Below are 72,089 nucleotides of genomic sequence, written 5' to 3'. Positions count from 1 at the left end.
ATCTAATTCCCCGCCTCTGTTTGCCCGCCTGTGATTCCCCGCCTCTGTTTCCCCATATCTGATTCCCCGCCTCTGAATCCCCAACTCTGATTCCCTGCCTCAGATTCCCCAGCTCTGATTCCCCGCCTTTGATTCCCCCCGTCTGATTCCCAGCCTCTGAATCCCCGTGTCTTATTTCCTGCCTCTGATTCCCCGCCTCTGATTCCCCATCTCTGATTCACCTCCTCTGATTCCCCACCTCTGATTCCCCCTCTCTGATTCCGCACATCCAATTCCCTGACTCTGATTCCCCAACTCTGATTCCCCACCTCTGATTCCCCAGCTATGATTCCCCGCCTCAGATTCCCCGCGTCTGATTCCCTGCCTCTGATTCCCCGCCTCTGATTCCCTGCCTCTGATTCCCCATATCTGATTCCCCGCCTCTGATTCCCCAACTCTGATTCCCCGCTTCTGATTCCCCAGCTCTGAATCCCCGCCTCTGATTCCCCGCGTCTGATTCCCTGCCTCTGATTCCCCGCCTCTGATTCCCCATCTGTGATTCACAACCTCTGATGCCCCACCTCTGATTCCCCATATCTGATTCCCTGCCTCTGTTTCCCTGCCTCTGATTCCCCACCTCTGTTTCCCCATATCTGATTCCCCACCTCTGATTCCCCAACTCTAATACCCCACCTCTGATTCCCCAGCTCTGATTCCCCGCCTCTGATTCCCCGCATCTGATTCCCTGCCTCTGATTCCCCGCCTCTGATTCCAGGCCTCTGATTCCCAGCATCTGATTCCGGCCTCTGATTCCCGGCCTCTGATTCCCTGCTTCTGATTCTGATTCCCTGCCTCTGATTCCCAATCTCTGATTCCGCACATCTGATTCCCTGCCTCTGATTCCCCACCTCTGATTCCCCATATCTGATTCCCCGCCTCTGTTTCCCCGCCTCTGATTCCCCGCCTCTGTTTCCCAATATCTAAGTCCCCACCTCTGATTCCCCAAATCTGATTCCCCACCTCTGATTCCCCAGCTCTGATTCCCCGCCTCTGATTCCCCGCATCTGATACCCTGCATCTGATTCCAAGCCTCTGATTCCCTGCCTCTGATTCCCAACCTCTGATTCCCCACCTCTGATTCCCCATATCTGATTCCCCGCCTCTGTTTCCCCGCCTCGGATTCCCCGCCTCTGTTTCCCCACATCTGATTCCCGGCCTCTGATTCCCCGCCTCTGATTCCCCATAACTGATTCCCCGCCTCTGATTCCCCAACTCTGATTCCCCGCCTCTGATTCCCCAGCTCTGAATCCCCGCCTCTGATTCCCCGCTTCTGATTCCCTGCCTCTGATTCCCCGCCTTGATTCCCCATCTCTGATTCACAACCTCTGATTCCCCACCTCTGATTCCCTATATTTGATTCCCCGCCTCTGTTTCCCCGCCTCTGATTCCCCGCCTCTGATTCCCCATATCTGATTCCCCGCCTCTGATTGCCCACCTCTGATTCCCAGCCTCTGATTCGCCAGCTCTGATTCCCCGCCTCTGATTCCCCGCATCTGATTCCCTGCCTCTGATTCCCCGCCTCTGATTCCCCATCTCTGATTCACCGCCTTTGATTCGCCACCTCTGATTCCCCATATCTGATTCCCCGCCTCTGTTTCCCCGCCTCTGATTCCCCGCCTCTGATTCTCCATATCTCATTCCCCGCCTCTGAATCCCCATCTCTGATTCCCGGACTCTGATTCCCCTCCTCTGATTCCCGGCCTCTTATTCCCAGCATCTGATTCCCGGCCTCTGATTCCCGGCCTCTGATTCCCCGCTTCTGATTCCCTGCCTCTGATTCCCCATCTCTGATTCCGCACATCTGATTCCCTGCCTCTGATTCCCCACCTCTGATTCCCCATATCTGATTCCCCGCCTCTGTTTCCCCGCCTCTGATTCCCCGCCTCTGTTTCCCTATATCTAATTCCCCACCTCTGATGCCCCAACTCTGATTCCCCGCCTCTGATTCCCCAGCTCTGATTCCCCGCCTCTGATTCCCTGCATCCGATTCCCCATATCTGATTCCCCGCCTCTGTTTCCCCGCCTCTGATTCCCCGCCTCTGTTTCCCCATATCTGATTCCCGCCTCTGATTCCCTGCATCCGATTCCCCATATCTGATTCCCCGCCTCTGTTTCCCCGCCTCTGATTCCCCGCCTCTGTTTCCCCATATCTGATTCCCGCCTCTGATTCCCAACTATGATTCCCCGCCTCTGATTCCCTAGCTCTGATTCCCTGCCTCTGATTCCCCGCGTTCTATTCCCTGCCTCTGATTCCCCGCCTGTGATTCCCCATCACTGATTCACCACCTCTGATTCCCTACCTCTGATTACCCATATCTAATTCCCCGCCTCTGTTTGCCCGCCTGTGATTCCCCGCCTCTGTTTCCCCATATCTGATTCCCCGCCTCTGAATCCCCAACTCTGATTCCCTGCCTCAGATTCCCCAGCTCTGATTCCCCGCCTTTGATTCCCCCCGTCTGATTCCCAGCCTCTGAATCCCCGTGTCTTATTTCCTGCCTCTGATTCCCCGCCTCTGATTCCCCATCTCTGATTCACCTCCTCTGATTCCCCACCTCTGATTCCCCCTCTCTGATTCCGCACATCCAATTCCCTGACTCTGATTCCCCAACTCTGATTCCCCACCTCTGATTCCCCAGCTATGATTCCCCGCCTCAGATTCCCCGCGTCTGATTCCCTGCCTCTGATTCCCCGCCTCTGATTCCCTGCCTCTGATTCCCCATATCTGATTCCCCGCCTCTGATTCCCCAACTCTGATTCCCCGCTTCTGATTCCCCAGCTCTGAATCCCCGTCTCTGATTCCCCGCGTCTGATTCCCTGCCTCTGATTCCCCGCCTCTGATTCCCCATCTGTGATTCACAACCTCTGATGCCCCACCTCTGATTCCCCATATCTGATTCCCTGCCTCTGTTTCCCCGCCTCTGATTCCCCACCTCTGTTTCCCCATATCTGATTCCCCACCTCTGATTCCCCAACTCTAATACCCCGCCTCTGATTCCCCAGCTCTGATTCCCCGCCTCTGATTCCCCGCATCTGATTCCCTGCCTCTGATTCCCCGCCTCTGATTCCAGGCCTCTGATTCCCAGCATCTGATTCCGGCCTCTGATTCCCGGCCTCTGATTCCCTGCTTCTGATTCTGATTCCCTGCCTCTGATTCCCAATCTCTGATTCCGCACATCTGATTCCCTGCCTCTGATTCCCCACCTCTGATTCCCCATATCTGATTCCCCGCCTCTGTTTCCCCGCCTCTGATTCCCCGCCTCTGTTTCCCAATATCTAAGTCCCCACCTCTGATTCCCCAAATCTGATTCCCCACCTCTGATTCCCCAGCTCTGATTCCCCGCCTCTGATTCCCCGCATCTGATACCCTGCATCTGATTCCAAGCCTCTGATTCCCTGCCTCTGATTCCCAACCTCTGATTCCCCACCTCTGATTCCCCATATCTGATTCCCCGCCTCTGTTTCCCCGCCTCGGATTCCCCGCCTCTGTTTCCCCACATCTGATTCCCGGCCTCTGATTCCCCGCCTCTGATTCCCCATAACTGATTCCCCACCTCTGATTCCCCAACTCTGATTCCCCGCCTCTGATTCCCCAGCTCTGAATCCCCGCCTCTGATTCCCCGCGTCTGATTCCCTGCCTCTGATTCCCCGCCTTGATTCCCCATCTCTGATTCACAACCTCTGATTCCCCACCTCTGATTCCCTATATTTGATTCCCCGCCTCTGTTTCCCCGCCTCTGATTCCCCGCCTCTGATTCCCCATATCTGATTCCCCGCCTCTGATTGCCCACCTCTGATTCCCAGCCTCTGATTCGCCAGCTCTGATTCCCCGCCTCTGATTCCCCGCATCTGATTCCCTGCCTCTGATTCCCCGCCTCTGATTCCCCATCTCTGATTCACCGCCTTTGATTCGCCACCTCTGATTCCCCATATCTGATTCCCCGCCTCTGTTTCCCCGCCTCTGATTCCCCGCCTCTGATTCTCCATATCTCATTCCCCGCCTCTGAATCCCCATCTCTGATTCCCGGACTCTGATTCCCCTCCTCTGATTCCCGGCCTCTTATTCCCAGCATCTGATTCCCGGCCTCTGATTCCCGGCCTCTGATTCCCCGCTTCTGATTCCCTGCCTCTGATTCCCCATCTCTGATTCCGCACATCTGATTCCCTGCCTCTGATTCCCCACCTCTGATTCCCCATATCTGATTCCCCGCCTCTGTTTCCCCGCCTCTGATTCCCCGCCTCTGTTTCCCTATATCTAATTCCCCACCTCTGATACCCCAACTCTGATTCCCCGCCTCTGATTCCCCAGCTCTGATTCCCCGCCTCTGATTCCCTGCATCCGATTCCCCATATCTGATTCCCCGCCTCTGTTTCCCCGCCTCTGATTCCCCGCCTCTGTTTCCCCATATCTGATTCCCGCCTCTGATTCCCAACTATGATTCCCCGCCTCTGATTCCCTAGCTCTGATTCCCTGCCTCTGATTCCCCGCGTTCTATTCCCTGCCTCTGATTCCCCGCCTGTGATTCCCCATCACTGATTCACCACCTCTGATTCCCTACCTCTGATTCCCCATATCTAATTCCCCGCCTCTGTTTGCCCGCCTCTGATTCCCCGCCTCTGTTTCCCCATATCTGATTCCCCGCCTCTGAATCCCCAACTCTGATTCCCTGCCTCAGATTCCCCAGCTCTGATTCCCCGCCTTTGATTCCCCCCGTCTGATTCCCAGCCTCTGAATCCCCGTGTCTGATTTCCTGCCTCTGATTCCCCGCCTCTGATTCCCCATCTCTGATTCACCACCTCTGATTCCCCACCTCTGATTCCCCATCTCTGATTCCGCACATCCAATTCCCTGCCTCTGATTCCCCAACTCTGATTCCCCACCTCTGATTCCCCAGCTCTGATTCCCCGCCTCAGATTCCCCGCGTCTGATTCCCTGCCTCTGATTCCCCGCCTCTGATTCCCTGCCTCTGATTCCCCATATCTGATTCCCCGCCTCTGATTCCCCAACTCTGATTCCCCGCTTCTGATTCCCCAGCTCTGAATCCCCGCCTCTGATTCCCCGCGTCTGATTCCCTGCCTCTGATTCCCCGCCTCTGATTCCCCATCTGTGATTCACAACCTCTGATGCCCCACCTCTGATTCCCCATATCTGATTCCCCGCCTCTGTTTCCCCGCCTCTGATTCCCCGCCTCTGATTCCCCATATCTGATTCCCCGCCTCTGATTGCCCACCTCTGATTCCCCGCGTCTGATACCCTGCCTCTGATTCCCCGCCTCTGATTCCCCATCTCTGATTCACCACCTCTGATTCCCGGCCTCTGATTCCCCATCTCTGATTCCGCACATCCGATTCCCTGCCTATGATTCCCCACCTCTGATTCCCCGCCTCTGATTCCCCATATCTGATTCCCTGCCTCTGTTTCCCCGCCTCTGATTCCCTACCTCTGTTTCCCCATATCTGATTCCCCGCCTCTGATTCCCCAACTCTAATACTCCGCCTCTGATTCCCCAGCTCTGATTCCCCGCCTCTCATTCCCCGCATCTGATTCCCTGCCTCTGATCCCCCGCCTCTGATTCCAGGCCTCTGATTCCCATCATCGTATTCCGGCCTCTGATTCCCGGCCTCTGATTCCCTGCTTCTGATTCTGATTCCCTGCCTCTGATTCCCCATCTCTGATTCCGCACATCTGATTCCCTGCCTCTGATTCCCCACCTCTGATTCCCCATATCTGATTCCCCGCCTCTGTTTCCCCGCCTCTGATTCCCCGCATCTGTTTCCCAATATCTAAGTCCCCACCTCTGATTCCCCAAATCTGATTCCCCACCTCTGATTCCCCAGCTCTGATTCCCCGCCTCTGATTCCGCGCATCTGATTCCCTGAATCTGATTCCAAGCCTCTGATTCCCTGCCTCTGATTCCCAACCTCTGATTCCCCACCTCTGATTCCCCATATCTGATTCCCCGCCTCTGTTTCCCCGCCTCGGATTCCCCGCCTCAGTTTCCCCATATCTGATTCCCGGCCTCTGATTCCCCGCCTCTGATTCCCCGCCTCTGATTCCCTGCCTCTGATTCCCCATCTCCGATTCCCTGCCTCTGATTCCCAACCTCTGATTCCCCACCTCTGATTCCCCATATCTGATTCCCCGCCTCTGTTTCGCCGCCTCTGATTCCCCGCCTCTGATTCCCAACTCTGATTCCCCGCCTCTGATTCCCCAGCTCTGATTCCCCGTGTTTGATTCCCTGCCTCTGATTCCCTGCCCTGATTACCCATCTCTGTTTCACCGCCTTTGATTCGCCACCTCTGATTCCACATATCTGATTCCCCGCCTCTGTTTCCCCGACTCTGATTCCCTTCCTCTGATTCCCAACCTCTGATTCCACACCTCTGATTCCCCATATCTGATTCCCCGCCTCTATTTCCCCATATCTGAATCCCCGCCTCTGATTCCCCAACTCTAATTCCCCGCCTCTGATTCCCCAGCTGTGATTCCCCCACTCTGATTCCCGGCGTCCGATTCCCTGCCTCTGATTCCCCGCCTCTGATTCCCCATCTCTGATTCCCCGCCTCTGATTCCCCGTGTCTGATTCCCTGCCTCTGATTCCCCGCCTCTGATTCCCCGCCTCTGATTCCCTGACACTGAATCCCTGCCCCTGATTCCCCACCTCTGATTCCCCATATCTGATTCCCCGCCTCTGTTTCCCCGCCTCTGATTCCCCGCCTCTGATTCCCCATATCTGATTCCCTGCCTCTGATTCCCCAACTCTGATTCCCCGCCTCTGATTCCCCAGCTCTGAATCCCCGCCTCTGATTCCCCGTGTCTGATTCCCTGCCTCTGATTCCCCGCCTTGATTCCCCATCTCTGATTCACAACCTCTGATTCCCCACCTCTGATTCCCTATATTTGATTCCCCACCTCTGTTTCCCCGCCTCTGATTCCCCGCCTCTGATTCCCCATATCTGATTCCCCGCCTCTGATTGCCCACCTCTGATTCCCCGCCTCTGATTCGCCAGCTCTGATTCCCCGCCTCTGATTCCCCGCATCTGATTCCCTGCCTCTGATTCCCCGCCTCTGATTCCCCATCTCTGATTCACCCCCTCTGATTCGCCACCTCTGATTCCCCATATCTGATTCCCCACCTCTGTTTCCCGGCCTCTGATTCCCCACCTCTGATTCTCCATATCTCATTCCCCGCCTCTGAATCCCCATCTCTGATTCCCGGACTATGATTCCCCACCTCTGATTCCCGGCCTCTTATTCCCAGCATCTGATTCCCGGCCTCTGATTCCCGGCCTCTGATTCCCCGCTTCCGATTCTGATTCCCTGCCTCTGATTCCCCATCTCTGATTCAGCACATCTGAATCCCTGCCTCTGATTCCCCACCTCTGATTCCTCATATCTGATTCCCCGCCTCTGTTTCCCCGCCTCTGATTCCCCAGCTCTGATTCCCCTCCTCTGATTCCAAGCATCCGATTCCCCATATCTGATTCCCCGCCTCTGTTTCCCCGCCTCTGATTCCCTGCCTCTGATTCCCCATATCTGATTCGCCACCTCTGATTCCCCATATCTGATTCCCCGACTCTGATTCCCTGCCTCTGATTCCCAACCTCTGATTCCACACCTCTGATTCCCCATATCTGATTCCCCGCCTCTATTTCCCCATATCTTATTCCCCGCCTCTGATTCCCCAACTCTGATTCCCCGCCTCTGATTCCCCAGCTCTGATTCCCCGCCTCTGATTCCCGGCATCCGATTCCCTGCCTCTGATTCCCCGCCTCTGATTCACTATCTCTGATTCCCCGACTCTGATTCCCGGAGTCCCATTCCCTGCCTCTGATACCCCGCCTCTGATTCCCCAGCTCCTATTCCCCACCTCTGATTCCCCGCATCCGATTCCCCATATCTGATTCCCCGCCTCTGTTTCCCCGCCTTTGATTCCCCGCCTCTGTTTCCCCATATCTGATTCCCTGCCTCTGATTCCCAACTATGATTCCCCGCCTCTGATTCCCCAGCTCTGATTCCCCGCCTCTGATTCCCCGCGTTCTATTCCCTGCCTCTAATTCCCCGCCTGTGATTCCCCATCTCTGATTCACCACCTCTGATTCCCCACCTCTGATTCCCCATATCTAATTCCCCGCCTCTGTTTGCCCGCCTCTGATTCCCCGCCTCTGTTTCCCCATATCTGATTCCCCGTTTCTGATTCCCTGCCTCTGATTCCCCGCCTCTGTTTCCCCGCCTCTGATTCCCTGCCACTGATTCCCTGCCCCTGATACCCCAGCTCTGATTCCCCATATCTGATTCCGTGCCTCTGTTTCCCCGCCTCTGATTCCCCGCCTCTGATTCCCCATATCTGATTCCCCGCCTCTGATCCCCCAACTCTGATTCCCCGCCTCTGATTCCCCAGCTCTGAATCCCCGCCTCTGATTCCCCGCGTCTGTTTCCCCGCCTCTAATTCCCCGCCTCTGTTTCCCCATATCTAAGTCCCCGACTCTGATTCCCCAACTCTGATTCCCCACCTCTGATTCCCCAGCTCTGATTCCCCGCCTCTGATTCCCCGCATCTGATTCCCTGCATCTGATTCCCAGCCTCTGATTCCCTGCCTCTGATTCCCAACCTCTGATTCCCCACCTCTGATTCCCCATATCTGATTCCCCGCCTCTGTTTCCCCGCCTCTGATTCCCCGCCTCTGTTTCCCCATATCTGATTCCCGGCCTCTGATTCTCCGCCTCTGATTCCCCGCCTCTGATTCCCTGCCTCTGATTCCCCATCTCCAATTCCGCACATCGGATTCCCTGCCTCTGATTCCCCGCCTCTGATTCCCTGCCTCTGATTCCCTGCCTCTGATTCCCCATCTCCGATTCCGCACATCTGATTCCCTTCCTCTGATTCCCCGCCTCTGATTTTCCGCCTCTGATTCCCTGCCTCTGATTCCCAACCTCGGATTCCCCGCCTCTGATTCCCCATATCTGATTCCCCGACTCTGTTTCCCCGCCTCTGATTCCCCGCCTCTGATTCCCAAATCTGATTCCCCGCCTCTGATTCCCCAGCTCTGATTCCCCGTGTTTGATTCCCTGCCTCTGATTCCCTGCCCTGTTTCCCCATCTCTGTTTCACCGCCTTTGATTCGCCACCTCTGATTCCCCATATCTGATTCCCCGCCTCTGTTTCCCCGACTCTGATTCCCTGCCTCTGATTCCCAACCTCTGATTCCACACCTCTGATTCCCCATATCTGATTCCCCGCCTCTATTTCCCCATATCTGATTCCCCGCCTCTGATTCCCCAACTCTGATTCCCCGCCTCTGATTCCCCAGCTCTGATTCCCCGACTCTGATTCCCGGCATTCGATTCCCTGCCTCTGATTCCCCGCCTCTGATTCCCCATCTCTGATTCCCCAGCTCTGATTCCCCGCCTTTGATTCCCCCCATCTGATTCCCAGACTCTGAATCCCCGTGTCTGATTTCCTGCCTCTGATTCCCCGCCTCTGATTCCCCATCTCTGATTCACCGCCTCTGATTCCCCATCTCTGATTCCCCACCTCTGATTCCCCGTGTCTGATTCCCAGCATCTGATTCCGGCCTCTGATTCCCGGCCTCTGATTCCCTGCTTCTGATTCTGATTCCCTGCCTCTGATTCCCAATCTCTGATTCCGCACATCTGATTCCCTGCCTCTGATTCCCCACCTCTGATTCCCCATATCTGATTCCCCGCCTCTGTTTCCCCGCCTCTGATTCCCCGCCTCTGTTTCCCAATATCTAAGTCCCCACCTCTGATTCCCCAAATCTGATTCCCCACCTCTGATTCCCCAGCTCTGATTCCCCGCCTCTGACTCCCCGCATCTGATACCCTGCATCTGATTCCAAGCCTCTGATTCCCTGCCTCTGATTCCCAACCTCTGATTCCCCACCTCTGATTCCCCATATCTGATTCCCCGCCTCTGTTTCCCCGCCTCGGATTCCCCGCCTCTGTTTCCCCACATCTGATTCCCGGCCTCTGATTCCCCGCCTCTGATTCCCCATAACTGATTCCCCGCCTCTGATTCCCCAACTCTGATTCCCCGCCTCTGATTCCCCAGCTCTGAATCCCCGCCTCTGATTCCCCGCTTCTGATTCCCTGCCTCTGATTCCCCGCCTTGATTCCCCATCTCTGATTCACAACCTCTGATTCCCCACCTCTGATTCCCTATATTTGATTCCCCGCCTCTGTTTCCCCGCCTCTGATTCCCCGCCTCTGATTCCCCATATCTGATTCCCCGCCTCTGATTGCCCACCTCTGATTCCCAGCCTCTGATTCGCCAGCTCTGATTCCCCGCCTCTGATTCCCCGCATCTGATTCCCTGCCTCTGATTCCCCGCCTCTGATTCCCCATCTCTGATTCACCGCCTTTGATTCGCCACCTCTGATTCCCCATATCTGATTCCCCGCCTCTGTTTCCCCGCCTCTGATTCCCCGCCTCTGATTCTCCATATCTCATTCCCCGCCTCTGAATCCCCATCTCTGATTCCCGGACTCTGATTCCCCTCCTCTGATTCCCGGCCTCTTATTCCCAGCATCTGATTCCCGGCCTCTGATTCCCGGCCTCTGATTCCCCGCTTCTGATTCCCTGCCTCTGATTCCCCATCTCTGATTCCGCACATCTGATTCCCTGCCTCTGATTCCCCACCTCTGATTCCCCATATCTGATTCCCCGCCTCTGTTTCCCCGCCTCTGATTCCCCGCCTCTGTTTCCCTATATCTAATTCCCCACCTCTGATGCCCCAACTCTGATTCCCCGCCTCTGATTCCCCAGCTCTGATTCCCCGCCTCTGATTCCCTGCATCCGATTCCCCATATCTGATTCCCCGCCTCTGTTTCCCCGCCTCTGATTCCCCGCCTCTGTTTCCCCATATCTGATTCCCGCCTCTGATTCCCAACTATGATTCCCCGCCTCTGATTCCCTAGCTCTGATTCCCTGCCTCTGATTCCCCGCGTTCTATTCCCTGCCTCTGATTCCCCGCCTGTGATTCCCCATCACTGATTCACCACCTCTGATTCCCTACCTCTGATTACCCATATCTAATTCCCCGCCTCTGTTTGCCCGCCTGTGATTCCCCGCCTCTGTTTCCCCATATCTGATTCCCCGCCTCTGAATCCCCAACTCTGATTCCCTGCCTCAGATTCCCCAGCTCTGATTCCCCGCCTTTGATTCCCCCCGTCTGATTCCCAGCCTCTGAATCCCCGTGTCTTATTTCCTGCCTCTGATTCCCCGCCTCTGATTCCCCATCTCTGATTCACCTCCTCTGATTCCCCACCTCTGATTCCCCCTCTCTGATTCCGCACATCCAATTCCCTGACTCTGATTCCCCAACTCTGATTCCCCACCTCTGATTCCCCAGCTATGATTCCCCGCCTCAGATTCCCCGCGTCTGATTCCCTGCCTCTGATTCCCCGCCTCTGATTCCCTGCCTCTGATTCCCCATATCTGATTCCCCGCCTCTGATTCCCCAACTCTGATTCCCCGCTTCTGATTCCCCAGCTCTGAATCCCCGTCTCTGATTCCCCGCGTCTGATTCCCTGCCTCTGATTCCCCGCCTCTGATTCCCCATCTGTGATTCACAACCTCTGATGCCCCACCTCTGATTCCCCATATCTGATTCCCTGCCTCTGTTTCCCCGCCTCTGATTCCCCACCTCTGTTTCCCCATATCTGATTCCCCACCTCTGATTCCCCAACTCTAATACCCCGCCTCTGATTCCCCAGCTCTGATTCCCCGCCTCTGATTCCCCGCATCTGATTCCCTGCCTCTGATTCCCCGCCTCTGATTCCAGGCCTCTGATTCCCAGCATCTGATTCCGGCCTCTGATTCCCGGCCTCTGATTCCCTGCTTCTGATTCTGATTCCCTGCCTCTGATTCCCAATCTCTGATTCCGCACATCTGATTCCCTGCCTCTGATTCCCCACCTCTGATTCCCCATATCTGATTCCCCGCCTCTGTTTCCCCGCCTCTGATTCCCCGCCTCTGTTTCCCAATATCTAAGTCCCCACCTCTGATTCCCCAAATCTGATTCCCCACCTCTGATTCCCCAGCTCTGATTCCCCGCCTCTGATTCCCCGCATCTGATACCCTGCATCTGATTCCAAGCCTCTGATTCCCTGCCTCTGATTCCCAACCTCTGATTCCCCACCTCTGATTCCCCATATCTGATTCCCCGCCTCTGTTTCCCCGCCTCGGATTCCCCGCCTCTGTTTCCCCACATCTGATTCCCGGCCTCTGATTCCCCGCCTCTGATTCCCCATAACTGATTCCCCACCTCTGATTCCCCAACTCTGATTCCCCGCCTCTGATTCCCCAGCTCTGAATCCCCGCCTCTGATTCCCCGCGTCTGATTCCCTGCCTCTGATTCCCCGCCTTGATTCCCCATCTCTGATTCACAACCTCTGATTCCCCACCTCTGATTCCCTATATTTGATTCCCCGCCTCTGTTTCCCCGCCTCTGATTCCCCGCCTCTGATTCCCCATATCTGATTCCCCGCCTCTGATTGCCCACCTCTGATTCCCAGCCTCTGATTCGCCAGCTCTGATTCCCCGCCTCTGATTCCCCGCATCTGATTCCCTGCCTCTGATTCCCCGCCTCTGATTCCCCATCTCTGATTCACCGCCTTTGATTCGCCACCTCTGATTCCCCATATCTGATTCCCCGCCTCTGTTTCCCCGCCTCTGATTCCCCGCCTCTGATTCTCCATATCTCATTCCCCGCCTCTGAATCCCCATCTCTGATTCCCTGACTCTGATTCCCCTCCTCTGATTCCCGGCCTCTTATTCCCAGCATCTGATTCCCGGCCTCTGATTCCCGGCCTCTGATTCCCCACTTCTGATTCCCTGCCTCTGATTCCCCATCTCTGATTCCGCACATCTGATTCCCTGCCTCTGATTCCCCACCTCTGATTCCCCATATCTGATTCCCCGCCTCTGTTTCCCCGCCTCTGATTCCCCGCCTCTGTTTCCCTATATCTAATTCCCCACCTCTGATGCCCCAACTCTGATTCCCCGCCTCTGATTCCCCAGCTCTGATTCCCCGCCTCTGATTCCCTGCATCCGATTCCCCATATCTGATTCCCCGCCTCTGTTTCCCCGCCTCTGATTCCCCGCCTCTGTTTCCCCATATCTGATTCCCGCCTCTGATTCCCAACTATGATTCCCCGCCTCTGATTCCCTAGCTCTGATTCCCTGCCTCTGATTCCCCGCGTTCTATTCCCTGCCTCTGATTCCCCGCCTGTGATTCCCCATCACTGATTCACCACCTCTGATTCCCTACCTCTGATTCCCCATATCTAATTCCCCGCCTCTGTTTGCCCGCCTCTGATTCCCCGCCTCTGTTTCCCCATATCTGATTCCCCGCCTCTGAATCCCCAACTCTGATTCCCTGCCTCAGATTCCCCAGCTCTGATTCCCCGCCTTTGATTCCCCCCGTCTGATTCCCAGCCTCTGAATCCCCGTGTCTGATTTCCTGCCTCTGATTCCCCGCCTCTGATTCCCCATCTCTGATTCACCACCTCTGATTCCCCACCTCTGATTCCCCATCTCTGATTCCGCACATCCAATTCCCTGCCTCTGATTCCCCAACTCTGATTCCCCACCTCTGATTCCCCAGCTCTGATTCCCCGCCTCAGATTCCCCGCGTCTGATTCCCTGCCTCTGATTCCCCGCCTCTGATTCCCTGCCTCTGATTCCCCATATCTGATTCCCCGCCTCTGATTCCCCAACTCTGATTCCCCGCTTCTGATTCCCCAGCTCTGAATCCCCGCCTCTGATTCCCCGCGTCTGATTCCCTGCCTCTGATTCCCCGCCTCTGATTCCCCATCTGTGATTCACAACCTCTGATGCCCCACCTCTGATTCCCCATATCTGATTCCCCGCCTCTGTTTCCCCGCCTCTGATTCCCCGCCTCTGATTCCCCATATCTGATTCCCCGCCTCTGATTGCCCACCTCTGATTCCCCGCGTCTGATACCCTGCCTCTGATTCCCCGCCTCTGATTCCCCATCTCTGATTCACCACCTCTGATTCCCGGCCTCTGATTCCCCATCTCTGATTCCGCACATCCGATTCCCTGCCTATGATTCCCCACCTCTGATTCCCCGCCTCTGATTCCCCATATCTGATTCCCTGCCTCTGTTTCCCCGCCTCTGATTCCCTACCTCTGTTTCCCCATATCTGATTCCCCGCCTCTGATTCCCCAACTCTAATACTCCGCCTCTGATTCCCCAGCTCTGATTCCCCGCCTCTCATTCCCCGCATCTGATTCCCTGCCTCTGATCCCCCGCCTCTGATTCCAGGCCTCTGATTCCCATCATCTGATTCCGGCCTCTGATTCCCGGCCTCTGATTCCCTGCTTCTGATTCTGATTCCCTGCCTCTGATTCCCCATCTCTGATTCCGCACATCTGATTCCCTGCCTCTGATTCCCCACCTCTGATTCCCCATATCTGATTCCCCGCCTCTGTTTCCCCGCCTCTGATTCCCCGCATCTGTTTCCCAATATCTAAGTCCCCACCTCTGATTCCCCAAATCTGATTCCCCACCTCTGATTCCCAAGCTCTGATTCCCCGCCTCTGATTCCGCGCATCTGATTCCCTGAATCTGATTCCAAGCCTCTGATTCCCTGCCTCTGATTCCCAACCTCTGATTCCCCACCTCTGATTCCCCATATCTGATTCCCCGCCTCTGTTTCCCCGCCTCGGATTCCCCGCCTCAGTTTCCCCATATCTGATTCCCGGCCTCTGATTCCCCGCCTCTGATTCCCCGCCTCTGATTCCCTGCCTCTGATTCCCCATCTCCGATTCCCTGCCTCTGATTCCCAACCTCTGATTCCCCACCTCTGATTCCCCAGCTCTGATTCCCCGTGTTTGATTCCCTGCCTCTGATTCCCTGCCCTGATTACCCATCTCTGTTTCACCGCCTTTGATTCGCCACCTCTGATTCCACATATCTGATTCCCCGCCTCTGTTTCCCCGACTCTGATTCCCTTCCTCTGATTCCCAACCTCTGATTCCACACCTCTGATTCCCCATATCTGATTCCCCGCCTCTATTTCCCCATATCTGAATCCCCGCCTCTGATTCCCCAACTCTAATTCCCCGCCTCTGATTCCCCAGCTGTGATTCCCCGACTCTGATTCCCGGCGTCCGATTCCCTGCCTCTGATTCCCCGCCTCTGATTCCCCATCTCTGATTCCCCGCCTCTGATTCCCCGTGTCTGATTCCCTGCCTCTGATTCCCCGCCTCTGATTCCCCGCCTCTGATTCCCTGACACTGAATCCCTGCCCCTGATTCCCCACCTCTGATTCCCCATATCTGATTCCCCGCCTCTGTTTCCCCGCCTCTGATTCCCCGCCTCTGATTCCCCATATCTGATTCCCTGCCTCTGATTCCCCAACTCTGATTCCCCGCCTCTGATTCCCCAGCTCTGAATCCCCGCCTCTGATTCCCCGTGTCTGATTCCCTGCCTCTGATTCCCCGCCTTGATTCCCCATCTCTGATTCACAACCTCTGATTCCCCACCTCTGATTCCCTATATTTGATTCCCCACCTCTGTTTCCCCGCCTCTGATTCCCCGCCTCTGATTCCCCATATCTGATTCCCCGCCTCTGATTGCCCACCTCTGATTCCCCGCCTCTGATTCGCCAGCTCTGATTCCCCGCCTCTGATTCCCCGCATCTGATTCCCTGCCTCTGATTCCCCGCCTCTGATTCCCCATCTCTGATTCACCCCCTCTGATTCGCCACCTCTGATTCCCCATATCTGATTCCCCACCTCTGTTTCCCGGCCTCTGATTCCCCACCTCTGATTCTCCATATCTCATTCCCCGCCTCTGAATCCCCATCTCTGATTCCCGGACTATGATTCCCCACCTCTGATTCCCGGCCTCTTATTCCCAGCATCTGATTCCCGGCCTCTGATTCCCGGCCTCTGATTCCCCGCTTCCGATTCTGATTCCCTGCCTCTGATTCCCCATCTCTGATTCAGCACATCTGAATCCCTGCCTCTGATTCCCCACCTCTGATTCCTCATATCTGATTCCCCGCCTCTGTTTCCCCGCCTCTGATTCCCCAGCTCTGATTCCCCTCCTCTGATTCCAAGCATCCGATTCCCCATATCTGATTCCCCGCCTCTGTTTCCCCGCCTCTGATTCCCTGCCTCTGATTCCCCATATCTGATTCGCCACCTCTGATTCCCCATATCTGATTCCCCGACTCTGATTCCCTGCCTCTGATTCCCAACCTCTGATTCCACACCTCTGATTCCCCATATCTGATTCCCCGCCTCTATTTCCCCATATCTTATTCCCCGCCTCTGATTCCCCAACTCTGATTCCCCGCCTCTGATTCCCCAGCTCTGATTCCCCGCCTCTGATTCCCGGCATCCGATTCCCTGCCTCTGATTCCCCGCCTCTGATTCACTATCTCTGATTCCCCGACTCTGATTCCCGGAGTCCCATTCCCTGCCTCTGATACCCCGCCTCTGATTCCCCAGCTCCTATTCCCCACCTCTGATTCCCCGCATCCGATTCCCCATATCTGATTCCCCGCCTCTGTTTCCCCGCCTTTGATTCCCCGCCTCTGTTTCCCCATATCTGATTCCCTGCCTCTGATTCCCAACTATGATTCCCCGCCTCTGATTCCCCAGCTCTGATTCCCCGCCTCTGATTCCCCGCGTTCTATTCCCTGCCTCTAATTCCCCGCCTGTGATTCCCCATCTCTGATTCACCACCTCTGATTCCCCACCTCTGATTCCCCATATCTAATTCCCCTCCTCTGTTTGCCCGCCTCTGATTCCCCGCCTCTGTTTCCCCATATCTGATTCCCCGTTTCTGATTCCCTGCCTCTGATTCCCCGCCTCTGTTTCCCCGCCTCTGATTCCCTGCCACTGATTCCCTGCCCCTGATACCCCAGCTCTGATTCCCCATATCTGATTCCGTGCCTCTGTTTCCCCGCCTCTGATTCCCCGCCTCTGATTCCCCATATCTGATTCCCCGCCTCTGATCCCCCAACTCTGATTCCCCGCCTCTGATTCCCCAGCTCTGAATCCCCGCCTCTGATTCCCCGCGTCTGTTTCCCAGCCTCTAATTCCCCGCCTCTGTTTCCCCATATCTAAGTCCCCGACTCTGATTCCCCAACTCTGATTCCCCACCTCTGATTCCCCAGCTCTGATTCCCCGCCTCTGATTCCCCGCATCTGATTCCCTGCATCTGATTCCCAGCCTCTGATTCCCTGCCTCTGATTCCCAACCTCTGATTCCCCACCTCTGATTCCCCATATCTGATTCCCCGCCTCTGTTTCCCCGCCTCTGATTCCCCGCCTCTGTTTCCCCATATCTGATTCCCGGCCTCTGATTCTCCGCCTCTGATTCCCCGCCTCTGATTCCCTGCCTCTGATTCCCCATCTCCAATTCCGCACATCGGATTCCCTGCCTCTGATTCCCCGCCTCTGATTCCCTGCCTCTGATTCCCTGCCTCTGATTCCCCATCTCCGATTCCGCACATCTGATTCCCTTCCTCTGATTCCCCGCCTCTGATTTTCCGCCTCTGATTCCCTGCCTCTGATTCCCAACCTCGGATTCCCCGCCTCTGATTCCCCATATCTGATTCCCCGACTCTGTTTCCCCGCCTCTGATTCCCCGCCTCTGATTCCCAAATCTGATTCCCCGCCTCTGATTCCCCAGCTCTGATTCCCCGTGTTTGATTCCCTGCCTCTGATTCCCTGCCCTGTTTCCCCATCTCTGTTTCACCGCCTTTGATTCGCCACCTCTGATTCCCCATATCTGATTCCCCGCCTCTGTTTCCCCGACTCTGATTCCCTGCCTCTGATTCCCAACCTCTGATTCCACACCTCTGATTCCCCATATCTGATTCCCCGCCTCTATTTCCCCATATCTGATTCCCCGCCTCTGATTCCCCAACTCTGATTCCCCGCCTCTGATTCCCCAGCTCTGATTCCCCGACTCTGATTCCCGGCATTCGATTCCCTGCCTCTGATTCCCCGCCTCTGATTCCCCATCTCTGATTCCCCAGCTCTGATTCCCCGCCTTTGATTCCCCCCATCTGATTCCCAGACTCTGAATCCCCGTGTCTGATTTCCTGCCTCTGATTCCCCGCCTCTGATTCCCCATCTCTGATTCACCGCCTCTGATTCCCCATCTCTGATTCCCCACCTCTGATTCCCCGTGTCTGATTCCCTGCCTCTGATTCCCCGCCTCTGAATCCCAGCCTCTGATTCCCCATATCTGATTCCCCGACTCTGATTCCCTGCCTCTGATTCCCCAGCTCTGATTCCCCGCCTTTGATTCCCCCCGTCTGATTCCCAACCTCTGAATCCCCGTGTCTGATTTCCTGCCTCTGATTCCCCGCCTCTGATTCCCCATCTCTGATTCACCGCCTCTGATTCCCCATCTCTGATTCCCCACCTCTGATTCCCCATATCTGATTCCCTGCCTCTGTTTCCCCGCCTCTGATTCCCCACCTCTGTTTCCCCATATCTGATTCCCCGTCTCTGATTCCCCAACTCTAATACCCCGCCTCTGATTCCCCAGCTCTGATTCCCCGCCTCTGATTCACCGCATCTGATTCCCTGCCTCTGATTCCCCGCCTCTGATTCCAGGACTCTGATTCCCAGCATCTGATTCCGGCCTCTGATTCCCGGCCTCTGATTCCCTGCTTCTGATTCTGATTCCCTGCCTCTGATTCCCCATCTCTGATTCCGCACATCTGATTCCCAACCTCTGATTCCCCACATCTGATTCCCCATATCTGATTCCCCGCCTCTGTTTCCCCGTATCTGATTCCCGCCTCTGATTCCCAACTATGAATCCCCTCCTCTGATTCCCCAGCTCTGATTCCCTGCCTCTGATTCCCCGCGTTCTATTCCCTGCCTCTGATTCCCCGCCTGTGATTCCCCATCACTGATTCACCACCTCTGATTCCCTACCTCTGATTACCCATATCTAATTCCCCGCCTCTGTTTGCCCGCCTCTGATTCCCCGCCTCTGTTTCCCCATATCTGATTCCCCGCCTCTGATTCCCCAACTCTGATTCCCTGCCTCAGATTCCCCAGCTCTGATTCCCCGCCTTTGATTCCCCCCGTCTGATTCCCAGCCTCTGAATCCCCGTGTCTGATTTCCTGCCTCTGATTCCCCGCCTCTGATTCCCCATCTCTGATTCACCTCCTCTGATTCCCCACCTCTGATTCCCCCTCTCTGATTCCGCACATCCAATTCCCTGCCTCTGATTCCCCAACTCTGATTCCCCACCTCTGATTCCCCAGCTATGATTCCCCGCCTCAGATTCCCCGCGTCTGAATCCCTGCCTCTGATTCCCCGCCTCTGATTCCCTGCCTCTGATTCCCCATATCTGTTTCCCCGCCTCTGATTCCCCAACTCTGATTCCCCGCTTCTGATTCTCCAGCTCTGAATCCCCGCCTCAGATTCCCCGCGTCTGATTCCCTGCCTCTGATTCCCCGCCTCTGATTCCCCATCTATGATTCACAACCTCTGATGCCCCACCTCTGATTCCCCATATCTGATTCCCTGCCTCTGTTTCCCCGCCTCTGATTCCCCACCTCTGTTTCCCCATATCTGATTCCCCACCTCTGATTCCCCAACTCTAATACCCCGCCTCTGATTCCCCAGCTCTGATTCCCCGCCTCTGATTCCCCGCATCTGATTCCCTGCCTCTGATTCCCCGCCTCTGATTCCAGGCCTCTGATTCCCAGCATCTGATTCCGGCCTCTGATTCCCGGCCTCTGATTCCCTGCTTCTGATTCTGATTCCCTGCCTCTGATTCCCAATCTCTGATTCCGCACATCTGATTCCCTGCCTCTGATTCCCCACCTCTGATTCCCCATATCTGATTCCCCGCCTCTGTTTCCCCGCCTCTGATTCCCCGCCTCTGTTTCCCAATATCTAAGTCCCCACCTCTGATTCCCCAAATCTGATTCCCCACCTCTGATTCCCCAGCTCTGATTCCCCCCTCTGATTCCCCGCATCTGATACCCTGCATCTGATTCCAAGCCTCTGATTCCCTGCCTCTGATTCCCAACCTCTGATTCCCCACCTCTGATTCCCCATATCTGATTCCCCGCCTCTGTTTCCCCGCCTCGGATTCCCCGCCTCTGTTTCCCCACATCTGATTCCCGGCCTCTGATTCCCCGCCTCTGATTCCCCATATCTGATTCCCTGCCTCTGATTCCCCAACTCTGATTCCCCGCCTCTGATTCCCCAGCTCTGAATCCCCGCCTCTGATTCCCCGCGTCTGATTCTCTGCCTCTGATTCCCCGCCTTGATTCCCCATCTCTGATTCACAACATCTGATTCCCCACCTCTGATTCCCTATATTTGATTCCCCGCCTCTGTTTCCCCGCCTCTGATTCCCCGCCTCTGATTCCCCATATCTGATTCCCCGCCTCTGATTGCCCACCTCTGATTCCCAGCCTCTGATTCGCCAGCTCTGATTCCCCGCCTCTGATTCCCCGCATCTGATTCCCTGCCTCTGATTCCCCGCCTCTGATTCCCCATCTCTGATTCACCGCCTTTGATTCGCCACCTCTGATTCCCCATATCTGATTCCCCGCCTCTGTTTCCCCGCCTCTGATTCCCCGCCTCTGATTCTCCATATCTCATTCCCCGCCTCTGAATCCCCATCTCTGATTCCCGGACTCTGATTCCCCTCCTCTGATTCCCGGCCTCTTATTCCCAGCATCTGATTCCCGGCCTCTGATTCCCGGCCTCTGATTCCCCGCTTCTGATTCCCTGCCTCTGATTCCCCATCTCTGATTCCGCACATCTGATTCCCTGCCTCTGATTCCCCACCTCTGATTCCCCATATCTGATTCCCCGCCTCTGTTTCCTCGCCTCTGATTCCCCGCCTCTGTTTTCCTATATCTAATTCCCCACCTCTGATGCCCCAACTCTGATTCCCCGCCTCTGATTCCCCAGCTCTGATTCCCCGCCTCTGATTCCCTGCATCCGATTCCCCATATCTGATTCCCCGCCTCTGTTTCCCCGCCTCTGATTCCCCGCCTCTGTTTCCCCATATCTGATTCCCGCCTCTGATTCCCAACTATGATTCCCTGCCTCTGATTCCCTAGCTCTGATTCCCTGCCTCTGATTCCCCGTGTTCTATTCCCTGCCTCTGATTCCCCGCCTGTGATTCCCCATCACTGATTCACCACCTCTGATTCCCTACCTCTGATTCCCCATATCTAATTCCCCGCCTCTGTTTGCCCTCCTCTGATTCCCCGCCTCTGTTTCCCCATATCTGATTCCCCGCCTCTGAATCCCCAACTCTGATTCCCTGCCTCAGATTCCCCAGCTCTGATTCCCCGCCTTTGATTCCCCACGTCTGATTCCCAGCCTCTGAATCCCCGTGTCTGATTTCCTGCCTCTGATACCCCGCCTCTGATTCCCCATCTCTGATTCACCACCTCTGATTCCCCACCTCTGATTCCCCATCTCTGATTCCGCACATCCAATTCCCTGCCTCTGATTCCCCAACTCTGATTCCCCACTTCTGATTCCCCAGCTCTGATTCCCCGCCTCAGATTCCCCGCGTCTGATTCCCTGCCTCTGATTCCCCGCCTCTGATTCCCTGCCTCTGATTCCCCATATCTGATTCCCCGCCTCTGATTCCCCAACTCTGATTCCCCGCTTCTGATTCCCCAGCTCTGAATCCCTGCCTCTGATTCCCCGCGTCTGATTCCCTGCCTCTGATTCCCCGCCTCTGATTCCCCATCTGTGATTCACAACCTCTGATGCCCCACCTCTGATTCCCCATATCTGATTCCCCGCCTCTGTTTCCCCGCCTCTGATTCCCCGCCTCTGATTCCCCATATCTGATTCCCCGCCTCTGATTGCCCACCTCTGATTCCCCGCGTCTGATACCCTGCCTCTGATTCCCTGCCTCTGATTCCCCATCTCTGATTCACCACCTCTGATTCCCGGCCTCTGATTCCCCATCTCTGATTCCGCACATCCGATTCCCTGCCTATGATTCCCCACCTCTGATTCCCCGCCTCTGATTCCCCATATCTGATTCCCTGCCTCTGCTTCCCCGCCTCTGATTCCCTACCTATGTTTCCCCATATCTGATTCCCCGCCTCTGATTCCCCAACTCTAATACCCCGCCTCTGATTCCCCAGCTCTGATTCCCCGCCTCTGATTCCCCGCATCTGATTCCCTGCCTCTGATCCCCCGCCTCTGATTCCAGGCCTCTGATTCCCATCATCTGATTCCGGCCTCTGATTCCCGGCCTCTGATTCCCTGCTTCTGATTCTGATTCCCTGCCTCTGATTCCCCATCTCTGATTCCGCACATCTGATTCCCTGCCTCTGATTCCCCACCTCTGATTCCCCATATCTGATTCCCCGCCTCTGTTTCCCCGCCTCTGATTCCCCGCCTCTGTTTCCCAATATCTAAGTCCCCACCTCTGATTCCCCAAATCTGATTCCCCACCTCTGATTCCCCAGCTCTGATTCCCCGCCTCTGATTCCCCGCATCTGATTCCCTGCATCTGATTCCAAGCATTTGATTCCCTGCCTCTGATTCCCAACCTCTGATTCCCCACCTCTGATTCCCCATATCTGATTCCCCGCCTCTGTTTCCCCGCCTCGGATTCCCCGCCTCAGTTTCCCCATATCTGATTCCCGGCCTCTGATTCCCCGCCTCTGATTCCCCGCCTCTGATTCCCTGCCTCTGATTCCCCATCTCCGATTCCCTGCCTCTGATTCCCAACCTCTGATTCCCCACCTCTGATTCCCCATATCAGATTCCCCGCCTCTGTTTCGCCGCCTCTGATTCCCCGCCTCTGATTCCCAACTCTGATTCCCCGCCTCTGATTCCCCAGCTCTGATTCCCCGTGTTTGATTCCCTGCCTCTGATTCCCTGCCCTGATTACCCATCTCTGTTTCACCGCCTTTGATTCGCCACCTCTGATTCCACATATCTGATTCCCCGCCTCTGTTTCCCCGACTCTGATTCCCTTCCTCTGATTCCCAACCTCTGATTCCACACCTCTGATTCCCCATATCTGATTCCCCGCCTCTATTTCCCCATATCTTAATCCCCGCCTCTGATTCCCCAACTCTAAATCCCCGCCTCTGATTCCCCAGCTCTGATTCCCCGACTCTGATTCCCGGCGTCCGATTCCCTGCCTCTGATTCCCCGCCTCTGATTCCCCATCTCTGATTCCCCGCCTCTGATTCCCCGTGTCTGATTCCCTGCCTCTGATTCCCTGTCTCTGATTCCCCGCCTCTGATTCCCTGACACTGAATCCCTGCCCCTGATTCCCCACCTCTGATTCCCCATATCTGATTCCCCGCCTCTGTTTCCCCGCCTCTGATTCCCCGCCTCTGATTCCCAATATCTGATTCCCTGCCTCTGATTCCCCAACTCTGATTCACAACCTCTGATTCCCCACCTCTGATTCCCTATATTTGATTCCCCGCCTCTGTTTCCCCGCCTCTGATTCCCCGCCTCTGATTCGCCAGCTCTGATTCCCCGCCTCTGATTCCCCGCATCTGATTCCCTGCCTCTGATTCCCCGCCTCTGATTCCCCATCTCTGATTCACCGCCTCTGATTCGCCACCTCTGATTCCCCATATCTGATTCCCCACCTCTGTTTCCCGGCCTCTGATTCCCCGCCTCTGATTCTCCATATCTCATTCCCCGCCTCTGAATCCCCACCTCTGATTCCCGGACTCTGATTCCCCACCTCTGATTCCCGGCCTCTTATTCCCAGCATCTGATTCCCGGCCTCTGATTCCCGGCCTCTGATTCCCCGCTTCTGATTCTGATTCCCTGCCTCTGATTCCCCAGCTCTGATTCCCCGCCTCAGATTCCCCGCGTCTGATTCCCTGCCTCTGATTCCCCGCCTCTGATTCCCCATCTCTGATTCCCCACCTCTGATTCCCCGTGTCTGATTCCCTGCCTCTGATTCCCCGCCTCTGATTCCCTGCCTCTGATTCCCCAGCTCTGATTCCCCGCCTTTGATTCCCCCCATCTGATTCCCAGACTCTGAATCCCCGTGTCTGATTTCCTGCCTCTGATTCCCCGCCTCTGATTCCCCATCTCTGATTCACCGCCTCTGATTCCCCATCTCTGATTCCCCACCTCTGATTCCCCGTGTCTGATTCACTGCCTCTGATTCCCCGCCTCTGAATCCCAGCCTCTGATTCCCCATATCTGATTCCCCGCCTCTGATTCCCTGCCTCTGATTCCCCAGCTCTGATTCCCCGCCTTTGAATCCCCCCGTCTGATTCCCAACCTCTGAATCCCCGTGTCTGATTTCCTGCCTCTGATTCCCCGCCTCTGATTCCCCATCTCTGATTCACCACCTCTGATTCCCCATCTCTGATTCCCCACCTCTGATTCCCCATATCTGATTCCCTGCCTCTGTTTCCCCGCCTCTGATTCCCCACCTCTGTTTCCCCATATCTGATTCCCCGCCTCTGATTCCCCAACTCTAATACCCCGCCTCTGATTCCCCAGCTCTGATTCCCCGCCTCTGATTCCCCGCATCTGATTCCCTGCCTCTGATTCCCCGCCTCTGATTCCAGGCCTCTGATTCCCAGCATCTGATTCCGGCCTCTGATTCCCGGCCTCTGATTCCCTGCTTCTGATTCTGATTCCCTGCCTCTGATTCCCCATCTCTGATTCCGCACATCTGATTCCCAATCTCTGATTCCCCACATCTGATTCCCCATATCTGATTCCCCGCCTCTGTTTCCCCGTATCTGATTCCCGCCTCTGATTCCCAACTATGAATCCCCTCCTCTGATTCCCCAGCTCTGATTCCCTGCCTCTGATTCCCCGCGTTCTATTCCCTGCCTCTGATTCCCCGCCTGTGATTCCCCATCACTGATTCACCACCTCTGATTCCCTACCTCTGATTACCCATATCTAATTCCCCGCCTCTGTTTGCCCGCCAGTGATTCCCCGCCTCTGTTTCCCCATATCTGATTCCCCGCCTATGAATCCCCAACTCTGATTCCCTGCCTCAGATTCCCCAGCTCTGATTCCCCGCCTTTGATTCCCCCCGTCTGATTCCCAGCCTCTGAATCCCCGTGTCTTATTTCCTGCCTCTGATTCCCCGCCTCTGATTCCCCATCTCTGATTCACCTCCTCTGATTCCCCACCTCTGATTCCCCCTCTCTGATTCCGCACATCCAATTCCCTGACTCTGATTCCCCAACTCTGATTCCCCACCTCTGATTCCCCAGCTATGATTCCCCGCCTCAGATTCCCCGCGTCTGATTCCCTGCCTCTGATTCCCCGCCTCTGATTCCCTGCCTCTGATTCCCCATATCTGATTCCCCGCCTCTGATTCCCCAACTCTGATTCCCCGCTTCTGATTCCCCAGCTCTGAATCCCCGCCTCTGATTCCCCGCGTCTGATTCCCTGCCTCTGATTCCCCGCCTCTGATTCCCCATCTGTGATTCACAACCTCTGATGCCCCACCTCTGATTCCACATATCTGATTCCCTGCCTCTGTTTCCCCGCCTCTGATTCCCCACCTCTGTTTCCCCATATCTGATTCCCCACCTCTGATTCCCCAACTCTAATACCCCGCCTCTGATTCCCCAGCTCTGATTCCCCGCCTCTGATTCCCCGCATCTGATTCCCTGCCTCTGATTCCCCGCCTCTGATTCCAGGCCTCTGATTCCCAGCATCTGATTCCGGCCTCTGATTCCCGGCCTCTGATTCCCTGCTTCTGATTCTGATTCCCTGCCTCTGATTCCCAATCTCTGATTCCGCACATCTGATTCCCTGCCTCTGATTCCCCACCTCTGATTCCCCATATCTGATTCCCCGCCTCTGTTTCCCCGCCTCTGATTCCCCGCCTCTGTTTCCCAATATCTAAGTCCCCACCTCTGATTCCCCACCTCTGATTCCCCAGCTCTGATTCCCCGCCTCTGATTCCCCGCATCTGATACCCTGCATCTGATTCCAAGCCTCTGATTCCCTGCCTCTGATTCCCAACCTCTGATTCCCCACCTCTGATTCCCCATATCTGATTCCCCGCCTCTGTTTCCCCGCCTCGGATTCCCCGCCTCTGTTTCCCCACATCTGATTCCCGGCCTCTGATTCCCCGCCTCTGATTCCCCATAACTGATTCCCCGCCTCTGATTCCCCAACTCTGATTCCCCGCCTCTGATTCCCCAGCTCTGAATCCCCGCCTCTGATTCCCCGCGTCTGATTCCCTGCCTCTGATTCCCCGCCTTGATTCCCCATCTCTGATTCACAACCTCTGATTCCCCACCTCTGATTCCCTATATTTGATTCCCCGCCTCTGTTTCCCCGCCTCTGATTCCCCGCCTCTGATTCCCCATATCTGATTCCTTGCCTCTGATTGCCCACCTCTGATTCCCAGCCTCTGATTCGCCAGCTCTGATTCCCCGCCTCTGATTCCCCGCATCTGATTCCCTGCCTCTGATTCCCCGCCTCTGATTCCCCATCTCTGATTCACCGCCTTTGATTCGCCACCTCTGATTCCCCATATCTGATTCCCCGCCTCTGTTTCCCCGCCTCTGATTCCCCGCCTCTGATTCTCCATATCTCATTCCCCGCCTCTGAATCCCCATCTCTGATTCCCGGACTCTGATTCCCCTCCTCTGATTCCCGGCCTCTTATTCCCAGCATCTGATTCCCGGCCTCTGAATCCCGGCCTCTGATTCCCCGCTTCTGATTCCCTGCCTCTGATTCCCCATCTCTGATTCCGCACATCTGATTCCCTGCCTCTGATTCCCCACCTCTGATTCCCCATATCTGATTCCCCGCCTCTGTTTCCCCGCCTCTGATTCCCCGCCTCTGTTTCCCTATATCTAATTCCCCACCTCTGATGCCCCAACTCTGATTCCCCGCCTCTGATTCACCAGCTCTGATTCCCCGCCTCTGATTCCCTGCATCCGATTCCCCATATCTGATTCCCCGCCTCTGTTTCCCCGCCTCTGATTCCCCGCCTCTGTTTCCCCATATCTGATTCCCGCCTCTGATTCCCAACTATGATTCCCAGCCTCTGATTCCCTAGCTCTGATTCCCTGCCTCTGATTCCCCGCGTTCTATTCCCTGCCTCTGATTCCCCGCCTGTGATTCCCCATCACTGATTCACCACCTCTGATTCCCTACCTCTGATTCCCCATATCTAATTCCCCGCCTCTGTTTGCCCGCCTCTGATTCCCCGCCTCTGTTTCCCCATATCTGATTCCCCGCCTCTGAATCCCCAACTCTGATTCCCTGCCTCAGATTCCCCAGCTCTGATTCCCCGCCTTTGATTCCCCCCGTCTGATTCCCAGCCTCTGAATCCCCGTGTCTGATTTCCTGCCTCTGATTCCCCGCCTCTGATTCCCCATCTCTGATTCACCACCTCTGATTCCCCACCTCTGATTCCCCATCTCTGATTCCGCACATTCAATTCCCTGCCTCTGATTCCCCAACTCTGATTCCCCACCTCTGATTCCCCAGCTCTGATTCCCCGCCTCAGATTCCCCGCGTCTGATTCCCTGCCTCTGATTCCCCGCCTCTGATTCCCTGCCTCTGATTCCCCATATCTGATTCCCCGCCTCTGATTCCCCAACTCTGATTCCCCGCTTCTGATTCCCCAGCTCTGAATCCCCGCCTCTGATTCCCCGCGTCTGATTCCCTGCCTCTGATTCCCCGCCTCTGATTCCCCATCTGTGATTCACAACCTCTGATGCCCCACCTCTGATTCCCCATATCTGATTCCCCGCCTCTGTTTCCCCGCCTCTGATTCCCCGCCTCTGATTCCCCATATCTGATTCCCCGCCTCTGATTGCCCACCTCTGATTCCCCGCGTCTGATACCCTGCCTCTGATTCCCTGCCTCTGATTCCCCATCTCTGATTCACCACCTCTGATTCCCGGCCTCTGATTCCCCATCTCTGATTCCGCACATCCGATTCCCTGCCTATGATTCCCCACCTCTGATTCCCCGCCTCTGATTCCCCATATCTGATTCCCTGCCTCTGCTTCCCCGCCTCTGATTCCCTACCTATGTTTCCCCATATCTGATTCCCCGCCTCTGATTCCCCAACTCTAATACCCCGCCTCTGATTCCCCAGCTCTGATTCCCCGCCTCTGATTCCCCGCATCTGATTCCCTGCCTCTGATCCCCCGCCTCTGATTCCAGGCCTCTGATTCCCATCATCTGATTCCGGCCTCTGATTCCCGGCCTCTGATTCCCTGCTTCTGATTCTGATTCCCTGCCTCTGATTCCCCATCTCTGATTCCGCACATCTGATTCCCTGCCTCTGATTCCCCACCTCTGATTCCCCATATCTGATTCCCCGCCTCTGTTTCCCCGCCTCTGATTCCCCGCCTCTGTTTCCCAATATCTAAGTCCCCACCTCTGATTCCCCAAATCTGATTCCCCACCTCTGATTCCCCAGCTCTGATTCCCCGCCTCTGATTCCCCGCATCTGATTCCCTGCATCTGATTCCAAGCCTTTGATTCCCTGCCTCTGATTCCCAACCTCTGATTCCCCACCTCTGATTCCCCATATCTGATTCCCCGCCTCTGTTTCCCCGCCTCGGATTCCCCGCCTCAGTTTCCCCATATCTGATTCCCGGCCTCTGATTCCCCGCCTCTGATTCCCCGCCTCTGATTCCCTGCCTCTGATTCCCCATCTCCGATTCCCTGCCTCTGATTCCCAACCTCTGATTCCCCACCTCTGATTCCCCATATCAGATTCCCCGCCTCTGTTTCGCCGCCTCTGATTCCCCGCCTCTGATTCCCAACTCTGATTCCCCGCCTCTGATTCCCCAGCTCTGATTCCCCGTGTTTGATTCCCTGCCTCTGATTCCCTGCCCTGATTACCCATCTCTGTTTCACCGCCTTTGATTCGCCACCTCTGATTCCACATATCTGATTCCCCGCCTCTGTTTCCCCGACTCTGATTCCCTTCCTCTGATTCCCAACCTCTGATTCCACACCTCTGATTCCCCATATCTGATTCCCCGCCTCTATTTCCCCATATCTTAATCCCCGCCTCTGATTCCCCAACTCTAAATCCCCGCCTCTGATTCCCCAGCTCTGATTCCCCGACTCTGATTCCCGTCGTCCGATTCCCTGCCTCTGATTCCCCGCCTCTGATTCCCCATCTCTGATTCCCCGCCTCTGATTCCCCGTGTCTGATTCCCTGCCTCTGATTCCCTGCCTCTGATTCCCCGCCTCTGATTCCCTGACACTGAATCCCTGCCCCTGATTCCCCACCTCTGATTCCCCATATCTGATTCCCCGCCTCTGTTTCCCCGCCTCTGATTCCCCGCCTCTGATTCCCAATATCTGATTCCCTGCCTCTGATTCCCCAACTCTGATTCCCCGCCTCTGATTCCCCAGCTCTGAATCCCCGCCTCTGATTCCCCGTGTCTGATTCCCTGCCTCTGATTCCCCGCCTTGATTCCCCATCTCTGATTCACAACCTCTGATTCCCCACCTCTGATTCCCTATATTTGATTCCCCGCCTCTGTTTCCCCGCCTCTGATTCCCCGCCTCTGATTCGCCAGCTCTGATTCCCCGCCTCTGATTCCCCGCATCTGATTCCCTGCCTCTGATTCCCCGCCTCTGATTCCCCATCTCTGATTCACCGCCTCTGATTCGCCACCTCTGATTCCCCATATCTGATTCCCCACCTCTGTTTCCCGGCCTCTGATTCCCCGCCTCTGATTCTCCATATCTCATTCCCCGCCTCTGAATCCCCACCTCTGATTCCCGGACTCTGATTCCCCACCTCTGATTCCCGGCCTCTTATTCCCAGCATCTGATTCCCGGCCTCTGATTCCCGGCCTCTGATTCCCCGCTTCTGATTCTGATTCCCTGCCTCTGATTCCCCAGCTCTGATTCCCCGCCTCAGATTCCCCGCGTCTGATTCCCTGCCTCTGATTCCCCGCCTCTGATTCCCCATCTCTGATTCCCCACCTCTGATTCCCCGTGTCTGATTCCCTGCCTCTGATTCCCCGCCTCTGATTCCCTGCCTCTGATTCCCCAGCTCTGATTCCCCGCCTTTGATTCCCCCCATCTGATTCCCAGACTCTGAATCCCCGTGTCTGATTTCCTGCCTCTGATTCCCCGCCTCTGATTCCCCATCTCTGATTCACCGCCTCTGATTCCCCATCTCTGATTCCCCACCTCTGATTCCCCGTGTCTGATTCACTGCCTCTGATTCCCCGCCTCTGAATCCCAGCCTCTGATTCCCCATATCTGATTCCCCGCCTCTGATTCCCTGCCTCTGATTCCCCAGCTCTGATTCCCCGCCTTTGAATCCCCCCGTCTGATTCCCAACCTCTGAATCCCCGTGTCTGATTTCCTGCCTCTGATTCCCCGCCTCTGATTCCCCATCTCTGATTCACCACCTCTGATTCCCCATCTCTGATTCCCCACCTCTGATTCCCCATATCTGATTCCCTGCCTCTGTTTCCCCGCCTCTGATTCCCCACCTCTGTTTCCCCATATCTGATTCCCCGCCTCTGATTCCCCAACTCTAATACCCCGCCTCTGATTCCCCAGCTCTGATTCCCCGCCTCTGATTCCCCGCATCTGATTCCCTGCCTCTGATTCCCCGCCTCTGATTCCAGGCCTCTGATTCCCAGCATCTGATTCCGGCCTCTGATTCCCGGCCTCTGATTCCCTGCTTCTGATTCTGATTCCCTGCCTCTGATTCCCCATCTCTGATTCCGCACATCTGATTCCCAATCTCTGATTCCCCACATCTGATTCCCCATATCTGATTCCCCGCCTCTGTTTCCCCGTATCTGATTCCCGCCTCTGATTCCCAACTATGAATCCCCTCCTCTGATTCCCCAGCTCTGATTCCCTGCCTCTGATTCCCCGCGTTCTATTCCCTGCCTCTGATTCCCCGCCTGTGATTCCCCATCACTGATTCACCACCTCTGATTCCCTACCTCTGATTACCCATATCTAATTCCCCGCCTCTGTTTGCCCGCCAGTGATTCCCCGCCTCTGTTTCCCCATATCTGATTCCCCGCCTATGAATCCCCAACTCTGATTCCCTGCCTCAGATTCCCCAGCTCTGATTCCCCGCCTTTGATTCCCCCCGTCTGATTCCCAGCCTCTGAATCCCCGTGTCTTATTTCCTGCCTCTGATTCCCCGCCTCTGATTCCCCATCTCTGATTCACCTCCTCTGATTCCCCACCTCTGATTCCCCCTCTCTGATTCCGCACATCCAATTCCCTGACTCTGATTCCCCAACTCTGATTCCCCACCTCTGATTCCCCAGCTATGATTCCCCGCCTCAGATTCCCCGCGTCTGATTCCCTGCCTCTGATTCCCCGCCTCTGATTCCCTGCCTCTGATTCCCCATATCTGATTCCCCGCCTCTGATTCCCCAACTCTGATTCCCCGCTTCTGATTCCCCAGCTCTGAATCCCCGCCTCTGATTCCCCGCGTCTGATTCCCTGCCTCTGATTCCCCGCCTCTGATTCCCCATCTGTGATTCACAACCTCTGATGCCCCACCTCTGATTCCACATATCTGATTCCCTGCCTCTGTTTCCCCGCCTCTGATTCCCCACCTCTGTTTCCCCATATCTGATTCCCCAACTCTGATTCCCCAACTCTAATACCCCGCCTCTGATTCCCCAGCTCTGATTCCCCGCCTCTGATTCCCCGCATCTGATTCCCTGCCTCTGATTCCCCGCCTCTGATTCCAGGCCTCTGATTCCCAGCATCTGATTCCGGCCTCTGATTCCCGGCCTCTGATTCCCTGCTTCTGATTCTGATTCCCTGCCTCTGATTCCCAATCTCTGATTCCGCACATCTGATTCCCTGCCTCTGATTCCCCACCTCTGATTCCCCATATCTGATTCCCCGCCTCTGTTTCCCCGCCTCTGATTCCCCGCCTCTGTTTCCCAATATCTAAGTCCCCACCTCTGATTCCCCACCTCTGATTCCCCAGCTCTGATTCCCCGCCTCTGATTCCCCGCATCTGATACCCTGCATCTGATTCCAAGCCTCTGATTCCCTGCCTCTGATTCCCAACCTCTGATTCCCCACCTCTGATTCCCCATATCTGATTCCCCGCCTCTGTTTCCCCGCCTCGGATTCCCCGCCTCTGTTTCCCCACATCTGATTCCCGGCCTCTGATTCCCCGCCTCTGATTCCCCATAACTGATTCCCCGCCTCTGATTCCCCAACTCTGATTCCCCGCCTCTGATTCCCCAGCTCTGAATCCCCGCCTCTGATTCCCCGCGTCTGATTCCCTGCCTCTGATTCCCCGCCTTGATTCCCCATCTCTGATTCACAACCTCTGATTCCCCACCTCTGATTCCCTATATTTGATTCCCCGCCTCTGTTTCCCCGCCTCTGATTCCCCGCCTCTGATTCCCCATATCTGATTCCCCGCCTCTGATTGCCCACCTCTGATTCCCAGCCTCTGATTCGCCAGCTCTGATTCCCCGCCTCTGATTCCCCGCATCTGATTCCCTGCCTCTGATTCCCCGCCTCTGATTCCCCATCTCTGATTCACCGCCTTTGATTCGCCACCTCTGATTCCCCATATCTGATTCCCCGCCTCTGTTTCCCCGCCTCTGATTCCCCGCCTCTGATTCTCCATATCTCATTCCCCGCCTCTGAATCCCCATCTCTGATTCCCGGACTCTGATTCCCCTCCTCTGATTCCCGGCCTCTTATTCCCAGCATCTGATTCCCGGCCTCTGATTCCCGGCCTCTGATTCCCCGCTTCTGATTCCCTGCCTCTGATTCCCCATCTCTGATTCCGCACATCTGATTCCCTGCCTCTGATTCCCCACCTCTGATTCCCCATATCTGATTCCCAACTCTGATTCCCCGCCTCTGATTCCCCAGCTCTGATTCCCCGTGTTTGATTCCCTGCCTCTGATTCCCTGCCCTGATTACCCATCTCTGTTTCACCGCCTTTGATTCGCCACCTCTGATTCCACATATCTGATTCCCCGCCTCTGTTTCCCCGACTCTGATTCCCTTCCTCTGATTCCCAACCTCTGATTCCACACCTCTGATTCCCCATATCTGATTCCCCGCCTCTATTTCCCCATATCTTAATCCCCGCCTCTGATTCCCCAACTCTAAATCCCCGCCTCTGATTCCCCAGCTCTGATTCCCCGACTCTGATTCCCGGCGTCCGATTCCCTGCCTCTGATTCCCCGCCTCTGATTCCCCATCTCTGATTCCCCGCCTCTGATTCCCCGTGTCTGATTCCCTGCCTCTGATTCCCTGCCTCTGATTCCCCGCCTCTGATTCCCTGACACTGAATCCCTGCCCCTGATTCCCCACCTCTGATTCCCCATATCTGATTCCCCGCCTCTGTTTCCCCGCCTCTGATTCCCCGCCTCTGATTCCCAATATCTGATTCCCTGCCTCTGATTCCCCAACTCTGATTCCCCGCCTCTGATTCCCCAGCTCTGAATCCCCGCCTCTGATTCCCCGTGTCTGATTCCCTGCCTCTGATTCCCCGCCTTGATTCCCCATCTCTGATTCACAACCTCTGATTCCCCACCTCTGATTCCCTATATTTGATTCCCCGCCTCTGTTTCCCCGCCTCTGATTCCCCGCCTCTGATTCGCCAGCTCTGATTCCCCGCCTCTGATTCCCCGCATCTGATTCCCTGCCTCTGATTCCCCGCCTCTGATTCCCCATCTCTGATTCACCGCCTCTGATTCGCCACCTCTGATTCCCCATATCTGATTCCCCACCTCTGTTTCCCGGCCTCTGATTCCCCGCCTCTGATTCTCCATATCTCATTCCCCGCCTCTGAATCCCCACCTCTGATTCCCGGACTCTGATTCCCCACCTCTGATTCCCGGCCTCTTATTCCCAGCATCTGATTCCCGGCCTCTGATTCCCGGCCTCTGATTCCCCGCTTCTGATTCTGATTCCCTGCCTCTGATTCCCCAGCTCTGATTCCCCGCCTCAGATTCCCCGCGTCTGATTCCCTGCCTCTGATTCCCCGCCTCTGATTCCCCATCTCTGATTCCCCACCTCTGATTCCCCGTGTCTGATTCCCTGCCTCTGATTCCCCGCCTCTGATTCCCTGCCTCTGATTCCCCAGCTCTGATTCCCCGCCTTTGATTCCCCCCATCTGATTCCCAGACTCTGAATCCCCGTGTCTGATTTCCTGCCTCTGATTCCCCGCCTCTGATTCCCCATCTCTGATTCACCGCCTCTGATTCCCCATCTCTGATTCCCCACCTCTGATTCCCCGTGTCTGATTCACTGCCTCTGATTCCCCGCCTCTGAATCCCAGCCTCTGATTCCCCATATCTGATTCCCCGCCTCTGATTCCCTGCCTCTGATTCCCCAGCTCTGATTCCCCGCCTTTGAATCCCCCCGTCTGATTCCCAACCTCTGAATCCCCGTGTCTGATTTCCTGCCTCTGATTCCCCGCCTCTGATTCCCCATCTCTGATTCACCACCTCTGATTCCCCATCTCTGATTCCCCACCTCTGATTCCCCATATCTGATTCCCTGCCTCTGTTTCCCCGCCTCTGATTCCCCACCTCTGTTTCCCCATATCTGATTCCCCGCCTCTGATTCCCCAACTCTAATACCCCGCCTCTGATTCCCCAGCTCTGATTCCCCGCCTCTGATTCCCCGCATCTGATTCCCTGCCTCTGATTCCCCGCCTCTGATTCCAGGCCTCTGATTCCCAGCATCTGATTCCGGCCTCTGATTCCCGGCCTCTGATTCCCTGCTTCTGATTCTGATTCCCTGCCTCTGATTCCCCATCTCTGATTCCGCACATCTGATTCCCAATCTCTGATTCCCCACATCTGATTCCCCATATCTGATTCCCCGCCTCTGTTTCCCCGTATCTGATTCCCGCCTCTGATTCCCAACTATGAATCCCCTCCTCTGATTCCCCAGCTCTGATTCCCTGCCTCTGATTCCCCGCGTTCTATTCCCTGCCTCTGATTCCCCGCCTGTGATTCCCCATCACTGATTCACCACCTCTGATTCCCTACCTCTGATTACCCATATCTAATTCCCCGCCTCTGTTTGCCCGCCAGTGATTCCCCGCCTCTGTTTCCCCATATCTGATTCCCCGCCTATGAATCCCCAACTCTGATTCCCTGCCTCAGATTCCCCAGCTCTGATTCCCCGCCTTTGATTCCCCCCGTCTGATTCCCAGCCTCTGAATCCCCGTGTCTTATTTCCTGCCTCTGATTCCCCGCCTCTGATTCCCCATCTCTGATTCACCTCCTCTGATTCCCCACCTCTGATTCCCCCTCTCTGATTCCGCACATCCAATTCCCTGACTCTGATTCCCCAACTCTGATTCCCCACCTCTGATTCCCCAGCTATGATTCCCCGCCTCAGATTCCCCGCGTCTGATTCCCTGCCTCTGATTCCCCGCCTCTGATTCCCTGCCTCTGATTCCCCATATCTGATTCCCCGCCTCTGATTCCCCAACTCTGATTCCCCGCTTCTGATTCCCCAGCTCTGAATCCCCGCCTCTGATTCCCCGCGTCTGATTCCCTGCCTCTGATTCCCCGCCTCTGATTCCCCATCTGTGATTCACAACCTCTGATGCCCCACCTCTGATTCCACATATCTGATTCCCTGCCTCTGTTTCCCCGCCTCTGATTCCCCACCTCTGTTTCCCCATATCTGATTCCCCAACTCTGATTCCCCAACTCTAATACCCCGCCTCTGATTCCCCAGCTCTGATTCCCCGCCTCTGATTCCCCGCATCTGATTCCCTGCCTCTGATTCCCCGCCTCTGATTCCAGGCCTCTGATTCCCAGCATCTGATTCCGGCCTCTGATTCCCGGCCTCTGATTCCCTGCTTCTGATTCTGATTCCCTGCCTCTGATTCCCAATCTCTGATTCCGCACATCTGATTCCCTGCCTCTGATTCCCCACCTCTGATTCCCCATATCTGATTCCCCGCCTCTGTTTCCCCGCCTCTGATTCCCCGCCTCTGTTTCCCAATATCTAAGTCCCCACCTCTGATTCCCCACCTCTGATTCCCCAGCTCTGATTCCCCGCCTCTGATTCCCCGCATCTGATACCCTGCATCTGATTCCAAGCCTCTGATTCCCTGCCTCTGATTCCCAACCTCTGATTCCCCACCTCTGATTCCCCATATCTGATTCCCCGCCTCTGTTTCCCCGCCTCGGATTCCCCGCCTCTGTTTCCCCACATCTGATTCCCGGCCTCTGATTCCCCGCCTCTGATTCCCCATAACTGATTCCCCGCCTCTGATTCCCCAACTCTGATTCCCCGCCTCTGATTCCCCAGCTCTGAATCCCCGCCTCTGATTCCCCGCGTCTGATTCCCTGCCTCTGATTCCCCGCCTTGATTCCCCATCTCTGATTCACAACCTCTGATTCCCCACCTCTGATTCCCTATATTTGATTCCCCGCCTCTGTTTCCCCGCCTCTGATTCCCCGCCTCTGATTCCCCATATCTGATTCCCCGCCTCTGATTGCCCACCTCTGATTCCCAGCCTCTGATTCGCCAGCTCTGATTCCCCGCCTCTGATTCCCCGCATCTGATTCCCTGCCTCTGATTCCCCGCCTCTGATTCCCCATCTCTGATTCACCGCCTTTGATTCGCCACCTCTGATTCCCCATATCTGATTCCCCGCCTCTGTTTCCCCGCCTCTGATTCCCCGCCTCTGATTCTCCATATCTCATTCCCCGCCTCTGAATCCCCATCTCTGATTCCCGGACTCTGATTCCCCTCCTCTGATTCCCGGCCTCTTATTCCCAGCATCTGATTCCCGGCCTCTGATTCCCGGCCTCTGATTCCCCGCTTCTGATTCCCTGCCTCTGATTCCCCATCTCTGATTCCGCACATCTGATTCCCTGCCTCTGATTCCCCACCTCTGATTCCCCATATCTGATTCCCCGCCTCTGTTTCCCCGCCTCTGATTCCCCGCCTCTGTTTCCCTATATCTAATTCCCCACCTCTGATGCCCCAACTCTGATTCCCCGCCTCTGATTCACCAGCTCTGATTCCCCGCCTCTGATTCCCTGCATCCGATTCCCCATATCTGATTCCCCGCCTCTGTTTCCCCGCCTCTGATTCCCCGCCTCTGTTTCCCCATATCTGATTCCCGCCTCTGATTCCCAACTATGATTCCCAGCCTCTGATTCCCTAGCTCTGATTCCCTGCCTCTGATTCCCCGCGTTCTATTCCCTGCCTCTGATTCCCCGCCTGTGATTCCCCATCACTGATTCACCACCTCTGATTCCCTACCTCTGATTCCCCATATCTAATTCCCCGCCTCTGTTTGCCCGCCTCTGATTCCCCGCCTCTGTTTCCCCATATCTGATTCCCCGCCTCTGAATCCCCAACTCTGATTCCCTGCCTCAGATTCCCCAGCTCTGATTCCCCGCCTTTGAATCCCCCCGTCTGATTCCCAGCCTCTGAATCCCCGTGTCTGATTTCCTGCCTCTGATTCCCCGCCTCTGATTCCCCATCTCTGATTCACCACCTCTGATTCCCCACCTCTGATTCCCCATCTCTGATTCCGCACATTCAATTCCCTGCCTCTGATTCCCCAACTCTGATTCCCCACCTCTGATTCCCCAGCTCTGATTCCCCGCCTCAGATTCCCCGCGTCTGATTCCCTGCCTCTGATTCCCCGCCTCTGATTCCCTGCCTCTGATTCCCCATATCTGATTCCCCGCCTCTGATTCCCCAACTCTGATTCCCCGCTTCTGATTCCCCAGCTCTGAATCCCCGCCTCTGATTCCCCGCGTCTGATTCCCTGCCTCTGATTCCCCGCCTCTGATTCCCCATCTGTGATTCACAACCTCTGATGCCCCACCTCTGATTCCCCATATCTGATTCCCCGCCTCTGTTTCCCCGCCTCTGATTCCCCGCCTCTGATTCCCCATATCTGATTCCCCGCCTCTGATTGCCCACCTCTGATTCCCCGCGTCTGATACCCTGCCTCTGATTCCCCGCCTCTGATTCCCCATCTCTGATTCACCACCTCTGATTCCCGGCCTCTGATTCCCCATCTCTGATTCCGCACATCCGATTCCCTGCCTATGATTCCCCACCTCTGATTCCCCGCCTCTGATTCCCCATATCTGATTCCCTGCCTCTGTTTCCCCGCCTCTGATTCCCTACCTCTGTTTCCCCATATCTGATTCCCCGCCTCTGATTCCCCAACTCTAATACCCCGCCTCTGATTCCCCAGCTCTGATTCCCCGCCTCTCATTCCCCGCATCTGATTCCCTGCCTCTGATCCCCCGCCTCTGATTCCAGGCCTCTGATTCCCATCATCTGATTCCGGTCTCTGATTCCCGGCCTCTGATTCCCTGCTTCTGATTCTGATTCCCTGCCTCTGATTCCCCATCTCTGATTCCGCACATCTGATTCCCTGCCTCTGATTCCCCACCTCTGATTCCCCATATCTGATTCCCCGCCTCTGTTTCCCCGCCTCTGATTCGCCGCATCTGTTTCCCAATATCTAAGTCCCCACCTCTGATTCCCCAAATCTGATTCCCCTCCTCTGATTCCTCAGCTCTGATTCCCCGCCTCTGATTCCCCGCATCTGATTCCCTGAATCTGATTCCAAGCCTCTGATTCCCTGCCTCTGATTCCCAACCTCTGATTCCCCACCTCTGATTCCCCATATCTGATTCCCCGCCTCTGTTTCCCCGCCTCGGATTCCCCGCCTCAGTTTCCCCATATCTGATTCCCGGCCTCTGATTCCCCGCCTCTGATTCCCCGCCTCTGATTCCCTGCCTCTGATTCCCCATCTCCGATTCCCTGCCTCTGATTCCCAACCTCTGATTCCCCACCTCTGATTCCCCATATCTGATTCCCCGCCTCTGTTTCGCCGCCTCTGATTCCCCGCCTCTGATTCCCAACTCTGATTCCCCGCCTCTGATTCCCCAGCTCTGATTCCCCGTGTTTGATTCCCTGCCTCTGATTCCCTGCCCTGATTACCCATCTCTGTTTCACCGCCTTTGATTCGCCACCTCTGATTCCACATATCTGATTCCCCGCCTCTGTTTCCCCGACTCTGATTCCCTTCCTCTGATTCCCAACCTCTGATTCCACACCTCTGATTCCCCATATCTGATTCCCCGCCTCTATTTCCCCATATCTGAATCCCCGCCTCTGATTCCCCAACTCTAATTCCCCGCCTCTGATTCCCCAGCTCCGATTCCCCGACTCTGATTCCCGGCGTCCGATTCCCTGCCTCTGATTCCCCGCCTCTGATTCCCCATCTCTGATTCCCCGCCTCTGATTCCCCGTGTCTGATTCCCTGCCTCTGATTCCCCGCCTCTGATTCCCCGCCTCTGATTCCCCATATCTGATTCCCTGCCTCTGATTCCCCAACTCTGATTCCCCGCCTCTGATTCCCCAGCTCTGAATCCCCGCCTCTGATTCCCCGTGTCTGATTCCCTGCCTCTGATTCCCCGCCTTGATTCCCCATCTCTGATTCACAACCTCTGATTCCCCACCTCTGATTCCCTATATTTGATTCCCCACCTCTGTTTCCCCGCCTCTGATTCCCCATATCTGATTCCCCGCCTCTGATTGCCCACCTCTGATTCCCCGCCTCTGATTCGCCAGCTCTGATTCCCCGCCTCTGATTCCCCGCATCTGATTCCCTGCCTCTGATTCCCCGCCTCTGATTCCCCATCTCTGATTCACCCCCTCTGATTCGCCACCTCTGATTCCCCATATCTGATTCCCCACCTCTGTTTCCCGGCCTCTGATTCCCCACCTCTGATTCTCCATATCTCATTCCCCGCCTCTGAATCCCCATCTCTGATTCCCGGACTATGATTCCCCACCTCTGATTCCCGGCCTCTTATTCCCAGCATCTGATTCCCGGCCTCTGATTCCCGGCCTCTGATTCCCCGCTTCCGATTCTGATTCCCTGCCTCTGATTCCCCATCTCTGATTCAGCACATCTGAATCCCTGCCTCTGATTCCCCACCTCTGATTCCTCATATCTGATTGCCCGCCTCTGTTTCCCCGCCTCTGATTCCCCGCCTCTGTTTCCCTATATCTAATTCCCCACCTCTGATGCCCCAACTCTGATTCCCCGCCTCTGATTCCCCAGCTCTGATTCCCCGCCTCTGATTCCAAGCATCCGATTCCCCATATCTGATTCCCCGCCTCTGTTTCCCCGCCTCTGATTCCCTGCCTCTGATTCCCCATATCTGATTCCCCGCCTCTGATTCCCAACTATGATTCCCCGCCTCTGATTCCCCAGCTCTGATTCCCTGCGTCTGATTCCCTGCGTTCTATTCCCTGCCTCTGATTCCCCACCTGTGATTCCCCATCACTGATTCACCACCTCTGATTCCCCACCTCTGATTCCCCATATCTAATTCCCCGCCTCTGTTTGCCCGCCTCTGATTCCCCGCCTCTGTTTCCCCATATCTGATTCCCCGTCTCTGAATCCCCAACTCTGATTCCCTGCCTCTGATTCCCCAGCTCTGATTCCCCGCCTTTGATTCCCCCAGTCAGATTCCCAGCCTCTGAATCCCCGTGTCTGATTTCCTGCCTCTGATTCCCCGCCTCTGATTCCCCATCTCTGATTCCTCTGATTCCCCACATCTGATTCCCCATCTCTGATTCCGCACATCCGATTCCCTGCCTCTGATTCCCCAACTCTGATTCCCCACCTCTGATTCCCCAGCTCTGATTCCCCGCCTCAGATTCCCCGCGTCTGATTCCCTGCCTCTGATTCCCCGCCTCTGATTCCCCATCTCTGATTCCCCACCTCTGATTCCCCGTGTCTGATTCCCTGCCTCTGATTCCCCGCCTCTGAATCCCAGCCTCTGATTCCCCATATCTGATTCCCCGCCTCTGATTCCCTGCCTCTGATTCCCCAGCTCTGATTCCCCGCCTTTGATTCCCCCCATCTGATTCCCAGACTCTGAATCCCCATATCTGATTCCCCGCCTCTGATTCCCTGCCTCTGATTCCCCAGCTCTTATTCCCCGCCTTTGATTCCCCCCGTCTGATTCCCAACCTCTGAATCCCCGTGTCTGATTTCCTGCCTCCGATTCCCCGCCTCTGATTCCCCATCTCTGATTCACCGCCTCTGATTCCCCATCTCTGACTCCCCACCTCTGATTCCCTATATCTGATTCCCTGCCTCTGCTTCCCCGCCTCTGATTCCCCATATCTGATCCCCCGCCTCTGATTCCCCAACTCTAATACCCAGCCTCTGATTCCCCAGCTCTGATTCCCCGCCTCTGATTCCCCGCATCTGATTCCCTGCCTCTGATTCCCCGCCTCTGATTCCAGGCCTCTGATTCCCAGCATCTGATTCCGGCCTCTGATTCCCGGCCTCTGATTCCCTGCTTCTGATTCTGATTCCCTGCCTCTGATTCCCCATCTCTGATTCCGCACATCTGATTCCCAACCTCTGATTCCCCACCTCTGATTCCCCATATCTGATTCCCCACCTCTGTTTCCCCGCCTCTGATTCCCCGCCTCTGATTCCCAACTCTGATTCCCCGCCTCTGATTCCCCAGCTCTGATTCCCCGTGTTTGATTCCCTGCCTCTGATTCCCTGCCCTGATTCCCCATCTCTGTTTCACCGCCTTTGATTCGCCACCTCTGATTCCCCATATCTGATTCCCCGACTCTGATTCCCTGCCTCTGATTCCCAACCTCTGATTCCACACCTCTGATTCCCCATATCTGATTCCCCGCCTCTATTTCCCCATATCTTATTCCCCGCCTCTGATTCCCCAACTCTGATTCCCCGCCTCTGATTCCCCAGCTCTGATTCCCCGCCTCTGATTCCCGGCATCCGATTCCCTGCCTCTGATTCCCCGCCTCTGATTCACTATCTCTGATTCCCCGACTCTGATTCCCGGAGTCCGATTCCCTGCCTCTGATACCCCGCCTCTGATTCCCCAGCTCCTATTCCCCACCTCTGATTCCCCGCATCCGATTCCCCATATCTGATTCCCCGCCTCTGTTTCCCCGCCTTTGATTCCCCGCCTCTGTTTCCCCATATCTGATTCCCCGCCTCTGATTCCCAACTATGATTCCCCGCCTCTGATTCCACAGCTCTGATTCCCCGCCTCTGATTCCCCGCGTTCTATTCCCTGCCTCTGATTCCCCGCCTGTGATTCCCCATCTCTGATTCACCACCTCTGATTCCCCACCTCTGATTCCCCATATCTAATTCCCCGCCTCTGTTTGCCCGCCTCTGATTCCCCGCCTCTGTTTCCCCATATCTGATTCCCCGTTTCTGATTCCCTGCCTCTGATTCCCCGCCTCTGTTTCCCCGCCTCTGATTCCCTGCCACTGATTCCCTGCCCCTGATACCCCAGCTCTGATTCCCCATATCTGATTCCCTGCCTCTGTTTCCCCGCCTCTGATTCCCCGCCTCTGATTCCCCATATCTGATTCCCCGCCTCTGATCCCTCAACTCTGATTCCCCGCCTCTGATTCCCCAGCTCTGAATCCCCGCCTCTGATTCCCCGCGTCTGTTTCCCTGCCTCTAATTCCCCGCCTCTGTTTCCCCATATCTAAGTCCCCGACTCTGATTCCCCAACTCTGATTCCCCACCTCTGATTCCCCAGCTCTGATTCCCCGCCTCTGATTCCCCGCATCTGATTCCCTGCATCTGATTCCCAGCCTCTGATTCCCTGCCTCTGATTCCCAACCTCTGATTCCCCACCTCTGATTCCCCATATCTGATTCCCCGCCTCTGTTTCCCCGCCTCTGATTCCCCGCCTCTGTTTCCCCATATCTGATTCCCGGCCTCTGATTCTCCGCCTCTGATTCCCCGCCTCTGATTCCCTGCCTCTGATTCCCCATCTCCGATTCCGCACATCGGATTCCCTGCCTCTGATTCCCCGCCTCTGATTCCCTGCCTCTGATTCCCTGCCTCTGATTCCCCATCTCCGATTCCGCACATCTGATTCCCTTCCTCTGATTCCCCGCCTCTGATTTTCCGCCTCTGATTCCCTGCCTCTGATTCCCAACCTCGGATTCCCCGCCTCTGATTCCCCATATCTGATTCCCCGACTCTGTTTCCCCGCCTCTGATTCCCCGCCTCTGATTCCCAACTCTGATTCCCCGCCTCTGATTCCCCAGCTCTGATTCCCCGTGTTTCATTCCCTGCCTCTGATTCCCTGCCCTGTTTCCCCATCTCTGTTTCACCGCCTTTGATTCGCCACCTCTGATTCCCCATATCTGATTCCCCGCCTCTGATTCCCCGCATCTGATTCCCTGCCTCTGATTCCCCGCCTCTGATTCCAGGCCTCTGATTCCCAGCATCTGATTCCGGCCTCTGATTCCCGGCCTCTGATTCCCTGCTTCTGATTCTGATTCCCTGCCTCTGATTCCCCATCTCTGATTCCGCACATCTGATTCCCAACCTCTGATTCCCCACCTCTGATTCCCCATATCTGATTCCCCACCTCTGTTTCCCCGCCTCTGATTCCCCGCCTCTGATTCCCAACTCTGATTCCCCGCCTCTGATTCCCCAGCTCTGATTCCCCGTGTTTGATTCCCTGCCTCTGATTCCCTGCCCTGATTCCCCATCTCTGTTTCACCGCCTTTGATTCGCCACCTCTGATTCCCCATATCTGATTCCCCGACTCTGATTCCCTGCCTCTGATTCCCAACCTCTGATTCCACACCTCTGATTCCCCATATCTGATTCCCCGCGTCTATTTCCCCATATCTTATTCCCTGCCTCTGATTCCCCAACTCTGATTCCCCGCCTCTGATTCCCCAGCTCTGATTCCCCGCCTCTGATTCCCGGCATCCGATTCCCTGCCTCTGATTCCCCGCCTCTGATTCACTATCTCTGATTCCCCGACTCTGATTCCCGGAGTCCGATTCCCTGCCTCTGATACCCCGCCTCTGATTCCCCAGCTCCTATTCCCCACCTCTGATTCCCCGCATCCGATTCCCCATATCTGATTCCCCGCCTCTGTTTCCCCGCCTTTGATTCCCCGCCTCTGTTTCCCCATATATGATTCCCCGCCTCTGATTCCCAACTATGATTCCCCGCCTCTGATTCCCCAGCTCTGATTCCCCGCCTCTGATTCCCCGCGTTCTATTCCCTGCCTCTGATTCCCCGCCTGTGATTCCCCATCTCTGATTCACCACCTCTGATTCCCCACCTCTGATTCCCCATATCTAATTCCCCGCCTCTGTTTGCCCGCCTCTGATTCCCCGCCTCTGTTTCCCCATATCTGATTCCCCGTTTCTGATTCCCTGCCTCTGATTCCCCGCCTCTGTTTCCCCGCCTCTGATTCCCTGCCACTGATTCCCTGCCCCTGATACCCCAGCTCTGATTCCCCATATCTGATTCCCTGCCTCTGTTTCCCCGCCTCTGATTCCCCGCCTCTGATTCCCCATATTTGATTCCCCGCCTCTGATCCCTCAACTCTGATTCCCCGCCTCTGATTCCCCAGCTCTGAATCCCCGCCTCTGATTCCCCGCGTCTGTTTCCCTGCCTCTAATTCCCCGCCTCTGTTTCCCCATATCTAAGTCCCCGACTCTGATTCCCCAACTCTGATTCCCCACCTCTGATTCCCCAGCTCTGATTCCCCGCCTCTGATTCCCCGCATCTGATTCCCTGCATCTGATTCCCAGCCTCTGATTCCCTGCCTCTGATTCCCAAACTCTGATTCCCCACCTCTGATTCCCCATATCTGATTCCCCGCCTCTGTTTCCCCGCCTCTGATTCCCCGCCTCTGTTTCCCCATATCTGATTCCCGGCCTCTGATTCTCCGCCTCTGATTCCCCGCCTCTGATTCCCTGCCTCTGATTCCCCATCTCCGATTCCGCACATCGGATTCCCTGCCTCTGATTCCCCGCCTCTGATTCCCTGCCTCTGATTCCCTGCCTCTGATTCCCCATCTCCGATTCCGCACATCTGATTCCCTTCCTCTGATTCCCCGCCTCTGATTTTCCGCCTCTGATTCCCTGCCTCTGATTCCCAACCTCGGATTCCCCGCCTCTGATTCCCCATATCTGATTCCCCGACTCTGTTTCCCCGCCTCTGATTCCCCGCCTCTGATTCCCAACTCTGATTCCCCGCCTCTGATTCCCCAGCTCTGATTCCCCGTGTTTCATTCCCTGCCTCTGATTCCCTGCCCTGTTTCCCCATCTCTGTTTCACCGCCTTTGATTCGCCACCTCTGATTCCCCATATCTGATTCCCCGCCTCTGTATCCCCGACTCTGATTCCCTGCCTCTGATTCCCAACCTCTGATTCCACACCTCTGATTCCCCATATCTGATTCCCCGCCTCTATTTCCCCATATCTGATTCCCCGCCTCTGATTCCCCAACTCTGATTCCCCGCCTCTGATTCCCCAGCTCTGATTCCCCGACTCTGATTCCCGGCATCCGATTCCCTGCCTCTGATTCCCCGCCTCTGATTCCCCATCTCTGATTCCCCGCCTCTGATTCCCCGTGTCTGATTCCCTGCCTTTGATTCCCCGCCTCTGATTCCCCGCCTCTGATTCCCTGCCACTGATTCCCTGCCCCTGATTCCCCACCTCTGATTCCCCACATCTGATTCCCCGCCTCTGTTTCCCCACCTCTGATTCCCCGCATCTGATTCCCCATATCTGATTCCCTGCCTCTGATTCCCCAACTCTGATTCCCCGCCTCTGATTCCCAAGCTCTGAATCCCCGCCTCTGATTCCCCGCGTCTGATTCCCTGCCTCTGATTCCCCGCCTTGATTCCCCATCTCTGATTCACAACCTCTGATTCCCCACCTCTGATTCCCTATATTTGATTCCCCGCCTCTGTTTCCCCGCCTCTGATTCCCCGCCTGTGATTCCCCATATCTGATTCCCCGCCTCTGATTGCCCACCTCTGATTCCCAGCCTCTGATTCGCCAGCTCTGATTCCCCGCCTCTGATTCCCCGCATCTGATTCCCTGCCTCTGATTCCCCGCCTCTGATTCCCCATCTCTGATTCACCGCCTTTGATTCGCCACCTCTGATTCCCCATATCCTATTCCCCACCTCTGATTCCCGGCCTCTTATTCCCAGCATCTGATTCCCGGCCTCTGATTCCCGGCCTCTGATTCCCCGCTTCTGATTCTGATTCCCTGCCTCTTATTCCCCATCTCTGATTCCGCACATCTGATTCCCTGCCTCTGATTCCCCACCTCTGATTCCCCATATCTGATTCCCCGCCTCTGTTTCCCCGCCTCTGATTCCCGGCCTCTTATTCCCAGCATCTGATTCCCGGCCTCTGATTCCCGGCCTCTGATTCCCCGCTTCTGATTCTGATTCCCTGCCTCTTATTCCCAATCTCTGATTCCGCACATCTGATTCCCTGCCTCTGATTCCCCACCTCTGATTCCCCATATCTGATTCCCCGCCTCTGTTTCCCCGCCTCTGATTCCCCGCCTCTGTTTCCCTATATCTAATTCCCCACCTCTGATGCCCCAACTCTGATTCCCCGCCTCTGATTCCCCAGCTCTGATTCCCCGCCTCTGATTCCCTGCATCCGATTCCCCATATCTGATTCGCCGCCTCTGTTTCACCGCCTCTGATTCCCCGCCTCTGTTTCCCCATATCTGATTCCCGCCTCTGATTCCCAACTATGAATCCCCTCCTCTGATTCCCCAGCTCTGATTCCCTGCCTCTGATTCCCCGCGTTCTATTCCCTGCCTCTGATTCCCCGCCTGAGATTCCCCATCACTGATTCACCACCTCTGATTCCCTACCTCTGATTCCCCATATCTAATTCCCCGCCTCTGTTTGCCCGCCTCTGATTCCCCGCCTCTGTTTCCCCATATCTGATTCCCCGCCTCTGAATCCCCAACTCTGATTCCCTGCCTCAGATTCCCCAGCTCTGATTCCCCGCCTTTGATTCCCCCCGTCTGATTCCCAGCCTCTGAAACCCCGTGTCTGATTTCCTGCCTCTGATTCCCCGCCTCTGATTCCCCATCTCTGATTCACCTCCTCTGATTCCCCACCTCTGATTCCCCCTCTCTGATTACGCACATCCAATTCCCTGCCTCTGATTCCCCAACTCTGATTCCCCACCTCTGGTTCCCCAGCTCTGATTCCCCGCCTCAGATTCCCCGCGTCTGATTCCCTGCCTCTGATTCCCCGCCTCTGATTCCCTGCCTCTGATTCCCCATATCTTATTCCCCGCCTCTGATTCCCCAACTCTGATTCCCCGCTTCTGATTCCCCAGCTCTGAATCCCCGCCTCTGATTCCCCGCGTCTGATTCCCTGCCTCTGATTCACCGCCTCTGATTCCCCATCTGTGATTCACAACCTCTGATGCCCCACCTCTGATTCCCCATATCTGATTCCCTCCTCTGTTTCCCCGCCTCTGATTCCCCACCTCTGTTTCCCCATATCTGATTCCCCACCTCTGATTCCCCAACTCTAATACCCCGCCTCTGATTCCCCTGCTCTGATTCCCCGCCTCTGATTCCCCGCATCTGATTCCCAGCGTCTGATTCTGGCCTCTGATTCCCGGCCTCTGATTCCCTGCTTCTGATTCTGATTCCCTGCCTCTGATTCCCCATCTCTGATTCCGCACATCTGATTCCCTGCCTCTGATTCCCCACCTCTGATTCCACATATCTGATTCCCCGCCTCTGTTTCCCCACCTCTGATTCCCCGCCTCTGTTTCCCAATATCTAAGTCCCCACCTCTGATTCCCCAAATCTGATTCCCCACCTCTGATTCCCCAGCTCTGATTCCCCGCCTCTGATTCCCCGCATCTGATACCCTGCATCTGATTCCAATCCTCTGATTCCCTGCCTCTGATTCCCAACCTCTGATTCCCCACCTCTGATTCCCCATATCTGATTCCCCGCCTCTGTTTCCCCGCCTCGGATTCCCCGCCTCTGTTTCCCCACATCTGATTCCCGGCCTCTGATTCCCCGCCTCTGATTCCCCATATCTGATTCCCTGCCTCTGATTCCCCAACTCTGATTCCCCGCCTCTGATTCCCCAGCTCTGAATACCCGCCTCTGATTCCCCGCGTCTGATTCCCTGCCTCTGATTACCCGCCTTGATTCCCCATCTCTGATTCACAACCTCTGATTCCCCACCTCTTATTCCCTATATTTGATTCCCTGCCTCTGTTTCCCCGCCTCTGATTCCCCGCCTCTGATTCCCCATATCTGATTCCCCGCCTCTGATTGCCCACATCTGATTCCCAGCCTCTGATTCGCCAGCTCTGATTCCCCGCCTCTTATTCCCCACATCTGATTCCCTGCCTCTGATTCCCCGCCTCTGATTCCCCATCTCTGATTCACCACCTTTGATTCGCCACCTCTGATTCCCCATATCTGATTCCCCGCCTCTGTTTCCCCGCCTCTGATTCCCCGCCTCTGATTCTCCATATCTCATTCCCCGCCTCTGAATCCCCATCGCTGATTCCCGGACTCTGATTCCCCTCCTCTGATTCCCGGCCTCTTATTCCCAGCATCTGATTCCCGGCCTCTGATTCCCGGCCTCTGATTCCCTGCCTCTGATTCCCCACCTCTGATTCCCCATATCTGATTCCCCGCCTCTGTTTCCCCGCCTCTGATTCCCCGCCTCTGTTTCCTTATATCTAATTCCCCACCTCTGATTCCCCAACTCTGATTCCCCGCCTCTGATTCCCCAGCTCTGATTCCCCGCCTCTGATTCCCTGCATCCGATTCCCCATATCTGATTCCCCGCCTCTGTTTCCCCGCCTCTGATTCCCCGCCTCTGTTTCCCCATATCTGTTTCCAGCCTCTGATTCCCAACTATGATTCCCCGCCTCTGATTCCCCAGCTCTGATTCCCTGCCTCTGATTCCCCGCGTTCTATTCCCTGCCTCTGATTCCCCGCCTGTGATTTCCCATCACTGATTCACCACCTCTGATTCCCTACCTCTGATTCCCCACATCTAATTCCCCTCCTCTGTTTGCCTGCCTCTGATTCCCCGCCTCTGTTTCCCCATATCTGATTCCCCGCCTCTGAATCCCCAACTCTGATTCACTGCCTCAGATTCCCCAGCTCTGATTCCCCGCCTTTGATTCCCCCCGTCTGATTCCCAGCCTCTGAATCCCCGTGTCTGATTTCCTGCCTCTGATTCCCCGCCTCTGATTCCCCAACTCTGATTCCCCACCTCTGATTCCCCAGCTCTGATTCCCCGCCTCAGATTCCCCGCGTCTGATTCCCTGCCTCTGATTCCCCGCCTCTGATTCACTGCCTCTGATTCCCCATATCTGATTCCCTGCCTCTGATTCCCCAACTCTGATTCCCCGCTTCTGATTCCCCAGCTCTGAATCCCCGCCTCTGATTCCCCGCGTCTGATTCCCTGCCTCTGATTCCCCGCCTCTGATTCCCCATCTGTGATTCACAACCTCTGATGCCCCACCTCTGATTCCCCATATCTGATTCCCCGCCTCTGTTTCCCCGCCTCTGATTTCCCGCCTCTGATTCCCCATATCTGATTCCCCGCCTCTGATTGCCCACCTCTGATTCCCCGCGTCTGATACCCTGCCTCTGATTCCCCGCCTCTGATTCCCCATCTCTGATTCACCACCTCTGATTCCCGGCCTCTGATTCCCCATCTCTGATTCCGCACATCCGATTCCCTGCCTATGATTCCCCACCTCTGATTCCCCGCCTCTGATTCCCCATATCTGATTCCCTGCCTCTGTTTCCCCGCCTCTGATTTCCTACCTCTGTTTCCCCATATCTGATTCCCCGCCTCTGATTCCCCAACTCTAATACCCCGCCTCTGATTCCCCAGCTCTGATTCCCCGCCTCTGATTCCCCGCATCTGAATCCCTGCCTCTGATTCCCCGCCTCTGATTCCAGGCCTCTTATTCCCATCATCTGATTCCGGCCTCTGATTCCCGGCCTCTGATTCCCTGCTTCTGATTCTGATTCCCTGCCTCTGATTCCCCATCTCTGATTCCGCACATCTGATTCCCTGCCTCTGATTCCCCACCTCTGATTCCCCATATCTGATTCCCCGCCTCTGTTTCCCCGCCTCTGATTCCCCGCCTCTTTTTCCCAATATCTAAGTCCCCACCTCTGATTCCCCAAATCTGATTCCCCACCTCTGATTCCCCAGCTCTGATTCCCCGCCTCTGATTCCCCGCATCTGATTCCCTGCATCTGATTCCAAGCCTCTGATTCCCTGCCTCTGATTCCCAACCTCTGATTCCCCACCTCTGATTCCCCATATCTGATTCCCCGCCTCTGTTTCCCCGCCTCGGATTCCCCGCCTCAGTTTCCCCATATCTGATTCCCGGCCTCTGATTCCCCGCCTCTGATTCCCCGCCTCTGATTCCCTGCCTCTGATTCCCCATCTCCGATTCCCTGCCTCTGATTCCCAAACTCTGATTCCCCACCTCTGATTCCCCATATCTGATTCCCCGCCTCTGTTTCCCCGCCTCTGATTCCCCGCCTCTGATTCCCAACTCTGATTCCCCGCCTCTGATTCCCCGCCTCTGATTCCCCAGCTCTGATTCCCCGACTCTGATTCCCGGCGTCCGATTCCCTGCCTCTGATTCCCCGCCTCTGATTCCCCATCTCTGATTCCCCGCCTCTGATTCCCCGTGTCTGATTCCCTGCCTCTGATTCCCCGCCTCTGATTCCCCGCCTCTGATTCCCTGACACTGAATCCCTGCCCCTGATTCCCCACCTCTGATTCCCCATATCTGATTCCCCGCCTCTGTTTCCCCGCCTCTGATTCCCCGCCTCTGATTCCCCATATCTGATTCCCTGCCTCTGATTCCCCAACTCTGATTCCCCGCCTCTGATTCCCCAACTCTGTTTCCCCGCCTCTGATTCCCCGCCTCTGATTCCCCATATCTGATTCCCCGCCTCTGATTGCCCACCTCTGATTCCCCGCCTCTGATTCGCCAGCTCTGATTCCCCGCCTCTGATTCCCCGCATCTGATTCCCTGCCTCTGATTCCCCGCCTCTGATTCCCCATCTCTGATTCACCCCCTCTGATTCGCCACCTCTGATTCCCCATATCTGATTCCCCACCTCTGTTTCCCGGCCTCTGATTCCCCACCTCTGATTCTCCATATCTCATTCCCCGCCTCTGAATCCCCATCTCTGATTCCCGGACTATGATTCCCCACCTCTGATTCCCGGCCTCTTATTCCCAGCATCTGATTCCCGGCCTCTGATTCCCGGCCTCTGATTCCCCGCTTCCGATTCTGATTCCCTGCCTCTGATTCCCCATCTCTGATTCAGCACATCTGAATCCCTGCCTCTGATTCCCCACCTCTGATTCCTCATATCTGATTCCCCACCTCTGTTTCCCCGCCTCTGATTCCCTGCCTCTGTTTCCCTATATCTAATTCCCCACCTCTGATGCCCCAACTCTGATTCCCCGCCTCTGATTCCCCAGCTCTGATTCCCCGCCTCTGATTCCAAGCATCCGATTCCCCATATCTGATTCCCCGCCTCTGTTTCCCTGCCTCTGATTCCCTGCCTCTGATTCCCCATATCTGATTCCCCGCCTCTGATTCCCAACTATGATTCCCCGCCTCTGATTCCCCAGCTCTGATTCCCTGCGTCTGATTCCCTGCGTTCTATTCCCTGCCTCTGATTCCCCACCTGTGATTCCCCATCACTGATTCACCACCTCTGATTCCCCGCCTCTGTTTCCCCATATCTGATTCCCCGTCTCTGAATCCCCAACTCTGATTCCCTGCCTCTGATTCCCCAGCTCTGATTCCCCGCCTTTGATTCCCCCCGTCAGATTCCCAGCCTCTGAATCCCCGTGTCTGATTTCCTGCCTCTGATTCCCCGCCTCTGATTCCCCATCTCTGATTCCTCTGATTCCCCACATCTGATTCCCCATCTCTGATTCCGCACATCCGATTCCCTGCCTCTGATTCCCCAACTCTGATTCCCCACCTCTGATTCCCCAGCTCTGATTCCCCGCCTCAGATTCCCCGCGTCTGATTCCCTGCCTCTGATTCCCCGCCTCTGATTCCCCATCTCTGATTCCCCACCTATGATTCCCAGTGTCTGATTCCCTGCCTCTGATTCCCAGCCTCTGAATCCCAGCCTCTGATTCCCCATATCTGATTCCCCGCCTCTGATTCCCTGCCTCTGATTCCCCAGCTCTGATTCCCCGCCTTTGATTCCCCCCATCTGATTCCCAGACTCTGAATCCCCATATCTGATTCCCCGCCTCTGATTCCCTGCCTCTGATTCCCCAGCTCTGATTCCCCGCCTTTGATTCACCCCGTCTGATTCCCAACCTCTGAATCCCCGTGTCTGATTTCCTGCCTCTGATTCCCCGCCTCTGATTCCCCATCTCTGATTCACCGCCTCTGATTCCCCATCTCTGATTCCCCACCTCTGATTCCCCATATCTGATTCCCTGCCTCTGCTTCCCCGCCTCTGATTCCCCACCTCTGTTTCCCCATATCTGATCCCCCGCCTCTGATTCCCCAACTCTAATACCCAGCCTCTGATTCCCCAGCTATGATTCCCCGCCTCTGATTCCCCGCATCTGATTCCCTGCCTCTGATTCCCCGCCTCTGATTCCAGGCCTCTGATTCCCAGCATCTGATTCCGGCCTCTGATTCCCGGCCTCTGATTCCCTGCTTCTGATTCTGATTCCCTGCCTCTGATTCCCCATCTCTGATTCCGCACATCTGATTCCCAACCTCTGATTCCCCACCTCTGATTCCCCATATCTGATTCCCCACCTCTGTTTCCCCGCCTCTGATTCCCCGCCTCTGATTCCCAACTCTGATTCCCCGCCTCTGATTCCCCAGCTCTTATTCCCCGTGTTTGATTCCCTGCCTCTGATTCCCTGCCCTGATTTCCCATCTCTGTTTCACCGCCTTTGATTCGCCACCTCTGATTCCCCATATCTGATTCCCCGACTCTGATTCCCTGCCTCTGATTCCCAACCTCTGATTCCACACCTCTGATTCCCCATATCTGATTCCCCGCCTCTATTTCCCCATATCTTATTCCCCGCCTCTGATTCCCCAACTCTGATTCCCCGCCTCTGATTCCCCAGCTCTGATTCCCCGCCTCTGATTCCCGGCATCTGATTCCCTGCCTCTGATTCCCCGCCTCTGATTCACTATCTCTGATTCCCCGACTCTGATTCCCGGAGTCCGATTCCCTGCCTCTGATACCCCGCCTCTGATTCCCCAGCTCCTATTCCCCACCTCTGATTCCCCGCATCCGATTCCCCATATCTGATTCCCCGCCTCTGTTTCCCCGCCTTTGATTCCCCGCCTCTGTTTCCCCATATCTGATTCCCCGCCTCTGATTCCCAACTATGATTCCCCGCCTCTGATTCCCCAGCTCTGATTCCCCGCCTCTGATTCCCCGCGTTCTATTCCCTGCCTCTGATTCCCCGCCTGTGATTCCCCATCTCTGATTCACCACCTCTGATTCCCCACCTCTGATACCCCATATCTAATTCCCCGCCTCTGTTTGCCCGCCTCTGATTCCCCGCCTCTGTTTCCCCATATCCGATTCCCCGTTTCTGATTCCCTGCCTCTGATTCCCCGCCTCTGTTTCCCCGCCTCTGAATCCCTGCCACTGATTCCCTGCCCCTGATACCCCAGCTCTGATTCCCCATATCTGATTCCCTGCCTCTGTTTCCCCGCCTCTGATTCCCCGCCTCTGATTCCCCATATCTGATTCCCCGCCTCTGATCCCCCAACTCTGATTCCCCGCCTCTGATTCCCCAGCTCTGAATCCCCGCCTCTGATTCCCCGCGTCTGTTTCCCCGCCTCTGATTCCCCGCCTCTGTTTCCCCATATCTAAGTCCCCGACTCTGATTCCCCAACTCTGATTCCCCACCTCTGATTCCCCAGCTCTGATTCCCCGCCTCTGATTCCCCGCATCTGATTCCCTGCATCTGATTCCCAGCCTCTGATTCCCTGCCTCTGATTCCCAACCTCTGATTCCCCACCTCTGATTCCCCATATCTGATTCCCCGCCTCTGTTTCCCCGCCTCTGATTCCCCGCCTCTGTTTCCCCATATCTGATTCCCGGCCTCTGATTCTCCGCCTCTGATTCCCCGCCTCTGATTCCCTGCCTCTGATTCCCCATCTCCGATTCCACACATCGGATTCCCTGCCTCTGATTCCCCGCCTCTGATTCCCTGCCGCTGCTTCCCTGCCTCTGATTCCCCATCTCCGATTCCGCACATCTGATTCCCTTCCTCTGATTCCCCGCCTCTGATTTTCCGCCTCTGATTCCCTGCCTCTGATTCCCAACCTCAGATTCCCCGCCTCTGATTCCCCATATCTGATTCCCCGACTCTGTTTCCCCGCCTCTGATTCCCCGCCTCTGATTCCCAACTCTGATTCCCCGCCTCTGATTCCCCAGCTCTGATTCCCCGTGTTTGATTCCCTGCCTCTGATTCCCTGCCCTGTTTCCCCATCTCTGTTTCACCGCCTTTGATTCGCCACCTCTGATTCCCCATATCTGATTCCCCGCCTCTGTTTCCCCGACTCTGATTCCCTGCCTCTGATTCCCAACCTCTGATTCCACACCTCTGATTCCCCATATCTGATTCCCCGCCTCTATTTCCCCATATCTGATTCCCCGCCTCTGATTCCCCAACTCTGATTCCCCGCCTCTGATTCCCCAGCTCTGATTCCCCGACTCTGATTCCCGGCATCCGATTCCCTGCCTCTGATTCCCCGCCTCTGATTCCCCATCTCTGATTCCCCGCCTCTGATTCCCCGTGTCTGATTCCCTGCCTTTGATTCCCCGCCTCTGATTCCCCGCCTCTGATTCCCTGCCACTGATTCCCTGCCCCTGATTCCCCACCTCTGATTCCCCACATCTGATTCCCCGCCTCTGTTTCCCCGCCTCTGATTCCCCGCCTCTGATTCCCCATATCTGATTCCCTGCCTCTGATTCCCCAACTCTGATTCCCCGCCTCTGATTCCCCAGCTCTGAATCCCCGCCTCTGATTCCCCGCGTCTGATTCCCTGCCTCTGATTCCCCGCCTTGATTCCCCATCTCTGATTCACAACCTCTGATTCCCCACCTCTGATTCCCTATATTTGATTCCCCGCCTCTGTTTCCCCGCCTCTGATTCCCCGCCTCTGATTCCCCATATCTGATTCCCCGCCTCTGATTGCCCACCTCTGATTCCCAGCCTCTGATTCGCCAGCTCTGATTCCCCGCCTCTGATTCCCCGCATCTGATTCCCTGCCTCTGATTCCCCGCCTCTGATTCCCCACCTCTGATTCCCGGCCTCTTATTCCCAGCATCTGATTCCCGGCCTCTGATTCCCGGCCTCTGATTCCCCGCTTCTGATTCTGATTCCCTGCCTCTTATTCCCCATCTCTGATTCCGCACATCTGATTCCCTGCCTCTGATTCCCCACCTCTGATTCCCCATATCTGATTCCCCGCCTCTGTTTCCCCGCCTCTGATTCCCGGCCTCTTATTCCCAGCATCTGATTCCCGGCCTCTGATTCCCGGCCTCTGATTCCCCGCTTCTGATTCTGATTCCCTGCCTCTTATTCCCCATCTCTGATTCCGCACATCTGATTCCCTGCCTCTGATTCCCCACCTCTGATTCCCCATATCTGATTCCCCGCCTCTGTTTCCCCGCCTCTGATTCCCCGCCTCTGTTTCCCTATATCTAATTCCCCACCTCTGATGCCCCAACTCTCATTCCCCGCCTCTGATTCCCCAGCTCTGATTCCCCGCCTCTGATTCCCTGCATCCGATTCCCCATATCTGATTCCCCGCCTCTGTTTCACCGCCTCTGATTCCCCGCCTCTGTTTCCCCATATCTGATTCCCGCCTTTGATTCCCAACTATGAATCCCCTCCTCTGATTCCCCAGCTCTGATTCCCTGCCTCTGATTCCCCGCGTTCTATTCCCTGCCTCTGATTCCCCGCCTGTGATTCCCCATCACTGATTCACCACCTCTGATTCCCTACCTCTGATTCCCCATATCTAATTCCCCGCCTCTGTTTGCCCGCCTCTGATTCCCCGCCTCTGTTTCCCCATATCTGATTCCCCGCCTCTGAATCCCCAACTCTGATTCCCTGCCTCAGATTCCCCAGCTCTGATTCCCCGCCTTTGATTCCCCCCGTCTGATTCCCAGCCTCTGAAACCCCGTGTCTGATTTCCTGCCTCTGATTCCCCGCCTCTGATTCCCCATCTCTGATTCACCTCCTCTGATTCCCCACCTCTGATTCCCCCTCTCTGATTACGCACATTCAATTCCCTGCCTCTGATTCCCCAACTCTGATTCCCCACCTCTGGTTCCCCAGCTCTGATTCCCCGCCTCAGATTCCCCGCGTCTGATTCCCTGCCTCTGATTCCCCGCCTCTGATTCCCTGCCTCTGATTCCCCATATCTTATTCCCCGCCTCTGATTCCCCAACTCTGATTCCCCGCTTCTGATTCCCCAGCTCTGAATCCCCGCCTCTGATTCCCCGCGTCTGATTCCCTGCCTCTGATTCACCGCCTCTGATTCCCCATCTGTGATTCACAACCTCTGATGCCCCACCTCTGATTCCCCATATCTGATTCCCTCCTCTGTTTCCCCGCCTCTGATTCCCCACCTCTGTTTCCCCATATCTGATTCCCCACCTCTGATTCCCCAACTCTAATACCCCGCCTCTGATTCCCCAGCTCTGATTCCCCGCCTCTGATTCCCCGCATCTGATTCCCAGCATCTGATTCCGGCCTCTGATTCCCGGCCTCTGATTCCCTGCTTCTGATTCTGATTCCCTGCCTCTGATTCCCCATCTCTGATTCCGCACATCTGATTCCCTGCCTCTGATTCCCCACCTCTGATTCCCCATATCTGATTCCCCGCCTCTGTTTCCCCACCTCTGATTCCCCGCCTCTGTTTCCCAATATCTAAGTCCCCACCTCTGATTCCCCAAATCTGATTCCCCACCTCTGATTCCCCAGCTCTGATTCCCCGCCTCTGATTCCCCGCATCTGATACCCTGCATCTGATTCCAATCCTCTGATTCCCTGCCTCTGATTCCCAACCTCTGATTCCCCACCTCTGATTCCCCATATCTGATTCCCCGCCTCTGTTTCCCCGCCTCGGATTCCCCGCCTCTGTTTCCCCACATCTGATTCCCGGCCTCTGATTCCCCGCCTCTGATTCCCCATATCTGATTCCCTGCCTCTGATTCCCCAACTCTGATTCCCCGCCTCTGATTCCCCAGCTCTGAATCCCCGCCTCTGATTCCCCGCGTCTGATTCCCTGCCTCTGATTACCCGCCTTGATTCCCCATCTCTGATTCACAACCTCTGATTCCCCACCTCTGATTCCCTATATTTGATTCCCCGCCTCTGATTCCCCGCCTCTGATTCCCCGCCTCTGATTCCCCATATCTGATTCCCCGCCTCTGATTGCCCACCTCTGATTCCCAGCCTCTGATTCGCCAGCTCTGATTCCCCGCCTCTGATTCCCCGCATCTGATTCCCTGCCTCTGATTCCCCGCCTCTGATTCCCCATCTCTGATTCACCACCTTTGATTCGCCACCTCTGATTCCCCATATCTGATTCCCCGCCTGTTTCCCCGCCTCTGATTCCCCAGCTCTGAATCCCCACCTCTGATTCCCCGCGTCTGATTCCCTGCCTCTGATTCCCCGCCTCTGATTCCCCATCTGTGATTCACAACCTCTGATGCCCCACCTCTGATTCCCCATATCTGATTCCCCGCCTCTGTTTCCCCGCCTCTGATTCCCCACCTCTGATTCCCCATATCTGATTCCCCGCCTCTGATTGCCCACCTCTGATTCCCCGCGTCTGATACCGTGCCTCTGATTCCCCGCCTCTGATTCCCCATCTCTGATTCACCACCTCTGATTCCCGGCCTCTGATTCCCCATCTCTGATTCCGCACATCCGATTCCCTGCCTATGATTCCCCACCTCTGATTCCCCGCCTCTGATTCCCCATATCTGATTCCCTGCCTCTGTTTCCCCGCCTCTGATTTCCTACCTCTGTTTCCCATATCTGATTCCCCGCCTCTGATTCCCCAACTCTAATACCCCGCCTCTGATTCCCCAGCTCTGATTCCCCGCCTCTGATTCCCCGCATCTGAATCCCTGCCTCTGATTCCCCGCCTCTGATTCCAGGCCTCTGATTCCCATCATCTGATTCCGGCCTCTGATTCCCGGCCTCTGATTCCCTGCTTCTGATTCTGATTCCCTGCCTCTGATTCCCCATCTCTGATTCCGCACATCTGATTCCCTGCCTCTGATTCCCCACCTCTGATTCCCCATATCTGATTCCCCGCCTCTGTTTCCCCGCCTCTGATTCCCCGCCTCTGTTTCCCAATATCTAAGTCCCCACCTCTGATTCCCCAAATCTGATTCCCCACCTCTGATTCCCCAGCTCTGATTCCCCGCCTCTGATTCCCCGCATCTGATTCCCTGCATCTGATTCCAAGCCTCTGATTCCCTGCCTCTGATTCCCAAACTCTGATTCCCCACCTCTGATTCCCCATATCTGATTCCCCGCCTCTGTTTCCCCGCCTCGGATTCCCCGCCTCAGTTTCCCCATATCTGATTCCCGGCCTCTGATTCCCCGCCTCTGATTCCCCGCCTCTGATTCCCTGCCTCTGATTCCCCATCTCCGATTCCCTGCCTCTGATTCCCAAACTCTGATTCCCCACCTCTGATTCCCCATATCTGATTCCCCGCCTCTGTTTCCCCGCCTCTGATTCCCCGCCTCTGATTCCCAACTCTGATTCCCCGCCTCTGATTCCCCGCCTCTGATTCCCCAGCTCTGATTCTGATTCCCTGCCTCTTATTCCCCATCTCTGATTCCGCACATCTGATTCCCTGCCTCTGATTCCCCACCTCTGATTCCCCATATCTGATTCCCCGCCTCTGTTTCCCCGCCTCTGATTCCCCGCCTCTGTTTCCCTATATCTAATTCCCCACCTCTGATGCCCCAACTCTCATTCCCCGCCTCTGATTCCCCAGCTCTGATTCCCCGCCTCTGATTCCCTGCATCCGATTCCCCATATCTGATTCCCCGCCTCTGTTTCACCGCCTCTGATTCCCCGCCTCTGTTTCCCCATATCTGATTCCCGCCTTTGATTCCCAACTATGAATCCCCTCCTCTGATTCCCCAGCTCTGATTCCCTGCCTCTGATTCCCCGCGTTCTATTCCCTGCCTCTGATTCCCCGCCTGTGATTCCCCATCACTGATTCACCACCTCTGATTCCCTACCTCTGATTCCCCATATCTAATTCCCCGCCTCTGTTTGCCCGCCTCTGATTCCCCGCCTCTGTTTCCCCATATCTGATTCCCCGCCTCTGAATCCCCAACTCTGATTCCCTGCCTCAGATTCCCCAGCTCTGATTCCCCGCCTTTGATTCCCCCCGTCTGATTCCCAGCCTCTGAAACCCCGTGTCTGATTTCCTGCCTCTGATTCCCCGCCTCTGATTCCCCATCTCTGATTCACCTCCTCTGATTCCCCACCTCTGATTCCCCCTCTCTGATTACGCACATTCAATTCCCTGCCTCTGATTCCCCAACTCTGATTCCCCACCTCTGGTTCCCCAGCTCTGATTCCCCGCCTCAGATTCCCCGCGTCTGATTCCCTGCCTCTGATTCCCCGCCTCTGATTCCCTGCCTCTGATTCCCCATATCTTATTCCCCGCCTCTGATTCCCCAACTCTGATTCCCCGCTTCTGATTCCCCAGCTCTGAATCCCCGCCTCTGATTCCCCGCGTCTGATTCCCTGCCTCTGATTCACCGCCTCTGATTCCCCATCTGTGATTCACAACCTCTGATGCCCCACCTCTGATTCCCCATATCTGATTCCCTCCTCTGTTTCCCCGCCTCTGATTCCCCACCTCTGTTTCCCCATATCTGATTCCCCACCTCTGATTCCCCAACTCTAATACCCCGCCTCTGATTCCCCAGCTCTGATTCCCCGCCTCTGATTCCCCGCATCTGATTCCCAGCATCTGATTCCGGCCTCTGATTCCCGGCCTCTGATTCCCTGCTTCTGATTCTGATTCCCTGCCTCTGATTCCCCATCTCTGATTCCGCACATCTGATTCCCTGCCTCTGATTCCCCACCTCTGATTCCCCATATCTGATTCCCCGCCTCTGTTTCCCCACCTCTGATTCCCCGCCTCTGTTTCCCAATATCTAAGTCCCCACCTCTGATTCCCCAAATCTGATTCCCCACCTCTGATTCCCCAGCTCTGATTCCCCGCCTCTGATTCCCCGCATCTGATACCCTGCATCTGATTCCAATCCTCTGATTCCCTGCCTCTGATTCCCAACCTCTGATTCCCCACCTCTGATTCCCCATATCTGATTCCCCGCCTCTGTTTCCCCGCCTCGGATTCCCCGCCTCTGTTTCCCCACATCTGATTCCCGGCCTCTGATTCCCCGCCTCTGATTCCCCATATCTGATTCCCTGCCTCTGATTCCCCAACTCTGATTCCCCGCCTCTGATTCCCCAGCTCTGAATCCCCGCCTCTGATTCCCCGCGTCTGATTCCCTGCCTCTGATTACCCGCCTTGATTCCCCATCTCTGATTCACAACCTCTGATTCCCCACCTCTGATTCCCTATATTTGATTCCCCGCCTCTGTTTCCCCGCCTCTGATTCCCCGCCTCTGATTCCCCATATCTGATTCCCCGCCTCTGATTGCCCACCTCTGATTCCCAGCCTCTGATTCGCCAGCTCTGATTCCCCGCCTCTGATTCCCCGCATCTGATTCCCTGCCTCTGATTCCCCGCCTCTGATTCCCCATCTCTGATTCACCACCTTTGATTCGCCACCTCTGATTCCCCATATCTGATTCCCCGCCTGTTTCCCCGCCTCTGATTCCCCAGCTCTGAATCCCCACCTCTGATTCCCCGCGTCTGATTCCCTGCCTCTGATTCCCCGCCTCTGATTCCCCATCTGTGATTCACAACCTCTGATGCCCCACCTCTGATTCCCCATATCTGATTCCCCGCCTCTGTTTCCCCGCCTCTGATTCCCCACCTCTGATTCCCCATATCTGATTCCCCGCCTCTGATTGCCCACCTCTGATTCCCCGCGTCTGATACCGTGCCTCTGATTCCCCGCCTCTGATTCCCCATCTCTGATTCACCACCTCTGATTCCCGGCCTCTGATTCCCCATCTCTGATTCCGCACATCCGATTCCCTGCCTATGATTCCCCACCTCTGATTCCCCGCCTCTGATTCCCCATATCTGATTCCCTGCCTCTGTTTCCCCGCCTCTGATTTCCTACCTCTGTTTCCCATATCTGATTCCCCGCCTCTGATTCCCCAACTCTAATACCCCGCCTCTGATTCCCCAGCTCTGATTCCCCGCCTCTGATTCCCCGCATCTGAATCCCTGCCTCTGATTCCCCGCCTCTGATTCCAGGCCTCTGATTCCCATCATCTGATTCCGGCCTCTGATTCCCGGCCTCTGATTCCCTGCTTCTGATTCTGATTCCCTGCCTCTGATTCCCCATCTCTGATTCCGCACATCTGATTCCCTGCCTCTGATTCCCCACCTCTGATTCCCCATATCTGATTCCCCGCCTCTGTTTCCCCGCCTCTGATTCCCCGCCTCTGTTTCCCAATATCTAAGTCCCCACCTCTGATTCCCCAAATCTGATTCCCCACCTCTGATTCCCCTGCCTCTGATTCCCCGCCTCTGATTCCCCATCTCTGATTCACCACCTCTGATTCCCCACCTCTGATTCCCCATATCTAATTCCCCGCCTCTGTTTGCCCGCCTCTGATTCCCCGCCTCTGTTTCCCCATATCTGATTCCCCGTTTCTGATTCCCTGCCTCTGATTCCCCGCCTCTGTTTCCCCGCCTCTGATTCCCTGCCACTGATTCCCTGCCCCTGATACCCCAGCTCTGATTCCCCATATCTGATTCCCTGCCTCTGTTTCCCCGCCTCTGATTCCCCGCCTCTGATTCCCCATATCTGATTCCCCGCCTCTGATCCCCCAACTCTGATTCCCCGCCTCTGATTCCCCAGCTCTGAATCCCCGCCTCTGATTCCCCGCGTCTGTTTCCCCGCCTCTGATTCCCCGCCTCTGTTTCCCCATATCTAAGTCCCCGACTCTGATTCCCCAACTCTGATTCCCCACCTCTGATTCCCCAGCTCTGATTCCCCGCCTCTGATTCCCCGCATCTGATTCCCTGCATCTGATTCCCAGCCTCTGATTCCCTGCCTCTGATTCCCAACCTCTGATTCCCCACCTCTGATTCCCCACCTCTGTTTCCCCGCCTCTGATTCCCCGCCTCTGTTTCCCCATATCTGATTCCCCGCCTCTGATTCCCCAGCTCTGATTCCCCGTGTTTGATTCCCTGCCTCTGATTCCCTGCCCTGATTCCCCCTCTCTGTTTCCCCGCCTCTGATTCCCCGCCTCTGTTTCCCCAGCTCTGATTCCCCGCCTCTGATTCCCCGCATCTGATTCCCTGCATCTGATTCCCAGCCTCTGATTCCCTGCCTCTGATTCCCAACCTCTGATTCCCCACCTCTGATTCCCCATATCTGATTCCCCGCCTCTGTTTCCCCGCCTCTGATTCCCCGCCTCTGTTTCCCCATATCTGATTCCCGGCCTCTGATTCTCCGCCTCTGATTCCCCGCCTCTGATTCCCTGCCTCTGATTCCCCATCTCCGATTCCGCACATCGGATTCCCTGCCTCTGATTCCCCGCCTCTGATTCCCTGCCTCTGATTCCCTGCCTCTGATTCCCCATCTCCGATTCCGCACATCTGATTCCCTTCCTCTGATTCCCCGCCTCTGATTTTCCGCCTCTGATTCCCTGCCTCTGATTCCCAACCTCGGATTCCCCGCCTCTGATTCCCCATATCTGATTCCCCGACTCTGTTTCCCCGCCTCTGATTCCCCGCCTCTGATTCCCATCTCTGATTCCCCGCCTCTGATTCCCCAGCTCTGATTCCACGTGTTTGATTCCCTGCCTCTGATTCCCTGCCCTGTTTCCCCATCTCTGTTTCACCGCCTTTGATTTGCCACCTCTGATTCCCCATATCTGATTCCCCGCCTCTGTTTCCCCGACTCTGATTCCCTGCCTCTGATTCCCAACCTCTGATTCCACACCTCTGATTCCCCATATCTGATTCCCCGCCTCTATTTCCCCATATCTGATTCCCCGCCTCTGATTCCCCAACTCTGATTCCCCGCCTCTGATTCCCCAGCTCTGATTCCCCGACTCTGATTCCCGGCATCCGATTCCCTGCCTCTGATTCCCCGCCTCTGATTCCCCATCTCTGATTCCCCGCCTCTGATTCCCCGTGTCTGATTCCCTGCCTTTGATTCCCCGCCTCTGATTCCCCGCCTCTGATTCCCTGCCACTGATTCCCTGCCCCTGATTCCCCACCTCTGATTCCCCACATCTGATTCCCCGCCTCAGTTTCCCCATATCTGATTCCCGGCCTCTGATTCCCCGCCTCTGATTCCCCGCCTCTGATTCCCTGCCTCTGATTCCCCATCTCCGATTCCCTGCCTCTGATTCCCAAACTCTGATTCCCCACCTCTGATTCCCCATATCTGATTCCCCGCCTCTGTTTCCCCGCCTCTGATTCCCCGCCTCTGATTCCCAACTCTGATTCCCCGCCTCTGATTCCCCGCCTCTGATTCCCCAGCTCTGATTCCCCGACTCTGATTCCCGGCGTCCGATTCCCTGCCTCTGATTCCCCGCCTCTGATTCCCCATCTCTGATTCCCCGCCTCTGATTCCCCGTGTCTGATTCCCTGCCTCTGATTCCCCGCCTCTGATTCCCCGCCTCTGATTCCCTGACACTGAATCCCTGCCCCTGATTCCCCACCTCTGATTCCCCATATCTGATTCCCCGCCTCTGTTTCCCCGCCTCTGATTCCCCGCCTCTGATTCCCCATATCTTATTCCCTGCCTCTGATTCCCCAACTCTGATTCCCCGCCTCTGATTCCCCAGCTCTGAATCCCCGCCTCTGATTCCCCGTGTCTGATTCCCTGCCTCTGATTCCCCGCCTTGATTCCCCATCTCTGATTCACAACCTCCGATTCCCCACCTCTGATTCCCTATATTTGATTCCCCACCTCTGTTTCCCCGCCTCTGATTCCCCGCCTCTGATTCCCCATATCTGATTCCCCGCCTCTGATTGCCCACCTCTGATTCCCCGCCTCTGATTCGCCAGCTCTGATTCCCCGCCTCTGATTCCCCGCATCTGATTCCCTGCCTCTGATTCCCCGCCTCTGATTCCCCATCTCTGATTCACCCCCTCTGATTCGCCACCTCTGATTCCCCATATCTGATTCCCCACCTCTGTTTCCCGGCCTCTGATTCCCCACCTCTGATTCGCCATATCTCATTCCCCGCCTCTGAATCCCCATCTCTGATTCCCGGACTATGATTCCCCACCTCTGATTCCCGGCCTCTTATTCCCAGCATCTGATTCCCGGCCTCTGATTCCCGGCCTCTGATTCCCCGCTTCCGATTCTGATTCCCTGCCTCTGATTCCCCATCTCTGATTCAGCACATCTGAATCCCTGCCTCTGATTCCCCACCTCTGATTCCTCATATCTGATTCCCCAACTCTGTTTCCCCGCCTCTGATTCCCCGCCTCTGTTTCCCTATATCTAATTCCCCACCTCTGATGCCCCAACTCTGATTCCCCGCCTCTGATTCCCCAGCTCTGATTCCCCGCCTCTGATTCCAAGCATCCGATTCCCCATATCTGATTCCCCGCCTCTGTTTCCCCGCCTCTGATTCCCTGCCTCTGATTCCCCATATCTGATTCCCCGCCTCTGATTCCCAACTATGATTCCCCGCCTCTGATTCCCCAGCTCTGATTCCCTGCGTCTGATTCCCTGCGTTCTATTCCCTGCCTCTGATTCCCCACCTGTGATTCCCCATCACTGATTCACCACCTCTGATTCCCCACCTCTGATTCCCCATATCTAATTCCCCGCCTCTGTTTGCCCGCCTCTGATTCCCCGCCTCTGTTTCCCCATATCTGATTCCCCGTCTCTGAATCCCCAACTCTGATTCCCTGCCTCTGATTCCCCAGCTCTGATTCCCCGCCTTTGATTCCCCCCGTCAGATTCCCAGCCTCTGAATCCCCGTGTCTGATTTCCTGCCTCTGATTCCCCGCCTCTGATTCCCCATCTCTGATTCCTCTGATTCCCCACATCTGATTCCCCATCTCTGATTCCGCACATCCGATTCCCTGCCTCTGATTCCCCAACTCTGATTCCCCACCTCTGATTCCCCAGCTCTGATTCCCCGCCTCAGATTCCCCGCGTCTGATTCCCTGCCTCTGATTCCCCGCCTCTGATTCCCCATCTCTGATTCCCCACCTCTGATTCCCCGTGTCTGATTCCCTGCCTCTGATTCCCCGCCTCTGAATCCCAGCCTCTGATTCCCCATATCTGATTCCCCGCCTCTGATTCCCTGCCTCTGATTCCCCAGCTCTGATTCCCCGCCTTTGATTCCCCCCATCTGATTCCCAGACTCTGAATCCCCATATCTGATTCCCCGCCTCTGATTCCCTGCCTCTGATTCCCCAGCTCTGATTCCCCGCCTTTGATTCCCCCCGTCTGATTCCCAACCTCTGAATCCCCGTGTCTGATTTCCTGCCTCTGATTCCCCGCCTCTGATTCCCCATCTCTGATTCACCGCCTCTGATTCCCCATCTCTGATTCCCCACCTCTGATTCCCCATATCTGATTCCCTGCCTCTGCTTCCCCGCCTCTGATTCCCCACCTCTGTTTCCCCATATCTGATCCCCCGCCTCTGATTCCCCAACTCTAATACCCAGCCTCTGATTCCCCAGCTCTGATTCCCTGCCTCTGATTCCCCGCATCTGATTCCCTGCCTCTGATTCCCCGCCTCTGATTCCAGGCCTCTGATTCCGCACATCTGATTCCGGCCTCTGATTCCCGGCCTCTGATTCCCCATATCTGATTCCCCACCTCTGTTTCCCCGCCTCTGATTCCCCGCCTCTGATTCCCAACTCTGATTCCCCGCCTCTGATTCCCCAGCTCTGATTCCCCGTGTTTGATTCCCTGCCTCTGATTCCCTGCCCTGATTCCCCATCTCTGTTTCACCGCCTTTGATTCGCCACCTCTGATTCCCCATATCTGATTCCCCGACTCTGATTCCCTGCCTCTGATTCCCAACCTCTGATTCCACACCTCTGATTCCCCATATCTGATTCCCCGCCTCTATTTCCCCATATCTTATTCCCCGCCTCTGATTCCCCAACTCTGATTCCCCGCCTCTGATTCCCCAGCTCTGATTCCCCGCCTCTGATTCCCGGCATCCGATTCCCTGCCTCTGATTCCCCGCCTCTGATTCACTATCTCTGATTCCCCGACTCTGATTCCCGGAGTCCGATTCCCTGCCTCTGATACCCCGCCTCTGATTCCCCAGCTCCTATTCCCCACCTCTGATTCCCCGCATCCGATTCCCCATATCTGATTCCCCGCCTCTGTTTCCCCGCCTTTGATTCCCCGCCTCTGTTTCCCCATATCTGATTCCCCGCCTCTGATTCCCAACTATGATTCCCCGCCTCTGATTCCCCAGCTCTGATTCCCCGCCTCTGATTCCCCGCGTTCTATTCCCTGCCTCTGATTCCCCGCCTGTGATTCCCCATCTCTGATTCACCACCTCTGATTCCCCACCTCTGATTCCCCATATCTAATTCCCCGCCTCTGTTTGCCCGCCTCTGATTCCCCGCCTCTGTTTCCCCATATCTGATTCCCCGTTTCTGATTCCCTGCCTCTGATTCCCCGCCTCTGTTTCCCCGCCTCTGATTCCCTGCCACTGATTCCCTGCCCCTGATACCCCAGCTCTGATTCCCCATATCTGATTCCCTGCCTCTGTTTCCCCGCCTCTGATTCCCCGCCTCTGATTCCCCATATCTGATTCCCCGCCTCTGATCCCCCAACTCTGATTCCCCGCCTCTGATTCCCCAGCTCTGAATCCCCGCCTCTGATTCCCCGCGTCTGTTTCCCCGCCTCTGATTCCCCGCCTCTGTTTCCCCATATCTAAGTCCCCGACTCTGATTCCCCAACTCTGATTCCCCACCTCTGATTCCCCAGCTCTGATTCCCCGCCTCTGATTCCCCGCATCTGATTCCCTGCATCTGATTCCCAGCCTCTGATTCCCTGCCTCTGATTCCCAACCTCTGATTCCCCACCTCTGATTCCCCACCTCTGTTTCCCCGCCTCTGATTCCCCGCCTCTGTTTCCCCATATCTGATTCCCCGCCTCTGATTCCCCAGCTCTGATTCCCCGTGTTTGATTCCCTGCCTCTGATTCCCTGCCCTGATTCCCCCTCTCTGTTTCCCCGCCTCTGATTCCCCGCCTCTGTTTCCCCAGCTCTGATTCCCCGCCTCTGATTCCCCGCATCTGATTCCCTGCATCTGATTCCCAGCCTCTGATTCCCTGCCTCTGATTCCCAACCTCTGATTCCCCACCTCTGATTCCCCATATCTGATTCCCCGCCTCTGTTTCCCCGCCTCTGATTCCCCGCCTCTGTTTCCCCATATCTGATTCCCGGCCTCTGATTCTCCGCCTCTGATTCCCCGCCTCTGATTCCCTGCCTCTGATTCCCCATCTCCGATTCCGCACATCGGATTCCCTGCCTCTGATTCCCCGCCTCTGATTCCCTGCCTCTGATTCCCTGCCTCTGATTCCCCATCTCCGATTCCGCACATCTGATTCCCTTCCTCTGATTCCCCGCCTCTGATTTTCCGCCTCTGATTCCCTGCCTCTGATTCCCAACCTCGGATTCCCCGCCTCTGATTCCCCATATCTGATTCCCCGACTCTGTTTCCCCGCCTCTGATTCCCCGCCTCTGATTCCCATCTCTGATTCCCCGCCTCTGATTCCCCAGCTCTGATTCCACGTGTTTGATTCCCTGCCTCTGATTCCCTGCCCTGTTTCCCCATCTCTGTTTCACCGCCTTTGATTTGCCACCTCTGATTCCCCATATCTGATTCCCCGCCTCTGTTTCCCCGACTCTGATTCCCTGCCTCTGATTCCCAACCTCTGATTCCACACCTCTGATTCCCCATATCTGATTCCCCGCCTCTATTTCCCCATATCTGATTCCCCGCCTCTGATTCCCCAACTCTGATTCCCCGCCTCTGATTCCCCAGCTCTGATTCCCCGACTCTGATTCCCGGCATCCGATTCCCTGCCTCTGATTCCCCGCCTCTGATTCCCCATCTCTGATTCCCCGCCTCTGATTCCCCGTGTCTGATTCCCTGCCTTTGATTCCCCGCCTCTGATTCCCCGCCTCTGATTCCCTGCCACTGATTCCCTGCCCCTGATTCCCCACCTCTGATTCCCCACATCTGATTCCCCGCCTCTGTTTCCCCGCCTCTGATTCCCCGCCTCTGATTCCCCATATCTGATTCCCTGCCTCTGATTCCCCAACTCTGATTCCCCGCCTCTGATTCCCCAGCTCTGAATCCCCGCCTCTGATTCCCCGCGTCTGATTCCCTGCCTCTGATTGCCCGCCTTGATTCCCCATCTCTGATTCACAACCTCTGATTCCCCACCTCTGATTCCCTATATTTGATTCCCCGCCTCTGTTTCCCCGCCTCTGATTCCCCGCCTCTGATTCCCCATATCTGATTCCCCGCCTCTGATTGCCCACCTCTGATTCCCAGCCTCTGATTCGCCAGCTCTGATTCCCCGCCTCTGATTCCCCGCATCTGATTCCCTGCCTCTGATTCCCCGCCTCTGATTCCCCATCTCTGATTCACCGCCTTTGATTCGCCACCTCTGATTCCCCATATCTGATTCCCCACCTCTGATTCCCGGCCTCTTATTCCCAGCATCTGATTCCCGGCCTCTGATTCCCGGCCTCTGATTCCCCGCTTCTGATTCTGATTCCCTGCCTCTTATTCCCCATCTCTGATTCCGCACATCTGATTCCCTGCCTCTGATTCCCCACCTCTGATTCCCCATATCTGATTCCCCGCCTCTGTTTCCCCGCCTCTGATTCCCGGCCTCTTATTCCCAGCATCTGATTCCCGGCCTCTGATTCCCGGCCTCTGATTCCCCGCTTCTGATTCTGATTCCCTGCCTCTTATTCCCCATCTCTGATTCCGCACATCTGATTCCCTGCCTCTGATTCCCCACCTCTGATTCCCCATATCTGATTCCCCGCCTCTGTTTCCCCGCCTCTGATTCCCCGCCTCTGTTTCCCTATATCTAATTCCCCACCTCTGAAGCCCCAACTCTGATTCCCCGCCTCTGATTCCCCAGCTCTGATTCCCCGCCTCTGATTCCCTGCATCCGATTCCCCATATCTGATTCCCCGCCTCTGTTTCACCGCCTCTGATTCCCCGCCTCTGTTTCCCCATATCTGATTCCCGCCTCTGATTCCCAACTATGAATCCCATCCTCTGATTCCCCAGCTCTGATTCCCTGCCTCTGATTCCCCGCGTTCTATTCCCTGCCTCTGATTCCCCGCCTGTGATTCCCCATCACTGATTCACCACCTCTGATTCCCTACCTCTGATTCCCCATATCTAATTCCCCGCCTCTGTTTGCCCGCCTCTGATTCCCCGCCTCTGTTTCCCCATATCTGATTCCCCGCCTCTGAATCCCCAACTCTGATTCCCTGCCTCAGATTCCCCAGCTCTGATTCCCCGCCTTTGATTCCCCCCGTCTGATTCCCAGCCTCTGAAACCCCGTGTCTGATTTCCTGCCTCTGATTCCCCGCCTCTGATTCCCCATCTCTGATTCACCTCCTCTGATTCCCCCCCTCTGATTCCCCCTCTCTGATTACGCACATCCAATTCCCTGCCTCTGATTCCCCAACTCTGATTCCCCACCTCTGGTTCCCCAGCTCTGATTCCCCGCCTCAGATTCCCCGCGTCTGATTCCCTGCCTCTGATTCCCCGCCTCTGATTCCCTGCCTCTGATTCCCCATATCTTATTCCCCGCCTCTGATTCCCCAACTCTGATTCCCCGCTTCTGATTCCCCAGCTCTGAATCCCCGCCTCTGATTCCCCGCGTCTGATTCCCTGCCTCTGATTCACCGCCTCTGATTCCCCATCTGTGATTCACAACCTCTGATGCCCCACCTCTGATTCCCCATATCTGATTCCCTCCTCTGTTTCCCCGCCTCTGATTCCCCACCTCTGTTTCCCCATATCTGATTCCCCACCTCTGATTCCCCAACTCTAATACCCCGCCTCTGATTCCCCAGCTCTGATTCCCCGCCTCTGATTCCCCGCATCTGATTCCCAGCATCTGATTCCGGCCTCTGATTCCCGGCCTCTGATTCCCTGCTTCTGATTCTGATTCCCTGCCTCTGATTCCCCATCTCTGATTCCGCACATCTGATTCCCTGCCTCTGATTCCCCACCTCTGATTCCCCATATCTGATTCCCCGCCTCTGTTTCCCCACCTCTGATTCCCCGCCTCTGTTTCCCAATATCTAAGTCCCCACCTCTGATTCCCCAAATCTGATTCCCCACCTCTGATTCCCCAGCTCTGATTCCCCGCCTCTGATTCCCCGCATCTGATACCCTGCATCTTATTCCAATCCTCTGATTCCCCAAATCTGATTCCCCACCTCTGATTCCCCAGCTCTGATTCCCCGCCTCTGATTCCCCGCATCTGATACCCTGCATCTGATTCCAATCCTCTGATTCCCTGCCTCTGATTCCCAACCTCTGATTCCCCACCTCTGATTCCCCATATCTGATTCCCCGCCTCTGTTTCCCCGCCTCGGATTCCCCGCCTCTGTTTCCCCACATCTGATTCCCGGCCTCTGATTCCCCGCCTCTGATTCCCCATATCTGATTCCCTGCCTCTGATTCCCCAACTCTGATTCCCCGCCTCTGATTCCCCAGCTCTGAATCCCCGCCTCTGATTCCCCGCGTCTGATTCCCTGCCTCTGATTACCCGCCTTGATTCCCCATCTCTGATTCACAACCTCTGATTCCCCACCTCTGATTCCCTATATTTGATTCCCCGCCTCTGTTTCCCCGCCTCTGATTCCCCGCCTCTGATTCCCCATATCTGATTCCCCGCCTCTGATTGCCCACCTCTGATTCCCAGCCTCTGATTCGCCAGCTCTGATTCCCCGCCTCTGATTCCCCGCATCTGATTCCCTGCCTCTGATTCCCCGCCTCTGATTCCCCATCTCTGATTCACCACCTTTGATTCGCCACCTCTGATTCCCCATATCTGATTCCCCGCCTCTGTTTCCCCGCCTCTGATTCCCCGCCTCTGATTCTCCATATCTCATTCCCCGCCTCTGAATCCCCATCGCTGATTCTTGGACTCTGATTCCCCTCCTCTGATTCCCGGCCTCTTATTCCCAGCATCTGATTCCCGGCCTCTGATTCCCGGCCTCTGATTCCCCGCTTCTGATTCCCTGCCTCTGATTCCCCATCTCTGATTCCGCACATCTGATTCCCTGCCTCTGATTCCCCACCTCTGATTCCCCATATCTGATTCCCCGCCTCTGTTTCCCCGCCTCTGATTCCCCGCCTCTGTTTCCTTATATCTAATTCCCCACCTCTGATGCCCCAACTCTGATTCCCCGCCTCTGATTCCCCAGCTCTGATTCCCCGCCTCTGATTCCCTGCATCCGATTCCCCATATCTGATTCCCCGCCTCTGTTTCCCCGCCTCTGATTCCCCGCCTCTGTTTCCCCATATCTGATTCCAGCCTCTGATTCCCAACTATGATTCCCCGCCTCTGATTCCCCAGCTCTGATTCCCTGCCTCTGATTCCCCGCGTTCTATTCCCTGCCTCTGATTCCCCGCCTGTGATTCCCCATCACTGATTCACCACCTCTGATTCCCTACCTCTGATTCCCCATATCTAATTCCCCGCCTCTGTTTGCCCGCCTCTGATTCCCCGCCTCTGTTTCCCCATATCTGATTCCCCGCCTCTGAATCCCCAACTCTGATTCCCTGCCTCAGATTCCCCAGCTCTGATTCCCCGCCTTTGATTCCCCCCGTCTGATTCCCAGCCTCTGAATCCCCGTGTCTGATTTCCTGCCTCTGATTCCCCGCGTCTGATTCCCCATCTCTGATTCACCGCCTCTGATTCCCCACCTCTGATTCCCATTCTCTGATTCCGCACATCCAATTCCCTGCCTCTGATTCCCCAACTCTGATTCCCCACCTCTG

The sequence above is a fragment of the Narcine bancroftii genome, chromosome 2 (assembly GCF_036971445.1).
Source record: "Narcine bancroftii isolate sNarBan1 chromosome 2, sNarBan1.hap1, whole genome shotgun sequence".
Lineage (NCBI taxonomy): Eukaryota > Metazoa > Chordata > Chondrichthyes > Torpediniformes > Narcinidae > Narcine > Narcine bancroftii.
Note: the sequence above shows the minus strand (reverse complement) of the source record.